The 71,358-nt window shown below is 42.7% G+C and overlaps 2 protein-coding genes, 1 long non-coding RNA gene and 2 other non-coding genes across 5 annotated transcripts; 3 read left to right on the top strand and 2 right to left on the bottom strand.

Annotated features, from left to right (window-relative positions):
* The first annotated feature begins 17,408 nt into the window (after positions 1 to 17,408).
* Positions 17,409 to 55,726, top strand: LOC127191883 (uncharacterized). Its single transcript, XR_007830936.1, has 3 exons — positions 17,409 to 17,602; positions 41,432 to 41,488; positions 55,566 to 55,726. It is a non-coding gene; the product is annotated as an uncharacterized LOC127191883 (long non-coding RNA).
* On the bottom strand, positions 33,437 to 33,543 carry LOC127192510 (U6 spliceosomal RNA). Its single transcript, XR_007830991.1, has one exon. It is a non-coding gene; the product is annotated as a U6 spliceosomal RNA (small nuclear RNA).
* LOC127191876 (protein BEX3) lies at positions 42,494 to 43,096 on the bottom strand. Its single transcript, XM_051149232.1, has one exon. It carries the CDS (start codon positions 43,006 to 43,008, stop codon positions 42,658 to 42,660), a length of 351 nt encoding a protein of 116 aa, XP_051005189.1. The 5' UTR covers positions 43,009 to 43,096; the 3' UTR covers positions 42,494 to 42,657.
* A 645-nt stretch (positions 55,727 to 56,371) lies between the features above and the next one.
* On the top strand, positions 56,372 to 68,039 carry Eif4g2 (eukaryotic translation initiation factor 4 gamma 2). Its single transcript, XM_051149382.1, has 22 exons — positions 56,372 to 57,149; positions 57,478 to 57,604; positions 57,958 to 58,023; positions 58,706 to 58,846; positions 59,918 to 60,020; positions 60,568 to 60,699; positions 60,801 to 60,867; positions 60,982 to 61,133; positions 61,293 to 61,403; positions 61,546 to 61,629; positions 61,713 to 61,811; positions 62,205 to 62,343; positions 62,427 to 62,587; positions 62,882 to 62,995; positions 63,479 to 63,604; positions 63,737 to 63,841; positions 63,932 to 64,147; positions 64,230 to 64,488; positions 64,611 to 64,815; positions 64,917 to 65,128; positions 65,231 to 65,352; positions 66,553 to 68,039. The coding sequence occupies exons 1-22, from the start codon at positions 56,372 to 56,374 to the stop codon at positions 66,616 to 66,618; spliced, it is 3,585 nt and encodes a 1,194-aa protein (XP_051005339.1). The 3' UTR covers positions 66,619 to 68,039.
* On the top strand, positions 63,048 to 63,215 carry LOC127192557 (small nucleolar RNA SNORD97). Its single transcript, XR_007831024.1, has one exon. It is a non-coding gene; the product is annotated as a small nucleolar RNA SNORD97 (small nucleolar RNA).
* Positions 68,040 to 71,358: the final 3,319 nt, after the last annotated feature.

Below are 71,358 nucleotides of genomic sequence, written 5' to 3'. Positions count from 1 at the left end.
TAAACTGATGCTGGACTGAGCCCCTAATGCAGGCACCCTAGGGACTTGCTTAGTGAAGTACATATGTCTGAGACGATAACCATTTTGCCAGGTGTGGTGGCGCACACCTCTAATCCCAGCACTGGAGAGGCACAGGCAGACAGATCTCTGTGAGTTCAAGGTCTCTTTAGTCTACAACAGAAGTTCTAGGACAGCCAGGGCTGTCCTACAGAGACGCCCTGTCTTGAACAAACAAACAACAACAATAAAAGAAGCCATTTTGTTCACTTGTGTTTTGAGGCAGGGTCTCACTCTTCGTCATAGAATTGCCTGCAACTCTGTATATAGCTCAAATTTGCTTCATATTTATAGCAATTGTACAGCCTGGGCTTCCTCGGTGCTGGAATTACAGGCATGAGCTGCCACGCCTGGCATTATTTCCCCTTATTTAAATCTCCAATCAAAAACTATAGATAACCAGCCCTAGCAAACAAAAGCTGTCCAGGCTCCTCAGTGATTGGTTTGTGACACAGGGCCTGATGTATTCTACAGAGATTGGCCTGGCACTTGCTATGTAAACCAGGATAACCTTGAACTACACAGGCTCTTCCTGCCTTCACCCACTCTCCCTACCCCCAGTGCTCTGATCACAATGTAACACTATGGCTCCATTGTATGTTGTGTGGGAGTTGACACTGGAGGCTTCAGGCATGTTAGGCGAGCACTCTACCTACAGAGCTCCAGCCCCACACCTTTTCAATGATTTTTAAGAGTATAAAATGGGCTGGGAACAGTGGCGCACACCTTTAATCCCAGCGTTCATGAGGCAGAAGCAGAGGCAGGTGAATCTCTGTGAGTTCAAGGCCAGCCTGATCAACAAAGTGAGTCCGGGACAGCCAGGGCCACACAGAGAAACCCTGTCTTGAAAAAACAAACAAGCAAAACAGAGTACCAAATGGTCTTGAGTTTTAAAGTCATAACATGAGGGGTGCACGTTGTTTTCACTCCCATGTGTGGTTTGGTTGGGGGTAAAAGGAGAGAGATGGGAAGGTGAGAGCATTGGGTGCACCCCAGCTGCAACGCAACAGGAAGAAGGGTGCTGCATAACAGTAGTGATGCCCTTTAACTCTACCTGCTCCTTTTGGTAAATGTCTTCACACTGTTTTATGAGTCTAAAGTCCTGAGGGGTCGTGGGCCTCTAAGATCACTGGGGAAGATAGAGGCAACAGTTGAAGCTGGCTTGGGAGAAGAGGGAAGGGCTCCTATACAACCCGTTCACACAGGGAGACACCAGGCTGCCTCTGTACGAATTAGAAAAAAAATTAATAAAAAGAAATGATCTGCTATCAGTTTCCAACTCTCTACCCTTGGGCAAAATGCAAATCCCCTACTGTAGAAGGGGCTCCCCCCCCCCCCTGCCACTGTGCCTAGGATAATTACATATAAGGCTCTGGCCTGGCTGCAAAGGTGAGAAAGTGATGACAGACAGAAAGTGTGTCGAGACACAGGCCAAGCTTGCTGAGAAGTCTTCAGAGTCTCACAGATGACAGAATTTAAGCAGCTGGTCCTCTAGTCAGCAAGAGCTAAAGGTATTAGCCAGTGCTGGACGCTTATGGAAAAGAAAAGGACAATATACCTTTTCTCTCAGACTATCATAACTTTCCTTTTCTTTTAGGAATGGGCTCTTATTTTTAATATGGAAAATAAAATTTTACCTCATCAGTGATAAGGTTGGGCCTGCAGTAAATTGATAATGGTTTATTGATTCTGAGAACATACTAATTATTCTACTCAAACTCTCAGTAAAAGCTTTGGCTTCAGTTATGGAAGTAGTTTCTTTGAGGAATGCTAAGCTTAACTCCTTTCCCTATCTCAGTTCTGATAATGTGATTTGAAGTGTTCAAAAAGACACCCGTGTGCAGTTATGGCCCTCAGGAAAAGGCCCTATGGAAAAACAGCAAACAGCTCTAATGACTAAGATATCTCATTTTCCTACATAATTGCCCACCCTGCTTTTTTTGCAGTGGGTGAGAGAACACACCTGCTCCCAGTCTACTGTGTCCTTCAGTGAGCATTCACATGCCACCTACCCTAACGTAGTCCCAGAGTCATCAGAAACAGAGCTAGAGATCTGCGAGGCAAGCACTGCCCTTCCTCTAACATCTCCCCTCTCCAGCAAAGCAAGAGCACACGTGCTGCTGAAAGGAGGTGGTTGTGTCTGTTTCAATGCCCTGTCGTTCCTGACTGCAGAGGACAGGCACCACGGAGCTTGCCCAGGGCCCCAGGGCCTTTTCCACTGTCACATTTCCTAGTGTTTGTGGAAGAACTCCTCTAGGGCTTCCTGGAAGATGCAGGAGGGAAGTAGATGTGCAGGTAGCAGCTGAAATCTACTTCCAAAAATCCCCCTGTCTGTCCGTCTGTACATCACCAGTGAGTTTCTGGCAGCATCAACCTCCTCTGAATGTAGGCCTTCCCTGAACTCACACTGTAGTCACCTAAGCAAGCCATTAGCGTTATTACCAGCTTTAAGAGAGTAAAACTAGACTAGCTGGCAAATATATTTCTATCCGTCAGTAACTCTGGTGTAAAGTATATCCTATTCTTTTTGGTTTACAATCCTTAAAGTCTATTTTAACACATACTTCTGAGTTTCTACCCTATATGAGTCACCAAATACTGCTTAAAAAAAAAAAAAAAAGAGCAAGCAATTTCTCCCTAGATCAGAATCTGCATTTGTCTTGCTTGACCCTCCTCATATCTGCCTCTTAGGTCTAAACTAGGAAAAGCTCAACAGTGGAAACAGGTCTTAAGACTAAGTGTCTCCTTGAAAGGCAACTGCCACAAGAATGGTAAAAGGCCAAGTATGGTGACTGGTGCTTGTAAGCCTAGCACTGGGTGGTACAGACAAGCAAGAGCATCCCAAGGCTTGCCAGTCAGTCAGTCCAGCCTGCTTTGAAGGCCCTAGACCAGTGACAGACCTTTCTTAAAAAGCAAGGTAAGAACTGCCAGGCATGGTGGCACACGCCTTTAATCCCAGCACTAGGGAGGCAGAGGCAGGTGGATTGCTGTGAGTTCGAGGCCAGCCTGGTCTACAAAGCAAGTCTAGGACAGCCAAGGCTACACAAAGAGACACAGTCTCGAAAAATCAAAAATAAATAAATAAATAAACAAAAAACAAGGTAAGAATTGCCTGAAAATTGACACCACAGTTGAATTCTGTTCACACATACAAAGAGAGAGAGAGAGAGAGAGAGAGAGAGAGAGAGAGAGAGAGAGAGAGAGAGAGAAAGAAACTTAATAATCATGCCAAATATATCATAAATTCGTGGACCAGCACAATGGTTTGAAACAATATTAAACTTTTTTTCTTTCCTTCCCTCCGCCCCCAGCAAGACAAGATTTCTCTGTGTAGCCTTAGCTATCCTGAACTCACTTGAAGATGTAGCGAGCATGTAAAAAAAGAAGAGAAAGTATAGTTTTATATATATATATATATATGTTGGTAGTGATAAGTGAACAGTGTGCTTGCTTTGATGAGAAATGACATAAGCTGTCCACCTGAACATATCGATAAGCATAATATAAAATGAGTGGCATAGCCCAGATACCTCATTGGCTACAAGGGGGCACAACTCCTCCCAACTTAGGATATATAAGCTGAGTACACGGCCACTTCAGGCTGACTGTAATGTTTACCGACTAAGACCACACCACTGTGCTGATCAAGTTGGACACACAACCCCAAGTCCAAAGTCCCCTAAGAAACCAGACCAGACTAGGGTCCAGACCTAGAGAAGGAAGCCTGTGTGGACCACTCAGTGCACCGGGACAGATCACAAGCGTCACCTGTGAAGCCATCGGCCAGGCTGCAGCTGGACTCAGCCGACTAGGAGAGGTATCAGGCTGTCTGAGTGAGGTGTGATGAGTGCGTGACTACAAAATCTCGATACTCAGCCAGGCGTGGGCACGCACACCTTTAATCCCAGCACTCGGGAAGTCCAGGACAGCCAAGGCTACACAAAGAAACCCTGTCTCGAAAAACAAAAAAACAAAAACAAGCAAACAAAGAAACAACAACCTCAATACTCATCTCCTTGAGATTCTTCCTTCCCTCGACTTACAACAGAAGATCAGGCTGGCCTCAAACTCACAAAGATCCACCTGCCTCTGCCTCCCAAGTGCTGGGATTAAAGGCGTGGGCCACTACCACCTGGCTATTATTGGTCTTTCTAAAATTTACAATTCCTTAGTTACTAATGAGGTTGTTTTGTTTTGTTTTGAATGCTTATCACTATTTCCATTTCTTCTGTGCATTACTTGTTCAGAAGTTTTATTTTTCTATTTGCAAAAATCTCTCAAAATACTATGATTATGAATGTTCTGTTAGGTCTGTTTCTCTTGGTTTTTAAGATGTTGATTTTTTTTTTTTTTCTTTCCCCTTCTAAAAACTGCTCTCAAGTTTTTAATCCTTGTGGAATTAATTACTCTAAAAACCCATGAGAAAGGAAACCATTAAAAACGTATCCCCAGGGCTGGGTGTGGTGATTCAGGTTTTAATCCAGCCCTCCCCATCCTCCATTTTTCCTCTCCCCTCACACTCATGCTCCCCGCTCCCTCCCTGTCTGCATGGCAATTTTCCTGGCGGGGTGCCTTGCACCAGTGAGCTGCCCCCAAGAAACCTGCTTTTTTTTTTTTTTTTTTTTAATTCAGCTTGAATTGGCTTCTTTCTTTCTTTTTTATTTTATTTATTTATTTATTTTTCGAATTGACTTATTTCATTGGTGGAGAAAACCTATTAACAAAGTTTCCGCAAGCCAGGCACGGTGGCGCATGCCTGTTATCCCAGCACTCAAGGAGGCAGAGACAGGGGGGTATGTGTATACACACACACACACACACACACACACACACACACACACGTGTGTGTTGGTTTGGGCCTAGAAGGTAGGTCCTTCTACGCTAAGTCTAGAAATGTAAATTGACATAGCTGTAGAGGTATAAATTGAGATATAAATTAATGCTCTGTAAGGCTTAATGTTTAAGCCATTGATTCCAGGTTAAGAATCTAACCAATAAAAGGATACACAGAGATACACACATGACATTTATTGTAGTATTCATTCTAGCCCAACCTCGAAGTCTTTCCATAAGGGAACAATGTACTCAGTGGAACATTATGCTTTGCTAGAGTTTAATGTGCAGGAAACTTCTTGCCACATTAACAAAGTCAGAAACGCACTGCTGAATCATGTCAAAATGCTTAAATCGACAAAATACGTTTGTACATGCACTTATTCTTAGGTTCCAAACCTGGGACAAATGGCTGAGGTGCCTATTTAACATATCAAAGCGGCTGCTGGCTGCCAGGTTCTCAGTCCCTAGCTGTTACAGGGCCCTCCTGACTGGCATACCCCGCGCCCTATCTTTGGGCCTCCTGGCTGCTGCACCAGGAACACATCTTTCCCATCTCCTTTTCCCTTACCCCTCTCCTCCCGTGAAACAGCTCAATCCACTCTGTCCACCCTGGACTCTCCCAGAGCTCCCTGCCTCTGGCTCTGCTCTCCCCCACATATCTACAATAAAACGTTCTCCTCCACCATACCGAGGAGCAGTCTTATGTCCTTTCCTTTGTATTTCTCTTTTTCTGTTGACTGTGATAAGTAAAGGGGAATGCAATAGGATGGGATGGGATGAGAACATATTTTTCTCAATCCTGTATATTAAAATTACAAAAGTAATTATTTCTAGTAAAATGTTTATGCTTACAGGTTTAAAGAGGGTGCATTTGTCTCCCCTCCTCCACATACACATGCTGCATGGAAAGTGCAGCTAGACTTTTGGCTACTTTATTGGGCTCTTTTCCCTACCTCCCTACACCACTGCTATCCCTTTCAACCCCCTAACACTAGGTAGAAAAGAAAGAAGGTTAGAGAGGAAAGGGGGGGCATCAATATCGTTAGACTACTTCCTGCTGATTAGGGGTATCAAGTTCTTTGGGGTGAATCTGATCTTTGCCATCAGGCAATGTCTACAACCAACAGCAGCAGGAGCAAACAGCAACCACCAGCAGGCAATGGAGGCACCAGCGAGGGTCTCTGGAATTTAAACCCTCTAAAGAGTCCCCAGAATTCTAAACATACTCTATCTGCAGCTGGCAAAACCACGCCCCTGCTGGAGCCCAAGGCAAGTCATAGTCAGCTGCTGTGGACAATCTGAAGCAGCCCCATATCCCACACCTGAGATTAAAACAAAAACAGTCACAGAACATTTCTGTGGGTTCTTTCTTGCTTGCTTGCTTGCTTGCTTTTTTGTTTTTCCATTTCTGTGTTTTAAAGAAACCAAAAGTTCCCACTACAGGGACGCTCTCAGATCAGAGCAATGGTACTACATATATTCTGGCCACTTGTGTTATTATATTCCTATTGACAGCACCCTGACCCTTCACAGCTATTGACACTGATGTACCTTTCATCAGAGAAATTTAAACAAGATTTACAACAGAAGTTCATTTTTTCACACAGTGCATCTTTGAGGCAAAGCTATAATTCCAAAATCTACAGACATAATAAATGACTTGCTCAGATTCTCAAACAAGTCCGGAAATGATCCAGAGACAAAATTCCACTCTTGTACAAATAAATATACACACTGGCTCTCAGCGCAGTGCTATAAATACTCCATGCCCTGGCATCTTGGTCTCTCCTCAAGTAATTGAGTGTTTAAATGCCTTGCAAACCTTCACGTTGGCTTTAAAAATTGCCTATGTCTGGAATTCTTTTTTAAAGTAATGGCTTTATAAAGCTTAACATCAACCTTCCCAAGAAAGCCAAGAGAATAAGATTTGGTTTCACCTTCTGTAGGAAGACTCTATAAGAAATAGTGCTTCCCCAAATGACAGCCCTGGTTGTATCATTTCTCCTAAGATCCGGACCTCAGCAGGGGACTCCATAACTGCATTGCCTTAATTCTGAAAGCTTTCTTTCTTTTTTTTAATTGTTGATTTTTTGTTTTTGTTTGTTTGGTTTTTGTTGTTGTTTTTTGAGACAGGGTTTCTCTATGTAGCCCTGGCTGTCCTGGACTGGCTTTGTAGACCAGGCTGGCCTTGAACTCACAGTGATCCGCCTGCCTCTGCCTCCTGAGTGCTGGGATTAAAGGCGTGCGCCACCATGCCCAGCTATTCTGAAAGCTTTCTTAAGGAAGCATGAAGAGAAATGAATCAAAACAAAAACAAAACTGATCAAGCACTTGCCTCTTCAGTGAACGCCTGTGCGAACACACTCGCAAGTGTGCATAACTCCAGCAAACTCTCCGATATCAACTTCCTCATCTGCGAAATAAGAACGCTTCCTTGATTAAATACATAGACTTCTCAAGGGTCAAATAAAAGAGACTGTCAAGTGCTAGATACCATTATTATTGAATAAAAATAAATAAATAAAAAAGAAGGACATAACTGCTGGACGAGAAAACTTTATTGCAGCTAAAGAGAAAAGCACAGCCAGAGGCAGGAACATCTGGAGAGTGCAGAGTGGACATGACCCTGAGCCATGTGAGAATGGCGAGGAATGGAAAGGGGAGAGAGGGGAACCAGGGGCATCAGCCCAGAGGGCAAAAAGTAAAAGAGTCTGGATCATATAGGGAAGAGCCTCTGGGGCAGAAGGTGAACTAGCCCCTGGGCTGGCAAATTCGGGGTAGAGGGCAGGAAATATCAGCATGCCCTGTGTCAGGTAGGGACTGGGGGATTCTGGGAGAACCTGTGGCCAGGTCCACTTTGGTATGTTAAATAGGCACGTCAGTCATGTGTTCCAGGGTTTGAGACCGTAACAATTATTAATGGGGTGAGTCATATAAGTGTATTTCCTACCCCATGTCCAAAATGCGAAGTGTCTGATTTGCTAAGTTTAAGTCTCTGCATTGCTAGCCCACTAATCATTTTATTTTGTTTTGTTTTAGACTGAGTTCTCATCTTCAACATCTAGAAAAGGAGCATATGACACTTGTTAGGCTGTCAGGTTTAACGTGACAGATTAAGGAGCACTATACTAGAGCTGTCATTCAGTGCAGTATCTGCCACTGCCCTTTTTATCACAGCATGATGTCCCTTCCTTCAGTTTCTACTCTCATGACTCTACTTCCTAAACCGAAGCCAGAGCTGGATTAAAAGATGAACATTTGGGCAGTTGCTCAAACCGCTCTCCTGTCAGGGGCGCTGAAGTATCATTCGGATATTGAGAACGACAGAGGCACTCAGAGGTGAACTCCGACATGATAATAGGCGCCTCTCACTGCTGTGACAAACACATGGCAGGAGCAACTTAAGAGAAGGGCCTATGGGAAGGAATGGTGGCAAAAGTGTGAGGCAGCTGGTCGCTCTGCACATGCAGGCAGGAAGAGAGAGGTGAATGCTGGGATTCCTCTGGCTTTCTTTACTCAGTCTGGGACTCCATCCAGCCCATGGGATGCTGCCGCCCACGTCCAAAGTAGCTCCCTCCTGGTTGCTTACGCCTTTGTCCAGTCCATGGGATGCTGCCACCCATGTTCAAAGTAGCTCCCTCTTGGCTGCTTACACCTCTGCGAACACCCTCACAGACACATCCAGAGATGTGTCTTCTAGATGATTCCAAACCCTAGATGATTAACAACGAGAACCAACCATTACCTAGGAATATGAATACATACTTGCCCCACTTGAAATACAACCCAGGCAAGTGGAAATAAAACATACTACTAACCGAACATTTATTGCATGCTTTTTACATACCAGGCCCTATGCCAAGAGCTCTACGGGTATTATTTATTTTAAACCCAGTAATTATATATGTGATTAAACCTGTTCTCCTGATGAGAAAATCCTGTTACCAAACATTGGTGCACAGGCAGCATATGGTGGTGTTATCTGGACCCAGTCTTCCTCCAGGACCTGCACTAACTACCCCTCAGGCCCTGCCCTAGCTTTGCAGTTTGTTAGAATGGTTTGAATGTACAGTGGTACCATACAGGTCACATATCTGAACACTTGATCCCCAGATGGTGGTTCTGTTTGGAGGAGACTGTGGATGTTTTAGGGGGTGGGTCCTAGCTGGTGGAAGTGGATTGCTACAGGGTGAGCCTTGAGGGCTCTATCCTGGTCCCACTCTGGCTTGATAGCTCTCTCTGCGTCATGATCGACTGAGATATAAAAAGCTCCTCAAGGGGCTGTGGACAGAGTCCCAACTGCCATGCCTTCCCTGCCATAATGTACTCTAGCCCTTTAAAGCATGAACCAAAATAAAATCTTCCTCCCTTAACTTGTTAATTTAGATAGAAAATGGGTATCAGGAATGAAGCTGCTGCACTGATAAACCTATGTAGTTTGTGGGCTTGCAGGGCCGGGCATGGTGGCGCACGCCTTTAATCCCAGCACTTGGGAGGCAGAGGCTGGTGGATCGCTGTGAGTTCGAGGCCAGCCTGGTCTACAAAGTGAGTCCAGGACAGCCAAGGCTACACAGAGAGACCCTGTCTTGAAAAACAAAACAAAAAATAAATAAATAAATAAATAAATAAATAAAACAAAATTGGCTTGCAAAGGGAATGTAGAGGCGTTTGGAGCTGTGAGCTGGAGAAGCCCCAGAGTGCCACATGCTGCACTGGCTAAACCATTGCTCCTCTGGCTAAACCATGGCTGTGCTGGCTAAACCATGGCTGCGCTGGCTAAACCATGGCTGAGCTGGCTAAACCATGGCTGCACTGGCTAAACCAAACCATGCCTGTGCTGGCTAAATCATTGCTGCTCTGGCTAAACCATTCCTGCTCTGGCTAAACCATTATTATGCTGGCTAAACCATGGCTGTGCTGGCTAAACCATGGCTGTGCTGGTTAAACCATTGCTGTGCTGGCTAAACCATTGCTGCTCTGGCTAAACCATTGCTGCTCTGGCTAAATCATTGCTCCTCTGGCTAAACCATTGCTGCACTGCCTAAACATTCTGCGAGTAGCTTGGAAGACCAGGTGGCCAACCAAAACAGGCCAGGAAGACTGAGCTTGTGAGGTTTCAGAGGTTTCAGCTTTATCAGGAACTGGATCTGATGCTGTTGGCATTAATTACACTCTGGAAAAGCATCTGGCTTTATCCTGAAGAATTAGTGAGGCTGAATTCAAAAGTAGTGGGCTAATTTGTTTGGTGGAGGAAATTTCAAGCTAGCTTTCAGGTTACAACATGCTAACTGCTAACTGCTTTTAGCGGGTTACTAAGAATGAAGAGCAGAAAGTTTTGTTTGTTTTTTTATCTGCATTTTGCCAAGGAAAGGGACTCATATATATTCAAAATGACCAATTTAGTTTTGCATTGCCTCATGAAGTATGTATTAAATATGAATTTTGAAAATGTTTGAAACAAGTATCAGGATTCAATGGCATACAAAAGGATTTCACTCTACCTAGTTAAATATGAAGGGATTTCCAAGGAGGAACTAAGGGTTTAAAAAATACCACAAGAGTTGGGACAACAAGGTTGAGGCTGGACTTACAGAGACACCCTCCAGAACCCCATTATAGAACTAGCCCAACATGGGCCCCACACTTAGGTAACAGAGAACTGGGCGTCTGGAAGCTCTGCCATGATCTTATCCGACAAAATGGGTGCCCTACTGCCTATCTCTCATCTTCCTTGAAATACGGGAGCTCAACGCTGGGACAGCTGCTCAAACTGTCTCAGAAAAACAAACAAAAACATTACTTCCTGCCGGGCTTGGTGGCACACACCTTTAATCCCAGGACCCAGGAGGCAGAGGCGGGTTTATTGCTGTGAGTTCAAGGCCAGCCTGGTCTACAAAGCGAGTCCAGGATAGCTAAGGCTACACAGAGAAACCCTGTCTCAAAAAAAAAAAAAAAAAAAAAAACAAAAACTTTACTTCCTAGGGCAAACCACAGATGTGGAACATTTGTGTTCAGCTTCCACACAGTCCTAAGGCACACCTGTTTTACAGAAACTAGGGTTTTAATACAACCTGTAAGGTTTCCTGGCAAATGTAACCTCTGTGGTTCTAGCTTCAAACAGGAAGACCTGCTATTAGAATTAAATCCTTCAATCTATGATGCAATCGACAATCAGATGTCAAACTATTAATCAGACTGGTGTACCCACCCATTTTGTTCCAGGCCTGATGTGAGCATGCTGGCAGAGGTGAGGAAAGACACTTGTGACCCTCCCTTTGGCTATCAGACCACTGAAACGCTCTCCAAACAGTGATGGGAAAAGAAGAGGGCGGAAGCCTGGCGCCAGTCTGAGGAAGAACTCGGTTCCCAGCAACAGATCTCGTACAGTTCTGAGAACTTGTCAGACCACCTTGCAAGACAGGTGGGAGCCAGGACAATGATAGGTCACTGATAGGCAGGATAACATCTCAACCAGAAACTTCCTCATTATGCACACCACTGGTGACCACCAGCTGAAGAGCTCCGGCCATTCCTGTCCATACTCGTGTTATGTCCTATCACCCTTGCTGCTGTAAAATTGAAGAACATTAAAAATAATTTTTGAGAAGCTAGACATGATGGTACAAATCTGTAACCCCAAGACTTGGAAGGTAAAGGGTGGAGGACTAGGGTTTCCTGGTCATCATCAAGTCCATACTGAGTTTAGATCAGCTTGAGCTACATAAGACCAAGTCTCAAAAACCCCAAAAACATAACCACAAAAATGTATTATTTCTGAAAATCCTGAATGCCATGCCAAAAGTTGATTACCCAACAACAGAGACACTGAGTAAGAAAATGACATCACTATGTATTTTATAGAAAGTCTATACTGTCTATATTAATTACTTATCTCATCGCTGTGATAAAATACCTGACCCAAGTAACTTGAGGAAAGGATTATTTTGGCTCACAGTTCACAGGGACAGTCTATCATGCTGGGGAAATCACAGTGGGAGGAGCTGAGGCACTGGTCCCATTGCGTCCAGTAGGGAAGCGGAAAGGGATGGACACTGCTCTTCAGCTTGCTTCCTCTTTATTCGGTACAGACCTCATCCCATGACACGACGCCACCTAACTCAGCGTGCTCTTCCCCCCTCCGTTAACTTAATCTATCCTAATCTCATAGGCATGCCCAGAGGCTTGTCTCCTAGATGAAACTAGGTCTTGACAAGTTGACAATATTAACCATCATAGTATATACAGACACAAATAAATTTGAGGGCTTGGCTAGGAGATAGACTAGAATTTAAATGGTGACAGTGGGGCTAGAGAAAAGGATGGACAAAGTGATCTATTAATGGAGGGCTTCTTGGCTGTGAGGAGCAAGAGTAAATTCAGTGTTTCCCACTGTTCTGTAAATTTCCTCTGAGACTGAAACAGTCCATCAGGGAAGCATGGGGGTGAGCAACTCAAAATAGCTTCAAGAGTCTCTGAAACTGACTAGCTTCACAGGCCACAACTCTGCCAGAGTAAGAAATAGAAACTGGAGTCCCTCTCAGATGGGAGGAAACTGAGCTGCCAAGGAGACTCTCAGACTCAGACTACATGAGCAGCCTGGAAGAAACAAAAGCCAGGTAAGCTGCCTAGAAGTTTAAGCCAACTGAGGCATCTGGAAAGGACCGTCTTCAACACTGCAAGCTGTGCAGTGTACTCCAGGCCCCCAGTTTTGTGAGCTATTGGCCATGCTGGTGTGGATTTTGGTGATCCCGCTGTGTTTGAGTCATTTCTACTCCTGTAAGTAACCCCTCATTCATATTCCTATAGGTAACACCAATAGAACTCATTGGTTCACCACACTGTACTTTGATGGTCTCCATACTTTGATCTGCCATGGGTTCCCCATCTAGAGTGAACAGATGTAAGTGTTGCATCTGCCAGTAAAATTTTTGCCATATACCACCCACTTTTCCTTCTTTCCAGAATTACTTCCTTTCAGGCACAGCCCTTCACCTATTCCATGGGATTTGGGTGTTGGATGAAAATAATTCTGCCCTCAAAACAAGAGAGTGTCCTAAGAGACGGTTCCACAGTCAACACTTGCTGCTCTTACAGAGGATCCAAGTTTGGTACCCAGTACTCATGTCAGGCAGCCTTGACACTCCAGCTCCACGGGTTCTGATGGCCTTTTCTGGAATCTGAAAGCCCTTGTGCAACCTCTCCGCTCCTCCCCCACCCCACCCCACCCCACCCACCCCGAGAAAGAGACTATGAATGGATTAAAAATAAATCTTTAAACAGAGAGACAGAGACAGAGAGACAGAGAGAGCGCCACAAGTGTTTAGTTCACAAACATGACCTCAAATTAAACTCCTTTCTGGGAGCCTTTCTTCTAATGCTGCAGGACAAAAATGTTCTCTCTCCCCAGAAGTCTTGGGATGCCACAGATCAGCATACTGTCATGAAGAGAGGGCTCATCAACAGATAGAGACTAAAACAGACCTTATTTGAGGCATAGAATCCCCCCTTGGCCCTACAGGTGAACTTTTGCTGGTGGGCTTTATTCACTCAGGGTCTCTTACATAGCCTGAGAACTCCAATTGCCACCCCTCTGCTATAGCCTCCTCCTGGGTGCCTGGTTACAGGCATGTGCCACCACCCCTGGTTTATGTGGTATTAGGGACTGAGCTTAGCACCTGGGTGTTCACTCTGGCATTCAGGCACACACACTGAATAAATGCAATTTTGAATAGTTCTTCTTGACCCTGGTCTAGGGGCCGTGTAAGATGACAGAAGGAAGAGGATGAGCACAAAAACACTAACAGAGGGTTGGAGATATGGCTCAGTGGTTACAAGCATTGGCTACTTTTACAGAGAACCCAGGGTCGATTCTTTGTTCTCCGCCCCTGGCTGTTTGCAACCATCTATAACTGCAATTCTAGTGGATCCAACACTTCTCGCCTCTACAAGCATCAGGCAGGAGAGTGGTACACAGACATACATGCAAGCCAAACACCCACACACATAACTCACAGCAAGAAAAACACTAAAAAAAAATGTAGCAACCTGGAGCCAGGAGTGGTGGTACAGGCATTTAATCTCAGCACTTGGGAGGCAGAGGCAGGTGAATCTCTGTAAGTTCGAGGCCAGCCTGGTCACAAAGTGAGTCCAGGCCAACCAGGGCTACACAAAGAAACCCTGTCTCCAAAATAAATAAGTAGCAACCTGATGCCTATATCTGTAGATGATGAGTCAAGAAAAACTGATGACTCCAAGGGTAGCAGGGTAGGGTTTTAAAGAATATAAAAGCTTCAGGTGTTTTATTTATTTACTTATTATTCATGTGTATGGGTGAATACACATAAATGAATATGAAAGAAAAGTACAAGTCTCAGGAGGGAATATAAGCTATTTAAAAACCTGATAATTTGACATGATTTACTTGGTTATTAATATAGTCAAAATGTGTTAAATTATGCAGCAGTTACTTCCTAGGCCTTTAAGTTTAATTTATGAATATTATATATTTTTAAATTTCATAATCATAAAATATGGACACTTCCACTTATACTTTGCTATGATCTAATTCACAAGCTTGACTAAGTATTTCTTAAATTTTTAATCTTATTTATATATTCAACTAATTAACTTTTCTTAGACACTTGAAACTGTGATTACAAATGTAATAATATCTTAGGCAGTGAACTCCTTATGAGCATTTACATAACTTTTTCAAATCTAATACCAATAAACCAATCTCATATACGAGGTCACTAAACAACTGACTTTCACTTACAAGCTTCATACATGTCAAAAGCTGAGAAAGCACATACCACTAATGATAATGTTCATAGAAAAAAATGAAACTACATCATCATTGTTAGATGTTAGTTTCTGACAAAAATGGAGGTGTATCACTACAGTCTTCCTTCAAGACAGGACATGCTGCATTGTCTGGGAAAGAAGGTCTCTAGTTATCAGTTTTTTCAGGGTCTGTCTGGTGGGAGCTATGGCTGAGAAAGATAAGGTGCAATAGAAAGCCTTGAGCACTGACCTGCAATACTAGACCCAGAGCTTCTTTTTTCATATATATAATTAATTTAATTGAATGTACATTGGTTTGAGGGTGTCAGATCCCCTGGAACTGGAGTTACAGGCAGTTGTGAGCTACCATGTGGGTGCTAGGAACTTAATCAGAGTCCTCAGGAAGAACAGTGGGTGCTCTTCACCACTGAGCCATCTCTTCAGCCTGGCTTCAGAGCTTCTTGGCTCATCATCTCTTCTAGAGAATGTAACTGCAATGCAATCTAACCATAACTAATGTCGATAAGACTCCCACCCCAGACTTCCTCCCGGAAGTAGTTCTTGCTCTTGTCACTGATACAGTGATGATTTTACTTGAACCTCAGATTACAGAGGGTTTTTTGTTTTGTTTGTCTGTTTGGGATTTTGGGGGAGGTGTGTGTGTGTGTGTGTGTGTGTGTGTGTGTGTGTGTGTGTGTGTGTGTGTTTGTATGTGCATGTGAGAAATTAAACTCAGGTATTGTTCTTTGAGAGCCATCTTGTTTTTGTGGGGGGGGGGGTTCTGGAATTTTGTTTTGCTATTTTGTTTAAGCTTTACTTTACTTGATATGTATGAATGTTTTGCCTGGATACATGTATGTGCACTCTTGAATTCCCCTACAGCTGAGCCATAATCTGAGTGCTAGCAATCAATCAATCCCAGGTCCTCTGCAGGAGCGACAAGTGCTCCTAACCTCTGAGCCATCGCTCAAGCCCTCCCACCTTGTATATTAAGACACTGAGATCTTAAGCTTGCCAGTTAGGTTAGGCTACCAGGTCAGAAAGCCCAGGAGTCCACGCTCCCCAGCACTGAGATTACAAATGAGTCACCATGCTGCTGGGGACTAAACTCCAGGCTTCATGCCAGCCCTTTCCTGCAGGCACTTTACTGAATTACCTTCCCACCCCTCGCTCCGTATTTTGGAGTAAAGGTCTTGCTTTGTAACCCAGGCTGCTTTAGGAGGCAATTGTTTCTTCTCAGCCTCCCCAGTGCTGGGATTACGATATGTGCCAACGTATCCAGCTTTCAGCTCCTGCTTACCAGTAAGGCCCTACCTTCTTATTTGACGCATTACTGTGATCTTACAAGTTTTCTAATATAAATGAACCTTGCAGGATCGCATGCCCACAAGCAAACACCAATTTGTGGTTCTCACATGTAGAACTGAGCCCAACAGGGAGGCAGAGGCTGCGAGATCTCTACGAGTTCAGGGCTACACAGAGAAATCCTGTCTCAGAAACAAGAGAGAGAGAGGGGGGGGCGAGAGAGAAAGAGAGAGAGGGAGGGAGGGCGGGCAGGAGGGAGAGAGAGAAAGAGAGAGAGAGAGGGAGGGAAGGAGGGCGGGAGGGAGAGAGAGAGGGAGGGAGGGAGGGCGGGCGGGCGGGCAGGCAGGCGGAGAGCGAGGAGGAGGAAAGAGAGAGAGGGAGGAGGAGGGCGGGGAGGGCGGGAGAGAGGGAGGAGAGAGAGAGAAAGGAGGAGAGAGGGAGGAGGAGGCGGGAGGGAGAGAGAGAGAGAGAGAGAGAGAGAGAGAGAGAGAGAGAGAGAGAGAGAGAGAGAGAGAGAGAGAGAGAGGTCCTCTTGGTGTTAAGGCCTAAGGGAGAATTTTCTGTCGTTAGTGCAGGGTCTGATCCAACCTTTAAACATTTCTGTGAAGTCTCGGAAGGTCAGACTTTGTAAATAATGGTGGTCTACTGTCTAATGCTACTTGGACTTTCACCCACACTCTATTTCAAAGTGCCAATCTGGGGGAGATCTTTGGGCCTACAGGCATGCCACACAATACCAAAATGAAGAGAACTCAGGACCTCAAGCCTGGCCATGGATGGCTTAAAATACCCAAATGTTGCAGCTACCAACGGAGGGTTCAGGGATGAGTTGGTAACTCTTGAGAGGCAGCTCAGAAAAAGAAGGAGGCCTAAGGACTTTTCCCTTTCATCCTACACCTGAGCCACCTGGAAGGTCTGACCACACCAGGCTTGACCTGAACCCCTGGCTGGTCAAAGATGATTCGCAGTGGACAAGGTGAGGTTTTCTCCCGGCTTCCGGAAGGCGGTCACTGTGTGAGCTGTCCATTGGGTAGGGGCTCGGAGAAGAAAAGTCGCTGAGACCCATCAGCCTAGGCTCCCTATCCACACCTGTCACCACCACCCCGAGCCCGGGCAGGCCACCAGAGCGGACGGAAAAGTCAACTCGGGCCTCCGCCTGTCTGACGGCATCCCCCACGTGGAACTGGCAGAGCCCAGGAACCAGCGCCGCGGCCCACGGGGATCCGGGAACACAAGGAACAATGGCTTCCCGCGCCAGCCCGCTAACCCGGAGCCAGCTCTGCAGCTCCCAGGCCGCACCGCGCCTGAACCAAGCCTGGGCCCTTAGTCCCGCCTCGCTGCTCAGCGCGGATTGGTGGTAGGGATCAGCTCTAACGCTGATTGGACGGCGGCGAAGTCGCTCCCGCCGACTTTAGCGTCAAGCCGCACTAGGGCACTAAATGTAACCTCAGACCCAGGACGGCGCCAGCCGCTAATGGGAGGCCCTTGAGGTGGCCTAGGCGGTACCCCTGAGCTGACAGCATCACCCCACCCCGCACCCCCTCCCTTCTGTTTTGTTTTTCATCTCCCCCCTCCTCCTCCCTCCAGTCCGCGACGGCTGGCTCTTAGACCCTCGCTGAAGGTGAGGAGCAGAGTCGCCGGCTTTGTGGGCTGCTCCGAAATGGCCGCTGGCTTGAGCTGTCTAAAATGGCGGTCTCGTGCTCGGCTGGGGACCGCGGCGCTGCTCTGCAGCCCAGCCGCGGCCGAGACGGTAGGCTGATGGATGTGGAGTGGAAAGATGTCGGGCGTAGACACGACTTTCTGTCACCTCCCGGGGCCAGGGGGAATCCCGAGGCAAGGGGAGGCCAAGACGCGGAGCGAGCCCCCGGAGGCGTGGCTGGCGGCGCTCGCCTGTGACCTCCCTGAGTCGCTGAGGGTTGGCAAGTTGGTCCTGGCCGAGATGTCCGCCCCCTCCTGCTGCTTCTTAGCCTTTGTGATTGGCCTGTGCTCCTGCTCGTAAGGGTGTGTTATTCACACCTAGGACAGCGGTGAAGCTCGGGAAAACACAGCTTTCCTTTGAGTTCAGCCCAAAGGGGAGACCCGGTTCAGGGAATGAACTGGAAGCTTAGGAGCACAGATTCTTTTGTTCTCAAGAGCTGGTGGGAAGCACCCGTTGAAGGGAAAGGCACGAGGTACCCTTTTAAGAAAACGAAGCTACTTGTGTGTGCCCACTTGACAACAAGGAAAGGGATCCTAATTTATGGTGAACCCGAGGCTCCATGAAGCGCGCTCTCTCTCTGTCTGTCTCTGTCTGTCTGTCTGTCTGTCTCTCTCTCTCTCTCTCTCTCTCTCTCTCTCTCTCTCTCTCTCTCTCTCTCTCTCAAATAGCAAAAAAGTCAAGGCTGAAAGGAGAGCCCACTGCCAAGGAATAGGTTCTCTAACTGCTGCCCAGTTTAAGATTGCTGCCTCTGGCTGTTACGACACACTGGTAATCTGTTTCTACCGACACACCAACTCCTAGTACCAGATGGTTGTAGTGCTTGAAGAAGAAAGCCCGCCATATCGAGGCACGTGGGCTGTACAGTCAAACTTTTGGGTCTCTCTTCTTGATTCTTCACTAACAATGTGTTAACCCAGCAGGTGACAACTTCTCTGTGGCTGAAGTGCAGTCATTAGTAATCTCAGGTTCTTGACAATTAGATGAATTAATCTATATGATGAATTGAGCACAGATACTAAGAGCTCACAGACACTAATAGTTACTCCAGAAGCATTAGCAGTTAGATTGGGGACAGATCTGGTTATAGTAATGACATTGCCTGCCGTGTAACGCTTGCATGCATAATTTCATTTTAGATTCAATTTTTAGTTTTAGAGGTACTAAAATGGGCCTGTACTTTTTAAAAAAAAAAAGAGTATTAGTTGTTTGTGGTTTTCCCCCAAAATGTTTCTGTGATGTCAATGTAAGGAAGCATTTCAAAGCAGGGGAACTGCCAGCATAGTAAATGGACTGAAAATATTGACGTGCTTACTTTACTACATGGTAGGCCTTCTCTTTGAACACCCAAGAGCTGCGCTGCAGTGAAGACTCATTTGCGTTGACTGTACTTAAAATATGAAACATGATCATAGTAGAAGTGTATAGGTCCTGCTTGTGTCTGAATTTAGCTTTTCTTATTCTAGGCTTCTGGTTACTCCCATTCCCACCCTATCTCTTAGTTCTGTTCTTTTGAAGAATCTACACTTCAGGCTATCAAGTTGGAGAAAGAGATTAGAGAAAGAAAAAGTGTTGTTTCATGTATCTTACCCACTAGCTGTTAACAGGAGAATCATTTTGATTGAAGATCTAACGGGCGAGGAGAGTTTAATCTGTAACCACATGAAGTTTACATCAACAGAACAATCTGTATACTTTTACTTACAAATTAAATTAAAACTTAGAAAACAGTACTCATTAGATGGTCTTAAATTTGCATTACTCTTATGTTTCTTTCATTATACGAAAGAAAAATCTATTAAAGTGAGTTTATATATTTTTTTTTAATTTTATTTATTTATGTATATATGAAAGCTCTATCTGCATGTACACCTACACACCAGAAGATCACATTATAGATGGCTGTGAGCCACCATGTGGGTGCTGGGACTTGAACTCAGGACCTCTGGAAGAGCAGGCAGTGCTCTTAACCGCTGAGCCACCTCTCCAGCCCTGAGTTTATATTTTCTTAAGGTTCTGATTCTTACCTCTAGTACAACAGTAGGCAGAGTAATTAGTAACAGTGTGCATTACTTTAAATAAATCTTAAGATAATGTACATATATGTCTCCTTCTAAGTAGACATAAGTAGCGAAGTATCTGCTTTTTGGTCTTCAGTTTATTCGCCATTGTTAATACATAATGCTTAGAATACACTAGACTTCTCTGTCCTGGGACAGTGTGTGTTTTCAATATAGCTTATTAGAATTGTTGCAGCCCTGAAGGGAGAGTTCAGATATATAATTCTATCAACAGTTAAGTGCATCTAATGGCAGTAATTATCAGAAAGATAAAAGAAATTCTAAGATACGATATACTTTGAAATAAGGTTGGCAATGGGGGGGGGGGAGGAATGGGAGGATACAAGGGATGGGATAAACATTGAGATGTAACAAGAATAAATTAATAAAAAAAAAAAAAAAGAAATAAGGTTGGCAAATTAAAGCCCACACATTAGTTGTTTTGGTACATAAAGTTTTATTGGAACACCCACCCATTCTTTCGTTTGTTATGCTATAACTACAGAGTTGAATATTTGCAACAGAGCCTACATGACCCACAAAGCACGCATTTTTTAAAAAAAAATTTTTACTGTATGGTTTTAAGTGTTTACCAACCCTTGCCATGGCAGGATTCTTCAAGATATTTCTAAAGATCTGTTTCTTTAAAATGCAGTTATGAACTCATTAATATTTCTTGGCCTAATAGTTCCAGATATTTTTTTAGAATGTTAATAGTCTCTTGAATGTTGTGGAATGGGGTGGGGGGAACCTGATACTAGCAATAGGGTTTGGTTTTTTTTTTTTTTTAAGTTTTAATATAAGTCGTTTGAATGTAAGTTTAAGACTACTAAACTCATTTCTATAGTTTTTATTTTTATGTGCTAATCTACCCTTAAGAAAGGTGTGCCATACCTAAGAGCACCAGGAAGTCGCATGAGAGATCGCCTGATAAAAGAATGAGTGATGTTCCATCTTCAAAAGATGCACATGCAGCATTTACAAATTAGCTGATGTGATGCTCTCATCTTTGTTTCTTCTTATAATTCCAAAACATTAGTGATACTTGATGTTAAATCTAAATTAACCATGTTTTATGCCACAAACTCATGACCCATGGATCTTTTGCTGAAACAAGGAAGTCTTAAACAAGTACAGTTGTTTTGTTACCAACTTAATGTCTGAATCAGATAGTCAAAAAGTTAGAATAGTACAAAGTGAAAATGAACCATTGCAGTCTTCAGATTCTAAAAAAAACAGGTGAGCTTACCAAGGTTAAATTTATGTCCAATTCCAAAAAAATAGCAACATTTAGTAAGAAAATAAAAAGAAGAAAATATGATGAAAGTTACTTGTCCTTTGGATTTACTTACTGGTACTTAGGAAAGTGCGATGCACCTCATGGTCAGTGTGTACTATGTAAGAAGATTTTATCCAATAGCTGTTTAGCACTAGTAAGCTTTGAAGGCATTTAGAAACTGAACAGGCTGCGTATAAGGACAAAGACGTCAGCTTTTTCAAGCAGCATCTTGATTCACTTGAAAACAACCTCCAGCATGGCTCTAAGATTGCCGAAACAGTGAAAGTGCTACAGAAGCATACAGGACAAGTTACCACATAGCCCTGAGTGGAGAGGCTCGTACCATTGGAGAATTGCTTATTAAATCACGTGCAAAAGATGTAGTGATGGAAATGTTGATGAACAGTATAGCAAAAAATAAAATAGATGCAGGACAACTCTCAAACAGTACGATGGCACATCGAGTCAAAGATCTAGCTGCTGACACGAAGAACTTGTTTGTAGACTGAAAATGTGTGATGGGATTTCACTGCAGCTAGATGAATCAGCAGATGTTTCAGGACTTGCTCTGCTGCTTGTGTTTTTTCTATATAAGTCGAGTAAATCTGTTAAGGAGGAACTACTCTTACATGAATCTTTACAGAGTATCGCAACTGGTGAAGAAATATTCAATTGTATCAACAGCTTTATGCAGAGACATAAAATCAAATGGAAGAAATGTATTAATGTTAGCAGAGATGCCTCTAGGGCAGTGGAGGGGGAAATTGCTGAGGCTGTCACCTTGATAAAATATGTAGCTCCAGAAAGTACCAGTAGTCACTGCCTATTATATCGACACGCAGTAGCAGTTAAAATAATGCCTCCATCTCTAAAAAATGTGCTAGATCAAGCAGTCTACGTTATCAGTTACATTAAGGCTCAACCACATGAATCGCAGTTACTGAAACTTCAATGTGAAGAAGAGGGTGCTCAGCGCAGCTCTTCTTCTGGATACAGAAGTGACGTGGCTCTCTAGAGGTAAAGTTCTTGGACGACTTTTTGAGCTTCGGTGTGAACTATTGGCTTTTATGGATTCTGCTTTTCGACTGTCTGCTTAATTCATCTTGGCTGCTAAGACTTGCATATCTTGCTGATGTTTTTACTAAATTAAATGAGGTTAATCTATCAATGCAGGGGAAGAACATTATAGTGTTTACAGTGTTTACACTGTTTGATTAAATGTCTTCATTGTTAAGAAAATTGGAGTTTGGGGCTTCATCTATAGAAGAGGAAAACTTTGAATGTTTTTCTACACTCGGTGACTTTTCAACTGCATTAATCCTATGGTTGACAAAGATATCTGTGGTGCTGTTGCGCAGTATCTAGGGGGGTTGCGCTCTACTCTTTTAAAATATTTTCCTGTAACAAGTGATAGTAATGCTTGGGTTAGAAACCCATTTATGGTCATTTTTAAACCAGCCTTATTAGGAGCTCAGGACTACGAGAGCCTGATCAATTTAACATCTAATTCCCAAGTGAAACAAAACTTGAGTGAACTGTCACTGAATGATTTTTGGAGTAGCCTAATTCAAGAATACCTAAACACTGCAAGATGTGCTGTTCGTGTACTTCTTCCTTTTGCGCCAATGCCCCTACGAGAGACAGGGTGTTCATAGTATGCTGCAACAAAACCAAATACGGGAAAAGACTTGATGCTGCACCTCATGTGCGGATCTGGCTTAGCAACATTACACCGAATATTAAATGAATATGTGATATAAAAAAAAAGACACAAAAACACTGTTCTCATTAAAACTGAAGGATTTTGCATGTCTCTTGGTAATATAAGATGAAGATAAATGATGATTTACTTCCTCTATACTACTGGAATTTTAAGAAACTAAGTAAAAAAAATTCAAACATGTTATTGCTATTGTTTTTTACATTGTAAATTTCAAAGGGTTCCATAGTCACAACTGGGAAATGATGATCCATAGAACAAAGTTCCTAGTTCCTTATTACTTAGTGTAGCACTTTAGGGTGTGTAGTCCCTGCCTTCTTTCTATCCATGCTTGCCCTACAAATGTCCAGTTCTATGAAATGGTTTTCCATTTTCTAAAAATACCAGTTTCATGCTTTCAAAACAAACTCATTCACATACTGTCTGGTGACTTCTACTTACCTGTCAGTAATATGACTGTGTGTGTGTGTGTGTGTGTGTGTGTGCGCGCGCATGCGCGCATGTCTCTTATGATTTCAGATATTACTGGGCTGAACTTTTAGAGGGTCTTGCCTAGCTTTCTACCTTAATTATCTGGCAAAAGCCTTTACTAAATACAGTTCAGTAAAAAGTAGGATAATGGGATGGAGAAGGAAAACCAACAGAAAATGGAAATGGAGGTTTCCTCCTTCACTGGTTGGTATGGTGGCATGTGTGCACCACGTCACAGTTTAGGGGCTGTGGCTGTGGCTCAAGTGTTCTGTTAGCAAGATTCAGTGTTACCCTTCTGCAGAAGTCACTGAGGAATGTCCGAACATTTTGACAGAGGCTGAACTAAGGAAAATGGGCAGAAGTCTGAAGAATACTTAAGTTATTTCCTCAATTCTTTATAGATTATTGCAAATTCCATTACACTATGGCCTAAAGTAATGAAATTTTTGGGTAAAATATTCGGATGTCTAGTTTATTTAACTTCTAATACTATTAATTGGAACTACTTTAGAATACTATTTAAAAAATTCTTGTTGACTTTCTGTCTCTGTACTACTTTTCCCATGTCATGTCATATAACATATGTAACGAATTCTAGTAAATATTTTTGTTTGCTCCTGTATTCAGGAGCTGCTACAGATAGTCATTATGTATTTAATCTCAGTTACTGAAACATTCATTCTACTGGTTTGGCAAGTTGTGGTAAAATGATTTGGGCTCAAATGTCCATTCTGCTACTTAAATAGATGTTGACTACAGCATTCTAAACTTTCTTAAACTTCAGCTAACTCATTTTGTTTGTTTGTTTGTTTGTTTGTTTGTTTTTTGAGACAGGGTTTCTCTATATAGCCCTGGCTGTCCTGGAACTCATTCTGTTGACCAGGCTGACCTCGAATTCACAAAGATCCAAATATCTCTGCTGGGATTAAAGGTGTGCACTATCACCACCTGACTTGGTTAATTCAATGCAGAATTAGCTTTTCAGGGGGTGATTTTGAAAGTTAAGTGAGAATATGTTTAAAGACTGAGGTCCAGGGGCTGGAGAGATGGCTCAGAGTTTAAGAGCACTGTTGGTTCTTCCAAAGGTTCTGAGTTCAATTCCCAACAACCATATAGTGGCTCACAACCATCTATAATGAGATCTGGTGCCCTCTTCTGGCCTGCAGGCACACACGGGGGCAGAGTACTGTATAAATAATAAATAAAATAAAATCTTAAAAAAAAAAAAAAGACTGAGGTCCAGAATTAGGTGTATGGCATATGTTCTCTTCCATATTCAGTGTCCCAGGTAAATTTGACTCAACAATTCACTAAGTGACTCAATAGAACACAGACTTTAATCTGAGGCAACATGAGCCGCTTCTGTCCAGGTTCTCCTCCTACTCCTGCCTTTGTCCACTTATTAAACGTCTATTTATCTGCCAATCACCATAGTAAATGTGTTGTTTATGATTAATGTTTATAACAACACTGTGGGACTTGGGCTTGAGTAAGGTCACACACTGAGTAAGAAAATTTAGTCTTTCTCAAAGATGGTTCTTTTCCTAAAGAAAAACAGACAGACTAACCAAACAGAAGAAAAGGAAAGCAGACCATAACTTTATAAGTTCAGCACAATATTCCCTCCTAAAATCTGAGCATTTCTTTGAAATCTTTGTTTTCTTCTAAATTCATCCAAAATGGACCATCTACTTTAAAACTTTCTTTTTCTTGTTTAAAAAAAAATACAAATTGCTATAATATAAAGTTAAGTCTTCAAAAATACTTTATAGTTTCCCACACATACAATACATTTTCTGTACAAGCCCTGACATTAAACATGCCTCTATTTGGGAAACATGTACAAAGCTATGTCTACATCTGCCTTGTACTGAAGTCTGATAACTAGAAGACTCCTCATGTGATTGCTGAGCTGGATTAAAACTCTCTCTAAAGTCTCGCTCTTCAAACATATTATTTCCCTATCTTTTCCTGAACTATACTTTTTGGCAGTCTACTTTTTCCCATTTAAATCCAATCTCATAACTGGGACCCTGTTACCTGCCATTAGACCTCTAAGGCTGACCCTTGCTCAATTTGGCACCAACTCAAGTGTTCTGGACCTGTCTGGTCTATTCTATCATGAAGTGTATAACTGGGGAAAATGGGCTGTTAGCATGTAAAGATGGGTCTTGGTCATGCTGGGAGATCCACTTCATGCCACACTTCTAAATTGCTCTAATCTGCTAGTTACCACTGCATCCCCAAAGAGGAGATTCTTTTCCTCTGTCTTTAAACACTTCTTGTCCTTCACAATTGATGGCCTGTTCTATAAAACCCCAAGTTAGCCATGCTGCCAGTACAGGAAACTCTCTCTCCAGCCAGAGGGAAGGTACTATCTGATATCTCGTCCACATGAAAAGAAATGTTAAAAAGAATAAACAGCATCCCACTTAATACAATACCTACTTCGAGTCTAAATGACATTTTCAATGACAACTTCCCTACACGCCAACCTATTAAGCAGTATCACTCTGATGTGTTCAACCCCAAAAGACTTCCTTACCTATAATCTCTGTGTTTCAAATAGTTAAAATTACTTTAAACCACCTGCCCTTGCCTCCTGAGTGCTGAGATGAAAGGCGTGTGTCAGCCAGCCTGGTCTACAGAGTGAGTTCTAGGACAGCCAGGGCTACACAGAGAAACCTTGTCTCAAGCCCTGCCCATCCCCACCCCACCCCAAAAAGACATGTGCCACCACTGTTCAGCCAAATTTCTAATCATAGAAACGTGGGTTGAATTTTCTAGTTAAAGGGTAAAATAAAATTCGTGGGAGAGTAGCGAGACAGGGTTTCTCTGTGTAGCCTTGGCTGTCCTAGACTCCTGGTCTACACTTGGCCACCCAAGTGCTAGGATTAAAGGCATGTACCACCACACCTGGTGGGATAGTAGCTTTATAAAACCTGAAGGGAAAAAAAAAAAAGAAAAGAAAAAGGAAAGTAGCCTGTATTTCAGGAGCTTCAAAGGTAGCATTTCTTTGGAAAAACTTCCCTATTGCCTGAAAATTGTTTTATTCCCTAAAATGCAATTCACCTATAGTTTATAAAATGGTCCATCAGCTGTGAAAATGTGCCTGTGGTACTGTTGCATGTTTCTTTTAAGTTACTATAACTGACTACTGTTAATTAGCATAATGGAAAGAGTTCTGGAATAAGTATCAGGAGACTTGTGTTCTGTAACTAATTAGCTGTCTTACATTGAAGTTCATCCCTCTCTAGGCTTTAGTTAATCTTTAAATGAAAGGGATTGAACTAGAGTGAGCTCTAAAATTCTTACCAGATAAAATCAAATGTTAAGCCCAAAGAAGGATTGGGACTTAGTTACTTGAAATTTATAAATTTGGGGTGTGTGTGGAGGCGTGGCTCAGCTGTTAAGAGCACTTGTTGCTCCTGCAGAGGACCCAGTTTGGTTGCCAGCACCCACATCACAGCTCACAACCATCTGGAACTCCAGTTCCAGGGGATCCAACTTTTTTGGCCTCTGTGTGCGTTGGGTACACATGTGGTACACTTACATACATGCAAGCAAAACACTCAAACATCTTTTTTAAAATGTAAAAAAAAAAACTTAAAATTTTTTTCTTAGACGTTGACCTTTTTCATTATTTTTTACCATAATATTTTCTATCAATCAAATGATAAAATTAACAAATTGCCTTTTCATGGATACTGACTGGAAAGAATGAAGTGTTTTGGGGGGAGGTGCTTTGAAATTTGGGAAACATTTAAGGAAAGGCTGAACTGTGAGCAGTTAGGTCCAGTTATCTTTCCCATCCTATGCATCCTCAGTTAGTAGAGCATAAATCTGTCCTAGTTACTGTTCTGATGGTGTGAGGAGACACCATGACCAAGGCAACTTATAAAAGACACATTTTATTGGGGACTTGCTTACAGTTTCAGAGAGCTAGTCTATAATCATCAGGGGAGGCAGAGCAGCAGGCAGGCTGGAGCAGTAACTGAGAGCTTTACACCCTGATCTGCAGCCAGAGAGGGAGCCACAAAGGCAACTCCAGTGATACATTATCCAACAAGGCCATTCCTCCTAATCCTAAAGTTCTGCATTTATTTTCTAAAATGATGGCTAAGACTTATTCTTACCCCCCCCCCCAAGAGACAGCATTTCTCTGTGTAGCCTTGGCTATCCTAGTCTTGTTTTGTAGACCAGGCTGGCCTGGAACTCACAAGAGATCTACCTGCCTCCCCAAAGCACTGGGTTTACGGTTGTACACCACCATGTCCAGCTGTTTCCTTACTTTTCCTTTTTTTTTTTTTTTTAGTTTTTCAAGACAGGGTTTCTTTGTATAGCCTTGGCTGTCCTGGACTCACTTTGTAGACCAGACTGGCCTCGAACTCACAGCAATCCGCCTGCCTCTGCCTCCTGAGTGCTGGTATTAAAGGCGTGTGCCACCACCACGCAGCACTGTTTCCTTACTCTTAAGGAAGAGATAAATATCCTGTGTACATGACAGCTAGACTACTGTGGCGCAGTAGCTAACCACCTTATGGAAGCCAATATGTGTGTGTATGTGTGTGTGTGTGTGTGTGTGTGTGTGTATGCATATATATATATATATATATGAATGCAAAGCCATAATATTGATGAGAAATTGAAACTTGGGCCCTAACCAAACCATACTGATCATTTTCATTTTTTTATTATCTAGGCTAATAAATAAATGCTTTCTATTATCTGAAACAGTTTTAGTTGTAATTTCTATTATAAGCAAAATCATCTTAACATAGTGGTCTAGAAGGAAAGCAATATGAAACAAGTTTCTTGAACTTTCCTTTGTACCATCCCAAACTGACATGATTTCCAACCATATACCAGTGACTTCATTTGAAACGCTATCACTAGTACCATTTTACAGATGAGAAGCTCAGTCAGAATGTGTGATAATGAGAGATATCATTAATGACTTTTTCTCTCAGTAGGTCAATTTGATAATTCATGGATTTTTTTTTTTTTAATGCTTAGACTAACCTAGTCCTGAATTAGCTATAAAATTAAAATTAGAAATTAGGACCTGTTTAATTTTTGCTGATTTGCTGAAGGTTAGTTAGTAAAGATGATGAAATTTAAAAACAACACCTTAGTAAGTCATGATTTGTAGAGCAAGCACCAGGCAGAAGTAGTTTGAGTAGTTCTCTACCTTAAAAGTTACTTTCTGAGAGCTGGAGAGATGGCTCAGTGGTTAAGAGCAGTGGCTGATCTTCCAGAGGACCCAGGGTCAATACCCAGCACCCACATGGCAGCTTACAACTGTATGTAACTCCAGTTCCAGAGGATCTGACACTCTCACACAAACACATGCCAGCAGAACATCAATGCAAATTAAAAAAAAAAAAAAAAACTTTCTGTCAAAAGCTTTTAAAAGTTCTCACACAAGATGCTCTTTTTTCATTTTGTGTTGTGTTGTTTTTATTTTTCAAGACAGTTTCTCTGTTTAGCCTTGGCTATCCTGGACTCACTTTGTAGACCAGGCTGGCCTTGAACTGAAGCTATCTGCCTGCCTCTGCCTCCCAAGTTCTGGGATTACAGGTGTGCACCATCACTCCAGGCTACATAAGATACTCTTGAGAAGCTGCGTGTATATATTTGCTAGTGGTACTTTGAGAGACTTCTGAAATCTTCACTTTCAAGACCATGTTGAGAAATGTACATAGTAGTTGAAAGAGACTCAATCTTCTGTTTCCTTGAGCTAGGGACGCTGTAACCCAGTATAGCACAGAATTCTCCTTTTAGCCCAAACTAGCCTAGAACTCTATCCTTCTACCTCAGCCTCCCAAGTACCAAGGGTGCAAGTAAGCAACACTATTCCTGTCTTATGACTTTTTAAAGAGAAGGGGCTATACTTTGGGCTTCTTTTCATACTATATAACACCTTTTATACAAAGGTGAAACTTAATTGAGCAATTATCTGATTTGTCTTAGAGAAATAGAGTACGCTAGTCCAGCCTATAGTCTATAAAAATCCTGAAATTTGCTGTCTTAGGGTTTCTTTTGCTGTGATGAAACACCATGACCAAAAAAGCAAGTTTGAGAAGGAATGGGTTTACTTGGCTTACATTTCCACAGCACTGTTCATCATCAAAGGAAGTCAGGACAAGAACTCAAACAGCAGGACCCTGAAGGCAGGAGCTGATGCAGAGCCCATGGAGAACCACTGCTTCCTGGTCTGCTCTCATGGCTTGCTAAGCCTGCTTTTTTATAGAACCCAGTGGTGGTACCACCCACAATGGGCTGGGCCCTTCCCCATGTATCACTAATTAAGAAAATGCCTTACAGCCAGATCTCACAGAAGCATTTATTCAACTGAGGCTCCCTCCTTGCAGATGACTGTAGCTTGCAAGAAGTTGATATCAAACTAGCCAGTACATTTGTTTTTTGTTTTTTAATCAAGTGAAAGGGGTGCCTATCACATGTTCAGGCCTTAGCTAGGATGCTTCAGCTGCACAGCTGACGGCGCTTTGCTGTTCTGCCTCTTCCCTCTCCTTTCGGAATTCACGGGTACATTTCACTGTTGGAGTTATTTTAAGCTTAATTTTTAAGTTCTGTTCTTCTTGCATCATGTTTGTTTTGTTTTTAGTTTTTTTCAAGACAGGGTTTCTCTGTGTAGTCTTGGAACTCACTCTGTAGACCAGGCTGGCCTCGAACTGACAGAGATCCACCTACCTCTGCCTCCCAAGTGCTGAGATTAAAGGCACGTGCCACCACCTCCCAACCTTGAATCTTGATTTTAAGACTTCACATTAAGAAATTTCCTTTTCCTCCCTGCCCAAAGTGTATGAAGGAGAATGGTGATCTAAATACTAAAGCATGGAATAACCTTAGACAATAGGACTTTATCCCAAGGCTTTTCTCTACTACTTGACACAGGGTTTTAAAAATTACTAGTCCATCTATATCCAGAGCACTTCATTGGTATTAGGTAGTTCATTCTTCATAAACTGTATAACCAAGTCATACCTATGTAAGAATTCATTGTTTAACACTTGGTAAATAGTTCGGGGTTTTTTGTTTGTTTGTTTTGTTGTGTTGTGTTGTGTTTTAAGATGCCTTTAAAAGACATGTTAGTTTTTACTATTCCAAATGATCGATGGAAAGGCCCTGGTCAGACTAGCAGAAGGAAACACTGTGTTTTCAAAGCTGCAGATGCTTTTGGAGTGTTTCAAGAGTTTACCATTTTCATTCAGCAACTCTGATTCATCATTTCTTTTCTCAACCAACCACATTTTAGGAGCTACAAGCATATACTTCAGCCTTAACAGCAATTCTCTTTTGCAGTGTATATCATTTAAATGTACACATATTACCTATCAGATCACCACAGTTTGATCAGCCAGTTGTCATCAAGAATTAAACCACCTTTTCAGAAAATCTTGTTTATGTGTTGGGAGTCTGGGTTCCAACAATAAACTATATTTATTCTAGAAAATAGGTTACTCTGAAACTTGTGGTATTCAGACAAGGACAATAATTTGCTTTTATCTATGAGTAGTTTACAAGTTCTGAATTTAGTAACTTCCCAGTCTTATTATTCTTACACTCAAGAGAAAAGGCATTCTTAACTAAACTATGTGTGAAGAGACAAATAAAGCTTATGAAGCAAAAAATCTGAAGTTCAGGACTCAAATTCTGTTACCACAATCAACAAAGAATTGTTCAGTGTATATATAAACCTGTGTCTGGAATTTAGTCAGTGAGATAAACCAAGCCACTGCCATGTGTTGTGTAACTGCTCATAAAATAGCCTTAGGGAGTCATGACAAAGCTAATGATAAACATTGCATTTCCACGTCAAAATGTTTTGAAACACAGGCTTGACTATTTCTTAATAAAAGTTCAAATTGCTGTTTCCAATTTTAGTTTGTAAGAGGAAATGAGAGCTTCAAGAGAGCAGATTCTTTGAGCTTCTTACCTGTCTTTGTGTTCTGAACCTAAAATAACACCTGATGTCTAATACCTACAGGTTGAATGTTACATAGTAGTGATGAAAAGAGACTAGGCGTGACTCTCAGGTCTAATAACTTTCTAACTGTTGAACTCTGAACAAGTCACTTGAGTCCTCTAACCCTAGTTTCTTTATCTCTTAAAGGGAAGTAACAATAGCTATAGTATAGCCCACACTATGGTACGCTCCTACAGCCGTAGCACTGAATAGGTAAAGATAGCAGTAGGAGTCCAATTCCAGCCCTGGCTACGTGAGACCCCAACCAAACAGAAAGAAAGAAATGATACTCTGCTCTGTGCAAAGTCACATGATTTAATTATTTAAAGCCACCATGGAAAATCCTATAGCCTTATTTAAAGTCATTATTTTAGTACCAAAACTGCCACAACACAAACATAGCCTGCAGCAGTAGACTTGAATTCATAGTAACATTCTTCTTTTCAGTAATATATTGGGTGCCATTTGCCTTATGTAATTTTATTTAATACCACTGTGAAGTAGGCTATCAACCCTGTTTTGAAGATGAGGAAACTAAATTTGTTATCTGATGCATTAAAAAAATCTCTAAACTTACTAGCTTTAAAACATCAAATTTTTAATGTATTTATGTACTAAGATATTGAACCCAGGGCCGTGTGTATGCTTGGCAAGCACTTTCTGCCACTGAGCTACATCTCTGGACACAGCAGCGTTCCCTAATTCACAGTTTGTGACGTGTCGGGAGTCAGACGCCGCTTAGCTTCAAACTCTGTTTTAGAATCTCTCACTAGCTGATAGTGAAAGTGTTGTCCAGGACTGTAGTCATTTCGAGACTACACTAGGGAAAGGTGCACTTCCAAGCTTATTTGTGTCAGCAGGATGTGGTTTGTCTCGGGCTGTTTGAAGTCCTTTGACACATGGACTTCTGTAGGGCAGATCACAGCATACCTAAGCTGGCTCTATTAAGGTGAACAAGTAAAAGTGCCAGGAATACTGAAGTCAGTCTTGTTGCAATTGTTTGGGAGACAGGGTCTTGTGTGTGCTAGATAAATGCTACACTATTAAGCTACGTCCCCTAGCTCTCAAGTCCATCTATTTATAATGTAGCTGGTTTAGAATTGATACCCCTGTGTTCTAGTCAAAAAACAAGTCACATGGATTCTGTTCCTATTCAAGGTGTGAGAGTATCACACAAGGCATAAATACAAGGAGGCCCAAGTCATTGTCAACCATTTTCAGGAAATTGCTTTTCCAGTTTCAAACTGGGCTGGGAACAAAGCCAGTGTACCCATCTATTCTTCTTCTCCCAATGAATGCATGGTGATGTTGGGCTAGCATAAACCCACTAGAAGTCAATCACTGTTCGCTGCTTTTTAACCTTTAACCCCAGAACTTGGGAGGAAGACACTGGCATCTCTGTGAGTTCAAGGCCAGCCTGGTCTACATAGTGAGCTCCAGACTGGCCAAGCTACATAGCAAGACCTTGTCTCAACAAAACAAAAAACACAAAACTATTGTAAAATATATGCCCCCACATAATACATGCCTCTTTATATAAATATACACATGTAAAGAAATATTTTATTTTGAAGTAAATTTAGATGTACAGAAGTCTCAAAAAATAACTTTCACAAAGAGTACCATAAAGTTGACATGGAATAATGATTACAGTCAGTTTTAAAAGAACAACGCCATTAAAATTAGAAGTGTGCTTTATATATACTAAGACAAAAAATGATTGACATGTATAGGTGGGTGCTAAAGAAAAAGAGATCAATAGTTGCTCTATCTTTATTTCAATACCTATTTACTATGTTGTGTTACCTTCTGTGTTTGTTTTGCTGATTTGAGTTTTTACATGAATTGATAACCCTCAGTCTTGAAGCTTTTTTCTGTTTGAATGGCTTGCTGTGACTTCTGTTACCATTTACACTGTACATGGCAACACAAGATGAATGGAGATGTCCTTTACAAACCATTTTCTTTCTTTTTTATTTTTTTTATTAATTTATTCTTGTTACATCTCAATGGTTATCCCATCCCTTGTGTCCTCCCATTCTTCCCTCCCTCCCATTTTCCCATTATTCCCCTCCCCTATGACTGTTCCTGAGGGGGATCTCCTCCCCCTGTATATGCTCATAAGGTATCAAGTCTCTTCTTGGCAACCTGCTATCCTTCCTCTGAGTGCCACCAGGTCCCCCCCCCCTCCAGGGGACATGGTCAAATGTGAGGCACCAGAGTACATGAGAAAGTCATAAAAAATATGGAACGCTTCACGAATTTGCGTGTCATCCTTGCGCAGGGGCTATGCTAATCTTCTCTGTATCGTTCCAATTTTAGTATATGTGCTGCTGAAGCAAGCACTTACAAACCATTTTCATTCAGTCTTCTTACACAGCAGCAACCATATTTCCCTTGACCTCAAGGCTATATGTTTCCATTGTTCCAGTGGCATGAGAAGCCCAAAATAAGGCATGTCTTTAGTTCCAGCACCTGGACTACATAGTCAGATCTAGGACAGCCAGGGCTATGTAGAGAGACCCTGTCTCATTAAAACACACACACACACACACACACACACACACACACACACCAAAATAGCCCAACTGTAGCAAACTTCCAGTTAAGTAATGTTGGGCCATTCATGGGATTTCTGGGAAAGTATTATTACTTCCTTGGATACTAATATCTCTAGGCAAAGATCGAGGCTATGGGGCTAGAGAGCAAAATATTTTATGACTTGGATCAGCAGGCATAACAGATGAGAGAATCAGCTCTTGAGGTTGCTTGCCAGTTCACTAAGGATAATACTGTAGGACACGAATTAAGGTCTAGAATGAAAGAAATGTAAAGGCTGAATAGGCATATCTGTGAGTTTGAGGCCATATTCTTTGCTTTTGTTTGTAGCCCCTTTAAAATGTAAGAACATTCTCCTTTTTTGTTTTGTTCTATTTTGTTTTTTCAAGACAAGGTTTCTCTATGTAGCCCTGGCTATCCTGGAACTCACTCTGTAGACAATGCTGGCCACAAACTCAGAGGTCTGCCTGCCTCTGCCTCCTGAGTGCTGGGGCTAAAGGCATGAGCCACCACCTGCCAGCATAAAAACATTCTTAAAGGCTGTACAAAAACAGCATGTGGGCTATATTTGCCCCTAGATTAGTTTGCTAAACCCTGTATTGAGCCGCACTGTAAATTCGCAAAGTATTCCCTTCCTGCTAACATTGAAGCTGACTTAAAAGGACCATTCAGGAGCTCCAAGTCCAGCTACTGGTGATAATGGGTTATCCACATCAACAGTGAGTCTTGTGCGTGTAGTATTCTGAGTCACCAGGGATTAACACTACCATCTAATAACCCCTTTAAGATGTGATGTGTCCCTACCGCTGTGCATGGATTTACTTTTATATGTCCCTTTTAGGGAAGGGTGAGAGAAAGATGTGTGATACTTCAGGTATCCTTGATATGCAAGCTCCTTTCACCGAGGTACATAGAGTACTCTATGCAACAAGGCCTTCTGTGTTTGCTTTTCTCACAGAGCTGGTCCCCTTAGGCCTCTCAGTCTGTTTCTCAGCTTAGAGTTTGTTCATTTGCCCAAATCTTAAAGTTCGTAGTGAGGTGCCATACAGTTTAATACCAGAAACTAGTCAGCTACAGCCAAGCAAAGATCTGTAAGCCAAACATTGCAATCACCATTCTTGAACCTATTTTACAATGTGCATTGTGACTATGGCCGTTACCTCCTACTACCTAGCTTCTGCCACCTTGGGGTCCCTTGTGACCACTGACATAAGAATACCTATTCTAGCTATATAACCTCGAACAAGTTATTGGCCTTTTTAAACCTTAATGTACTGTGAGCTTATAGGACTCCTCAATGAATTGTGAGGATTGAATAACATAGGAGAGTGATGAGAGCCAGAAGTAAACACTTTACAGGTGGTGCATAACATCACGGAAATGTCTTTCCCATCCCACAGAATTCAGGAGTTGGAAAGAACATGAGATAACCTAGTCAAACCCCACAACATTAATAAACCCAAAGCCAAAGGAAGCAAATTCCACGTGTTTCTCCCTGCCGGCCCATCCATGACTCAGCTGTGTATTGAGTGACATTATGTCCCCTATTGTGACACAGTTGCACCTCAGATCCCTGATTGATACTTACTGGGAAGATTTTTTAATATATCCTTTGAATGAGTCTTGTGCACTTTGGCGACAAAACATCTATCTTGTCTTAGCCCCCTGGAGTTTTATTCTTAAGGACAAAATACTCTGATTCTTTGTTCTAAAAGGAAAGTTTTGCCCTGCCCTCTGGAATCTGAGATTCCTTTTCTAGATACCAGAACATATAATCTTGATGCCAATTTCATCATAACTATAGATTGGCTATTGACTCTCCCCTATATTGCTAAGCCACCCTCTACCGTCACCCAAACCCAACATGCTGGCAGTATCTAATCAGGTTGTCAGCAGAGAGGTAATTTTTGCCTTCCAGGGGACATCTGGTAATTCTGGCAGACATCTTTCATTGTCATAGGTGGTAGACAGAGGCTAAATATCCCACAAAACAGACTCCCACACAAAGGATCATTTGACCCTTATATGTCAATGTGTTAAGGTTGAGAAATCCTGACTTAGTTTTAGACCCAAATCTTTTGTTTTTCCAGACTGGACCTCATTCCATAGTCCTGGCTGGCTTGGTATTCAACTGTGTTGATTACTCTGTCTTCATACTTGTGAGCCTTCCTCCTCGGCTCCTGAGCGCTGGGTCTATAGGAGCTAGACCCAGGACTTGCATTAGTCCTTAGATTGCCAACTTAGTAGTATATAAGATTCTGTTATCTCTTATCATTCCTGCCAATAACTGTCTCTGCCTTCATTAAGGTGTAGTTAGTCATTTATAGTCTAGTAGGCTTCTTTAATTTTATGTTTATACATTGTATCTCCCAGAAGACTAAGAGCAATTTGAGGGACAGCAAACCACAATTCTCACATTACATAAGCTTATTGTACTTAGCAGTTTTTATTTTTACTTATTGTCATGTGTAAGCGCAGTTATTCATGTTCTGCAGCAGGCTTCTGGGAGTCAGCTCTCTCCTTCTACCATAGCTTCTAGGGATGGAACTCAGGTTGTCAGCCTTGCAGAGCAAGCACTTATAGCCAGTAAAGCCATCTGGCTAGCTCATGCTTCACAGAATTATCTATAAAGATGATAAGGAAAATGGATTTAGACCAACTCTTTCAGAATGCTCCTCTTTTCTAGACAAAAGGCCCAGAAAGAAAAATAGTACCCTTAGTTATTTAAGCTCAACTAGTCAACTAGTCAAGCAAATCAAACCTTGGTTTTATGGATCGCTGTCTGTTATGACCCAGTCTTGACCAGGTTTTTTTGTTGACTTTGATGTCTTTGCAGGTTTCTCATTTGTTTGTCTTTAGCTGCTCTCTGTTCCAATGGCCAGAGCACCTGTTCTCATTTCTCTAGCTTCTCTATCCACTAATACCCAAGCACCCTGGACTTCCTGTTTGATAACACATCACATACCAGTTTCTTTGTCAGTGTTTTTCTTCCAGAGAACTTTTAGTTAACATGAAGGCAGAGATGATTGATACCTCCCTTCATTAACCATATTACACAATTCCCAGCAGACATTCAGTTAGATATTTATTGGATGCATACAGTACTGGCTCAAATTCTGACACATACTAGTAAATAACAAAATTTATTTATTCCATTTTTAGTGCAATTGAACTTTTTTTTTTTTTTTTTTTACACAAAATGAGTTGTCAAAACATAAGGGACTCCAGAAGAAAATTTAACGGAGACAATACAAACAAGAAATTTTAAATCTTGAAAAATGTAACTTCCTGTTTTGACATATGCTGATTAATGTTTAGGGTCATGAGATCTGCTCCATGTCACTTTCCTAGACTAGCCCTTCTTACTCCTTTGTTCTCTGAAGTTCCAGGATGTGAGTCCTGGGAAATAACTAGTAGACATTAAAAAAGTAAGTCTTTTTTAATGCCTTCCTCCTATACTCTTTAAGAAGCCTATCTTTGGAGTTCGAGAGTTAAGAGCATTGGCTCTTAAACTAGCTCAGTTGTTAAGAGCACTAGCTGCTGTCCCAGAAGACCCAGGTTCAATTCCCAGCACCCACATGGCAGCTCACAACTGTAACTCCAGTTTTAGGGGATTCATCATTCTCACACAGACATGAGTCCAGGCAAAACACCAATGCACATAAAATAAAAACAAATAAATTATACAAAAAAGAGAAGTCTCTCTTTCTTTGGATCTCTCTGTAGTGATTGAACCAAGAGAGTTGGCTAGTCTCTTCAGCTAATGAGAAAGAAAAGGGGGAAAATTACTTTCATCTAGCCAAGACCATTTCTTCATGATTGCCATTATAGAGACGTACATCAAACAAAAAGTTAAACTTCATTAAGTTAAACTAAATTTCATATATCACTTCTGATATTTTTGTTAGAGAAGATTGATTCAAAAGTGTATCTGTTCACTCAGGTGACTGTAACATTTCCATTCACTGGGCAATTTTTTTGTTTTGTTTTGTTTTTGTTTTTCGAGATAGGGTTTCTCTGTGTAGCCTTGGCCATCCTGGATTCACTTTGTAGACCAGGCTGGCCTCGAACTCACAGTGATCCGCCTGCCTCTGCCTCCCGAGTGCTGGGATTAAAGGCATGCGCCACCACGCCCGGCTCCACTGGGCAATTTTTAAATTATGGAAGTTTTTTTCTTTTCTTTTTTTTTGGGGGGGAGGGGGGTTTGTTTGGTTGGTTGGTTTGGTTTTCGAGATAGGGTTTCTCTGTGTAGCCTTGGCCATCCTGGATTCACTTTGTAGACCAGGCTGGCCTCGAACTCACAGCGATCCACCTGCCTCTGCCTCCCGAGTGCTGGGATTAAAGGCGTGCGCCACCACACCCGGTTTTGGAAGTTTTTTTCTTAATCTGAAGGTTGGGAAGTCCAAAACAAAGACCCCAACAGATCCAATAAGGGCCCTGCTTCTGATCCCTAGGTGGTTCACCTCCTGTGCCCTTACATGATGAAGAACCAAAACAAGCTCCCTCGGTCCTCCTTTATCAGGGTACTTACCATATTAATAAGGGACCTCTCACCGGGCAGTGGTGGCGCAGGCCTTTAATCCCAGCACTTGGGAGGCAGAGGCAGGAGGATCGCTGTGAGTTCAAGGCCAACCTGGTCTACAAAGTTAGTCCAGGACAGCGAAGTCTACACAGAGAAACCCTGTCTCAAAAAATCAATAAATAAATAAATGGGGGGACCTTTCCTCTTGATCTAATCACCTTCCAGAGGCCTTACTTCCTTTTTGGTTTGTTTTGGTTTGTTCTTTGAGACAAGGTTTCTCTGTGTAGCCTTGGCTGTCCTGAACTTGCCTTGTAGACCCGCTGGCCTCAAACTCACAGAGATCTGCCTTCCTCTGCCTCCCTGAGTACTGGGATTACAGGCCCAGCTGAGACCCTACTACTTCTTCTTTTTTTAATAATTTATTCAGATTACACCTCACTTGTATCTTCCTGCTCTCTCTCTGGCCGCCCCCTCTTTGCCCTATTCCCCACCCCTAGACCTCTGACAGAAGGGGGGCTCCTCCTCCACCATATGACCACAGCCTATCAAGTCTCATCTGGATAGCCTGCTTTCCCTTCCTCTGAGTGCCACCAGGCCCCCTCACCAAAGAGAAGTGATCAGATTGGCGGCACCAGAGTTCATGTCAGATGCAGTCCCCACTCTCCCGCAGCCGGGAGATTGGCTAGATCTGAACAAGGGGTCTAGGTTTACTACATGCATTGTCCTTGGTTGGTATAGCAGTTTGTGCAGGCCACCCTGCTGGGTCCAGATCTGCCAGCCTTGATGGTCTTCTTGTGGGCCTCCTGGACCCTCTGGGTCATTCTGTCACCCCATTTTTCCATACCACTCTCACATGGAGCACAGCAACAAGCCCCAGCATGTGTCCCAATTCCCCACTGAGTGGAGACTCTAAGAGGACATCTATGTTGTGCTAATATCCACTTATAAGTGAGTATATACCATGCATGTCTTTCTGGGTCTGGGTTACCTCACTCAGGATGATCATTTCTAGTTCCATCCATTTGCCTGCAAATTTCAAGATTTCCTAGTTTTTAATAGTGGAGTAGTATCCCACTGTGGAAATGGACCACAGTTTCTGTATCCATTCTTCAGCTGAAGGGCATCTAGGTTGTTCCCAGATTCTGGCTATTACGAATAAGGCTGCTATGAACATAGATGAGCAAATCTCCTTGTTGTGTAGTGGAGCATCTTTCGGATATATGCCCGTGAGTGGTGTGGCTGAGTCTTGAGGTAGTATTCCCAATTTTCTGAAAAAAAAACACCAGACTGATTTCCAAAGTGGTTGTACAAGTTTGCACATCCTCCCCCAACAGGTGCTGTCACTGAGTTTTTTATCTTAGCCATTCTGATGGGTGTAAGATGGAATCTCAGAGTCCTTTTGATTTGTATTTCCCTGATGACTAAGGGCATTGAGCATATCTTTAAGTGTTTCTCAGCCATTCAATATTCCTCTGTTGAGAATTCTCTGTTTAGCTCTGAACCTCATTTCTTTCTTTCTTTTATTTTATTTTATTTTATTTTATTTTATTTTTTTTTATTTTTTTATTTTTTTTTTTGGTTTTTTGAGACAGGGTTTCTCTGTGTGGCCTTGGCTGTCCTGGACTTGCTTTGTAGACCAGGCTGGCCCTGAACTCACAGTGATCCACCTGCCTCTGCCTCCCAAGTGCTGGGATTAAAGGCGTGCGCCACCATACCTGGCTGCTGAGCCACCTCACTGGCTATTGCTTACCTCCTGGATTCCAAGGGGAAAGTACCTTTTTGTAATGGCTGTAGTCACTGCTATGCATTGTTTCCTTCAGGACAGAAGCACATTTTACATTTATGGGCCTGCCTGATTCCCTTTGGCTTGACTAAATTTAACAGGGTCTGTCAAAATTATAACTTTTCCTATTATTAAAAATAAACTAAGAGGGGCTGGAGAGATGGCTCAGAGGTTAAGAACACTGTCTGCTTTCCCAAAGGTCCTGAGTTCAATTCCCAGCAACCACATGGTGGCTCACAACCATCTGTAATGAGATCTGGTGCCCTCTTCTGGCCTGCAGGGGTACATGTAGGCAGAGCATGATATGCATAATAGTAAATTAAAAAACAAACAAACAAAAAACCCAAAACAAAAATAAACTAAGAATGGTGAGATGGCTCAGCAGCTAAAGCACTTAGCATGCAAGTGTGAGCACTGGAGTTTGGACCTCAGAACCTGAGTCAGTAGTGATTGAGTGTGGTCACTGGCCTGTAATTCTAGCCTTGGAAGGTGGTAGGATTCCTAGGGCAAACTAGCCAACTCTGACTACGATTATTTTAAAGGAAGAAGAAAAAGAAAGTATGTGCTGTCTTTCCCCAAATTCTCAGTTCTCCAAGTGCTTAGAAATCTTTGCGTTCAGTCTTGGGCTGGTTCCAGTCTTTTTTGGTTTTCTTTTCCTGGCTGTGAGCTGGTGGTTTGTCAGTATATATACATTTTCTTTGGCTTTTACAAGACAGGAGGATTAAACTGTAATCAGAAAGGTGTCAGGCTTGACTGTTGACATGTATGTTTAACTTAGGGCTAATTTCACCAGTTTCTTCCCAGATCTAGCTGGATTTACCACTTGTTTATTATTATAGTAAAAACATGCAGAAAAGAGACAAACTTTTTAAATGTTCTCACCAGAGGATAATAGAGAACACTTTCTAAAACAAAATCTGAAGTTCCTAACATAAATGATGCCTGACAGCCAAAAGAGGAGAGGGTGTGTCTCAAGAAAGATAAGCTGGGGGATAAAGAACAATTCTTTGCTCTGGCTTATCATTTCCACCTAAACTGAGACATCCTTATTTGTGTTCTGACAAGTCCTATCTCTTCTGGAGGATGCTCAGCAAGCAGAATGTGAGAGTGGAGCCTTGGGAAACAACAGTACTGGGAGACAGATTAGTCTCCTGACGGTAATGCTTGTTTCAGCAGTGTTTGCCTTCTGTGTGGAGTTCCTTAGTGGCACACACCCTTTACCTAATCAGCCACAATGAAAGGTAACTGCCAACAAATACAGGATGGTCATAGCCAAGGAAAGGTGGGCATTTTTAGTGTAATGGCAACCAGAATTCACTTTGTTGGTCAAAACTCTACCTAACTGTCCTCAATTTTTCTTTCTTTTCTAGATTTGACTGACTCACGATTCTGTCTATAAAGTCTAAGTCAACTGGTCATCATAAAAGGTTTTTATTTTTATTACTTTTATTGGGGAGTGGCTATGCCATCACACGTGTGTGGAGGTCAGGGCACAACTTTGTGGAGTTATGCAGGGATTGAACTTAGATCATAAGGCTTTGCAGCACCCACCAAATCATTTTGTGCCCCCTCCAAATTTTTTAATAAATCATTAACTACCAATAATTTCAAAATTATAAAATTCTTCTAAAATTATCATTATAATAATATACTTTAGACAATTTTTATATTGAATGGGAGCAGCAGCATTTTATTTAGTTGTTTTTTGTTTGTTTGGCTGCTTGGTTGTTTTGTTTGGTTGGTTGGTTGGTTGGTTTTTTGAGACAGAGTTTCTCTGTGTAACCTTGGCTGTCCTCGACTCACTCTGTAGACCAGGCTGACCCCAAACTCACAGCGCTCCACCTGCCTCTGCCTCCCAAATGCTAGGATTAAAGGCACATACCACCATGCTCAGCTTATTTAATTTCTTTTTAAATTGTAAGGAAAATCAAAGTTCTATATTTTTAATTGCAATACCAACACTTAAATATTTTTTTAAATGGGCTTAAGTTGTAATTTAGTAGTAGTAGAATATTTGCCTGGCATGTGGCAGGCACTCCTCTCCCCCACCACACACACAGAGAAAAGAAAAAGAAGAAAGGACAGGGCTGATTAAGTTATAAAAATTGCCAGCTGCTTCACCTGCCATCACAAAAGTTCTCACATAATATTTTCTATGCCCACTAATATTATTGCCTAAAATTAAGATCCATTATAAGAACTGGATTCCAGGCCCAAATGCACTGGGCCTAGCATGACTTTTTGAAGCCTTAAAGCCCACCCTCAATGACACACTTCCTCCAACAAGGCCACGCCTCCTAATCCTTTTAAACAGCTCAACTCCTTGGTGGCCAAGTATTTTTTTTTTTTTTTCTTTTCAGTCGCTTTATTGGCTTTACATTTTTCCATGCAAATGAGCAACATTGTCCTGTTGACAGAAACTTACACTGAGTGGGAAGGCGATCTCCAATTAGAAGCTGGTAACACAAGCCCCACCTGGCACATGGAAATAACACAATGCTCACCACAAACAGATCAGTAAAGGCATGTCAGGAAAATGCAAGGAAAAGGAATACAGCGGGAATCACAGTATGAATCTCGTGGAAAATGGCCCAGGTTAGGGCATAAGGCAGAATTCATCATGATGATCATGGTGATTAGAGCGCTCCCCCATAAGAATACGGAGACAATTTCTCAACTGTAGTTCCCTAAGTTTTCTCCTGATTTCTCTCATCTCCTCCATGAACATTTCCATATCATCTCCATCTCCACCCAGCCCATCATTAATCTGCCTATTGGGAATGGCCCATCGAAAGTTAGGGGCAAGACGGCAAGCCTGTCCTCTTCGGTTGTGGTTGTGGTTGTTCGCTGCAGGCTGGTGGCCATCACCTCCTCCCAAAGGGCGGTCTTCCTGTGCATTCTGTGCGGGCTGCTCCATTTCCTCGTTGTCCTGGTGGATATTTGCCATGATGAGATTTTGTTTTCTGGTTGTTATTCTGGGCCTATCACTTGCCGCGCAGTCCTCTTAGTTCTCCCTCCAAGACTGCTCTGCGCAGCTGCTAGTAGACCTGCTCCGCTCGCTCAGGGCCAGACGCCAGCCGAGGACCGTTCTTATTCAGACCACCACATGGTCCTTTGAGGCTATGTTTCAATTTGTGACAAAATTACTAAAAATATAGAGTATCTAACCATTCAGCAAGCACAGCTCTAATTCACTGCCTGCACACGGGTCAGAATCAAAGTCTGAAATTCCCAGCTCAGGAGGCACGAAGCAAATGAATCTCAAAGGGAAGAGCATCGGCCAGGGAGTGTGCTTGGCCTCCACCGCGCAGGCGCCTTGTGCAACTCTGAGGCCAAGCCCTGAACCCCGATCTCACCATGCTTTAGTTTCATCATCTGTACACGTGGGTAGTTCTAGTTCCCCTGGACAATCTCCTCCCATGGATACTGAGATCTGACTGCACAGAATGCAGAACTCAGAAACGCAGTGCTGCATAGTTTGAACTCATTTGTAATTACTATTATAATCTTAATGTGGGGAACCTACTCCTGATGTTCCTTTTCATAAGAGAAATGTTATATGTGTGTGTATTCATTACAGCATACCTTTGGAATTGGTGTGTGTGTGTGTGCGCGCGCACGTGTGTAAGCATGCACATGTGTAAGTGTGTGTGTAAAATATTTCCAGTATGGACAGTAAAAACTTGGGTAAGTTTTCAAACAAGTTGGTTGAGCCAGAATTGTACTGTGAAACACAGAAATATGTGCTGTCTCTCAAAGCAACAGCATTATAAACTCATCCCCTAGAGCCGGGGGTGGTGATGCACACCTTTAATCCCAGCAGAGGCGGGCAGATCTCTGTGAGTTCGAGACCAGCCTGGTCTACAAAGTGAGTCCAGGACAGCCAGGGCTTGCTACATAGCAAGGGCTTGTCTCAAAAAACAAAACAGAATAAAGAGGCCTTGTCCCCTAGAGCAGTGGTTCTGAACCCTCCTCGTGCCGTAACTCTTTAATACACTTCCTCGTGTTGTGGTGACCCCGACCATAAAGTTATTTAAGTGCTACGTCATAACTGTAATATTGCTATTATTATGAATTGTAATGTAAGTATTTTTTGCAATACTTGGGGTACATGACAATCTGTTGTAGGAATCTGGGGGTGGGGGTGGGGGCAAGCAGTTAACAAATACAAAGCGCCAGACTGTACTTCAACAGTACATTTTTTTCCATACCTGCCTCTAACAGTCGTGATGAGTATTTTAGCAAGTATGGGGCAATACATCTCACTGTGTTTTAATTTGCATCTCCCTTATGGCATTGTTAATATTGTTTATTGGCCATCTATTGTCTTTTGATGTGTCTACTTAGGTCCTTTATCTGGTTTTCAATCAGATTATTTGCTTCCTAGCTTTTGGATTGAGTTCTTAGTACATTTTGGGCAGAAATCTCTTAGCAGAGCAGAGTTTACAAATATTTTCTTCCATTCTACAGGTGTTCCTTAGCTGGGCTGTTTAAGTTTGGTATAATCCTGTTTGTCTTCTTGTTTTGATTGCCTGTGCTCTGGGGACTGTGTGCAGAGAGTCATTCCCAGAACAGTGCCACGGAGCAGGCGTTTTCTGCTGGTAGCCTTATCATTCCTGGACTTAGAGTTAAATCTTTAACCCGTCTTCATATATGGTTATGAAATGAGGGTCTTCATTCTTAGAGCACATAGTATTCTGTTTTCCAACACTTATTTATTGAAAAAACTGCCCCTATATTTATTTGGTGTCCTTGGCAACTTTTTGGAAGATCAATTGGCTATTAATGTGTGACTTTATTTCCAGGGTCCCTGTTCTATCCCATTGGTTGGTATTGTATGCTGGGAGCGCGCTGCGTTGGTAAAGATGGTTGAAGCTCTGTAGTTTGGCCTCTAGACCACTTTGGCTGCTCACAGTCTCTCTACTTCCATGTGAAGTTTAGAAATTTTCTATTTCTATAAATAACGTTATTGATATTTTGATAGACACTGTGTTGATTCTATATATTAATATATGTAGGATGGACATTTTAACAGTATTTTTCCAATCTGTGAACATTTTTCTTTCTTTTTTTGTCTCATTCCTGCCATTTCTGCTTTGTAGTTTTGTTTAGAGATTGTTTCTTTACAGTTATTCCTAAACATTTTTTCTGTAACTATTATCTGATATTATATTCTGGCTTTCTTTTTTTAGATAGTTCACAATTAGAGCACAAAATCACTATTGATTTTTATGTTCTTTTTTTTTTTTTTTTTAATCTTAAAATTCTACTTTATTCTAAAAGCGCCCTTCCCCCTAGTTATCTTTTCTTTCTGCATAGAAGACAACATAGTCTACAAGCAGGGATATTTTAACTTCTTTCTTTCCAATATCAGTGGATTTATTTTCTCCCTTTTTCTTGCTTAATTTCTCTGGTTCCAGCTTCTATTACAATACAGCTATTAGGAGAAAAGCTTTCACCTTTTTCTGTTGAGTATGATGCTAACTCGTCCTATGAGTGGGTTTTATTATGCTGGTTTGTCCTGCTTCTATACCTAATTTGCTGAGGGGTTTTGGCAATAATGAACATTGAATTTTGTCAATCCCTTTGCAGTGTCTATTAAAATGATCATATAGTGTTTTACTTTATTCTGTTAATGTGATATATTACATTTATAGATGTTTGGACATTGAAAGATATTTGCATCTCTAGGATGAATCTCGTCTATCCATAGCAAATCATCTCATAAAGGATTTATCACATTTTATTTTGTATGTGCACTTGTGTATGGGTGTGGGTGTGGGCACATGCACAACTTGTTAGGTAGGCCTGATAGCAAACACCTTTACCCGCTGAGTCATCTCACAGGCCCCAGATCATCTAATTATGCTAACTATGTGCTCTACTACTGAGCCACATTCACAGCCCACAGGAAGTATTATTTTCATTTTACAGATGAAAAAATAAGTTAAGAAAAAAGTGATATCTATATCTATTTTTTTAAAGTTTTATTCCAGCGGTCTTTCATTAACTTTATGTCCAAAAGAGGGAACATATTTGAGGTCCTACCTTGATTCTAAAGTCAATAAAGAACACTACCAAAAAAACAAAACAAAAATTAAAAAGTAGAAAATCTGAACAGATCAGTCTAGAGTAAGGAATTTATGTCAATAATAGAATGTCTCCCATAATGAAAATTCCAGACGCTTAAATTTGAGGCCTTGAGTTCCACCCTTATCAGCAGACGATCTCTTTCTTCTATACACAAAAGCATCTTCAGGGTCCATAGGAAGGCTCCGCAGGCAGAAGTGCTTGCCACCAAGGCTCATGATGCACTCCCTATCTGGGACACATTATGAAGCGAGAACCAGCTTCTAGTCTGTGTGAGTAACATGCGCTTTCCTCCTAATAAAATACTTGGTTTATTGCAATTGCAATTTTCTATTGCATTTAATAATTTCTATTTTCTAAGACAATTTCTTCAGCTGCATTGTTTTAGTAGATTTTGATTACATTTGATAATAAAAGTGGATTACTAATGTTGTTGCAAGTAGAAAGTACGAAGTATTTCTATCTGTAAATGGTTTTATTGAGATAAGGTCTGTAGCCCAGGCTGATTTAAAAGTTGCAGCAATCCTTCCTTACCCTCCATAGCACTGAGATTATAGGCATGAACCACCAAGCTGAGCTGTGATTCTTCTTTTTAATAAACCACAAAGAATCTGGTGATACAGAGATGCAGATCAGTGCATCTCTCAGCCCTTATCAGAGAAACTTGTATTTGTAGCAGACAGAGATTAACAAAAAGACCCACACCTGACTACACATGTACAAAATAAGACGCTGCAGAATGACCAACCCTAAAGGGAATGTCTATACTGAAAACCTCCCCCCAACCCAACGTTCTGAGATCACCGTGGAAGAGTGGGTGGAAAGACTGGAGGAGCCAGTGGTGGGAGTGAATGCAAACAGTAGCTTCCAGACACCCAGGACCGCTGTGCAAACAAGCTCACAGCAGCTGTGACCACACACACAAGCCCCGTGCAAGCTCAGGCCAGACCAAATCCCAAGATGGAGAAGGGATGAAGTCCCACCCCTAGCTGAGGAGCTCCTGGCAAATGAAAGGGTTGCCCCTGTCAGGCTGGCCAGACTCCAGATGCATGAAGCATACATCCACAATGTATATGCTGACGAGTGGGGAAGAGCACACAGTGTTGGGTGGGTAGGGAAGAGGGGTAGATCTGGAAGTACTCAGGGGGAGGGGCATTATGATCAAAAGTCATCAAAGAATTAAAAAAAGAAAGAAGGGAGAGGGCATTTGACGTTATTTCTATAATATTCTCAGCAGCTCGTATTCCTATCTCTTTTACTGCTTTAGAGAGACAAGTAACGGAATGACACACAACCTGAAGCAGCTCTCCTTTAACTCGCTGCCCGCTAATCTCGATCAACTCCCAGAAATGCTTCTTGTAAGTGAGCATCACCCATTCTCCAACTTTAATTTTTCCAAATGAAATGTTATGAATCACAGTAAGCTAAAAAGCATCAGCTGTCCTCCTCCCAAGGCTCATTTGTGTCTCTAATCTAGTACAGAAACGTTTGCCTGTTCTCTACCCAGAAACCAGTCATTTTTAATTTCTAGTGATTCAACATGACAGGCGAGGTTCCTACTGTCATTCAGTTTACATGCTAATGCAGTGAACAGACGAGACATAAGTACGAAAGTCATTTCAGACAGTAAAGTGAAGGGAATGTAGTAGAGTACTTGGAAGAAGAAATACCGTAGGTGATAAGAGAAGCCCCACTCCAGTCCTGCAACTCTGGGGATTGGTGCCAAGGCCTTGTGCATGCTAGGCAGTCACTGAACTACATCATCGTAACCCAGTGAAGGCTTCTTCAAAGGCAGCTGTCCCGGCTGAACCCTAAACTATGGGTGAAAAAAAAAGCCAGGTATATAAGAAACTGGGTGAAAACTTCTGTGGTAGTAGTAATTTCCCTAAAACCATCCACTCATCAATACAAAGTTATTAACTTTAAACAAAATTGGGGAGAGTTTAGATATGTTCAAGAACTTTCTTGCTTGTGTAGTCAGACGTCAACACAGTGCTCTGGCACTGAAGGGTAGATGCCCCCAGCTTTAGCCCCTATTATTCCTTTTATATAATCTTACAGAATTTTTTTTCTTGGCTGTTCCATTTAGCATTGATTTAACCCTTCTCTGCCCTTAATTATTCTCTTCTTTCTTTCTTTTTTTTTATTTTTTTTTCTTTTTTGGTATTTTTGAGACAGGGTTTCACTATGTAGCCCTGGCTGCCCCATAACTTTCTATAGCAGGTAGCCTCAAACTCACAGGGATCTGCCTGCCTTTGCCTCTCAAGTGTTGGATTGGCATATTTATTTTTTGCATATACTGTGGACCCCTTGAAAATAATTATACCTATGCTTCTTGTATAATCATTAATATATTAAGTCATTAACTTCTTCCCTAAAATGAACAAAAATTTCTGACTTTTAATCGTAGAACAATTGTTCTCAACTTGTGGGTCACAACCCCCGGGGAGCTTGAAAACCCCTTTCACAGGGGTTACCTAAGACCATTGGAAAACACAGATATTTATATTAGATTCACAACTAGCAAAATTGTAGTTATGTAGTAGCAATGAAAATAATTGTGTGATTGGGGTTACCACAACATGAAGAACTATACTAAAGCTTGCACCATTCATTAGAAGATTGAGAATCAATGATATGGAACATAGTGAAACAGAGCAAAACATGGTTACCATAGAACTACATTAGGGTTAACTATAGGAATGAAGGGGGGAGCGGTACCTAGGAATAAGTAAACAGTCTGAAACCAGCAAAAGTCCCTTTATGCCAAATTAAGGAAAGGGATTCAGAGGTTATTCTGTTAGAGGAAAGGCAGTGTGATGGTTTGGATAAGAATGGCCCTTATAGGCTGGGCGTGGTGGCACACCCCTTTATTCCCAGCACTCAGGAAGCAGAAGCAAGCAAATCAATGTGAGTTCAAGGCCAAGGCTACACAGAGAAACCTTGTCTCAAAAAACTAAAAAGAAAGAAAGAAAAAGAATGGCCCTTATTGGCTCATATACTTAAATGCTTTTGTCACTAGGAACGGCACTATTTGAAGGATTAGAAGGGTCAGGAGGTGTGGCCTTGTTATTAGAGAATTGTGTCCCTGGGGTGGGCTTTGAGGGTTTAAAGCCCATGTCAAGCCCATATGTAGTGAGACTTTTGGAATTTTGGTTTCTTTTTAAAACACTGAAATATTTTAAGAATGTTTTCAGCCGGGCATGGTGGTGCACGCCTTTAATCCCAGCACTCGGGAGGCAGAGACAGGCGAATTGCTATGAGTTCAAGGCCAGCCTGGTCTACAAAGCCAGTCCAGAAGAGCCAAGGCTACACAGAGAGACCCTGTCTTGAAAAACTAAATAAAAATAAAAATAAAATGAAAAGGTTTTCATTTTAATCCCAGGTATGCGGATATAGGGCTGCTTTACAGCAGCTGACTATGATTTGCCTCATGCTGTAGCAGAGCTGTGGTTTTGCCAACTGCAGAGAGTTTCTGCAATTACGTGATGTGTGGAATTCTGAGGACTGTTCAGAGGGTATATAAATGTTAGGGCCCCGAGAGGTGGGAGGGGGATTGTTGGTTGGTTGTTGGTTGTTGGTGGTGGTTGTCACAATTTTTTAATTAGTTGTGCACAAAGAAGAAACAAGAAGAGGAAATTAGATATCCTGACAGCAGAGATCAAACTTGCCGCAAGGAGCTGGTCACCTCCAGTCAGCAGGAAAAAATAGTCTTTAAAAGATGCCCCGTCTCCGACTCCTGACTTTACTCAGGGATCTTTTTTCCTCCCTATCCTTTTTTCTCTCTTATCTAGTGTTAGGGAGTTGAGAAGGTGGAAGGAAAGGAGTGAGGAAGGATGGAAGGAAGAACCCACAAAGTAGCAAATGCCAGCTACACCCATACTCTTTCTGCTTGCAGAAAGAAAGATCAGGGTCTAGTTCTGCCTGCCACCATGTTCTCTGACATGATGATAATAGACTAACCCTCTAAAACTGCAAGCAAGGCCCTTTTTAAGTGTTGCCTTGGTCATGGTGTCTCTTTACAACAACAGAAGAGAGACTAAGATAGAGGTTGGTAGCAGGAGTGGGATATTGCTTTGACAAGCTTGACCATGCTGCACGTTAGTGGAATGTGAGCTTTGGGACTTTGGATTAGGAAAGCAGTTGAATATGTAAAGCAGGGCTCGATGGGCCATCCTAGTAAGAGCATGGAAGACAGTGCAGCTGGGAGCGGCGTAAGTAGGCCTGGCTCAAGAAGCCTCAGAGGGGAAGAATGTTAGTAACTGTCTTAGACACCGTTCTTGCGATATTTTGGCAAAGTACGTGGCTGGGTTTTGCCCCCGTGCAAAAATTACGCCAGAGATTAAACTAAAGAGTTTTGATAAATAGCTGGCATTGGCAAGAGGAGATTTCAATAGAGCCTAGTACTGTCATCTGATTATTAGTAATCACTTCTATGCATATCTATAATGAAAAGAAACAAGCCAGACAAAGATAAATACAAAATGTATAGTGTGAAGAGAAAAGGAACACCAGGAAGTGGAATGGAGCTAAGTCCAGTGCTCAAAGAAATACAAAGTTTAAAGAAAAGCCTGGTGCTAAATGGAGTAAATGGAGTAGTGCCTTGAGAGCAAGGCTTCAGCCTGCTGAGCTTCAGACTTGTGAAAAGCGATTAAAGGAAAGCTTATGCAGCAGACAGGAACCATCAGCAACAGAAAGATGTTGCACATGTGATTGGAAGGGGCCAAATTCCAGCCCCAGTAAGCTGTGGAGCTTGGCAGCTTTGTCTATGTGATTCTGGCATTAGATTAAAGAATACAAGAAAGAGGTTGTGGAATCTTCCTCCATGGCTAAGGGAAGCTACCAGGGCCAGGCATGTGTCAGGAGTATTCCTGCACTGAGGACCAGGAAGGTCACTCTATGAAGCTGTGAAGGTGAAGCCTGCATTTTGTTGGAGACGCCAAGATGTAGAGATGCCAGAGTCCTAGGATACCTGTCAAGGAAAGCGGCAGAGTGGGTGTGGAACTAGCCCATGAGAGAGGAGTGTGCTACAGCTAACAACGTTGCAGAGTACTTTGACATAGGACGTGGACATGCAGAATTTGGAGTTCTGCTGGTTTTTGGTTTTACATTGGTCCAATATGTCCTCACATTGCTCCCTTTCCTCCCTTTTGGAATGGTAATGTATATACTGCCTCATATGTTGGAAGTATGTCATCTGTTTTTTATTTTGGCTTTACAGTTAAGGGATTACCTTGGTTCTCAGAAGAGAAATTGAGCTTTGGATTTTTTTTTTTTTTTTTTAGACAGGGTTTCTCTGTGTAGCCTTTGCTATAACTTTGGACTTTTTTTTTTTCTAGACAGGGTCTCTCTGTGTAACCTTGACTGTCCTGGACTTGATTTGTAGACCAGGCTGGCCTTGAACTCACAGCGATCCGCCTGCCTCTGCCTCCCAAGTGCTGGGATTAAAGGTGTGCGCCACCGCCGCCGCCGCCGCCACCACCCAGCTAATTTTGGACTTTTAAACATGTTGAGACTGTAATCCCAGCACTCAGGAAGGCAGAGGCGGGCACATCTTTGTGAGTTTGAGGCCAGCCTGGTCTACAGAGTGAGTTACAGCACAGCCAGGGCTACAAAGAGAAACCCTGTCTCAAAAAAAAATAAATAAATAAAAAATAAAAAGAATTGCCTTGGTCATGGTGTCACTTCACAGCAATAGAACAGCAAGAGTTTGATACTTACATCTGTACTTCACAAATGAGATGACAAAGGAAATAAATGCATGCAGTGGAATATTAGGTGTGAACATTTGTGGGTAAATGGGCCGTGTGCCTACCCCACTGCACCTGTTGAGATCAGAGGACAACTTACAGGAACTGATACTTTGGACCAAATTCATTGTCAGGATTGGGGGTAAGCACCTTTACTCACTGAGAGATCTCATCTGCCCAGGAATAGATTTTGGGGGTGGTGGTTGGGGTGGAGGGTGGAGGTTTCTGTGTAATAATAGCTCTGGGTGTCCTGGAACTCACAGAGATCCACCTGCCTCTGCCTCCCAAGTGCTGGGACTAGGGCCTGCACCACCACCAGCCTGGCCCAGGAGTGAATTTTTAAGGGCAACAATACCTGTCTAACTGGTTCCCTGAGAGATGACAGGCTGTCTGGGAGGGGTGAAAAGTAAGGCCAGAATATAAAGGACTTAAAAGCTGAGATTCCCTGGTTTGAGTGTCTGTAGTCTGCTTGGAAAGTCAATTTCCATTTGCTATAGTAGTTTCCTTCCCTGTAGCCTGCAAATGTAATTTTTGTAATGTTCTTCCCTGTGGTAGTGGTTGTTAAAATTTGACTGCACACTAAAAATAAAATGAGAACTTTAAATACTATTGGTGTCTGGATTCCAAATCCAAATATTCAGAATTATCTGATCCAGGACCAATAGTTGGGACCAAGTGTTCAAATGCAAGAACCTGTGGATGACATGTCACTTTCAAGCTATAAGCAGCCCCCAATAGGCTCATAGACATCTCTGTGTTAATTTTCTTATTGTTGTGAAAAAAATAACAGTAACATCTGAAGGGAAGAAACATTTTGGCTTACAGTTTCCGAGATTTCAGTCCCTCAAGGCAAAGAGGGCACAGTAGCAGGAGTGGCTTTGCCCAAGGTAATGGGAATGTGAGGTGAAGCTGCCAGAACAGAAAGCAGAAAATAGCACCAGGAGTGCTGCACCAACATCACTAGTCACGTTCAACCTCCAGAAGGTTCTACAGCCTTCAGAGTGCCACTAGCTAGACAACAAACGTTCAAAACACATGCCTGAGAGGGACCATTCAGCGTCAAATCATAACTTAGTATGTAGCATTATATGCCAGTGACTGTGGTGTGTCCCTTGCATATATAACCTCATTTCATTATTACAACTGTACAAATGTCACTGTTCCATGTACAGCATCAAAACAGAAGAGAACACTTACTTACAAGATCGAGTACTGATATAGTGAATCTGTTCAAAACAATTCCAAACAACAAACTAGCTGTAAAGGCTAGAGAACACCACAAAATGAGTGCATCAGGTCAGAGTAACTGAAGAGTTCCTTCTCCACAAACCCTTCTCTTGTGTCTGAGAATCAACCTAAGACCTCAGGAAGAGTAGGCAGGTGTTATACTGCTAAAACATCCCCACGCCAAGAGAAAACACTACTCAGCTACACTTGCGCTATAGGAATTTGAAGGTCATATTTTATAAAATTTCCCCCAAGATGAAAATCTTTTCTTTGTATATAATTTCTTAATATTTCAGTGTCAAGTAGCTCAAACCAAATAAAGCTACAAGTTTGTTTCTCTGATCAATAAGATGTTAGAAATTCAGAAGTGAGCGTTCTGGACTTTAGTTACATGATTAGGGAATCCTTAAGCAGGGATGATAGCAGACACATCAGGAATAGTGTGCACTGGATTAGTAACCAGTGGGCTGGGTGGCACAGGAATCCCAGCACAGACAACACCAGTATTTAGGAAGCTGATACCAAGATTAGCCGGGCATGGTTTAGTTCCATCACTCAGGGAGACAGAGGCAGTCATCTCTGGGAGTTCCAGGCCAGCCTGGTCTGCAAAGTGGGTCCAGGACAGCCAACACTACACAGACAAACCCTGTCTGTCTCGAAAAAAACAAAACTAAACCAAACAAACAAACAAAAAACCCCACCAAGTTTGAGGCCACCCTGAACTACATGGTGAGAGCTCAAAACACAAAAATAATACATGATCTAAAACAATGTGAAATATATTAACAAGTCAAGACTCTTAGCAGTTTCCCAGACTTATTAGAAATGAATAAAATAGATGTATAAAGCTGTTTGGTGTCAGGTATGGTGGCAAAAGCTTTTGATCCCAGCACACTTTAATTCAGTTTGGCAGAGGCAGGCAGATCTCTCTGAGTTCCAGGCCACTCTGGTCTACAAGGAGAGTCAAGGACAGCCAAGGCTACACAGAGAAACCAGTCTTGAGAAAACAACAAAAAGCTGTTTGGTTACATTTAAAATCCAATTATTTGAAAATTTTACATATCCACGATAGACTTCAATTTTGTGAATGCTTATTTCTATGACTGAAAAGTAGATTTAAAAAAAAAAAATCTGTATTGTTACATTTGTCTTTGTTTTTATTTGCTCTACCTTGGTTTACTCCCTGCCAGCTCAGCACCTCACATGCCTGCATATCTGCAGAACGAATAGCAGAGTTTTGCAATTAGCAAGGCTTGAAAAACCTTTTAAAAATACCGTGTGTATGTGTGTGTGTGTCCCCGTGTGCACGCGCGTGCGCACCCCAAATGGAGATAAGAGGTCGACCTGTTCACTCTTTACACCATGTGGGTCCTAGAGATTGAACTCAGACATTGGGCTTGGCAGCAACTGCCTTTACCAACAGTACCATCTTTCTGGCCTCTTTTTTTTAAAAAAATTTAGTTAAATCCAAGTTCCTTAAAGACTTCGATGTTTTAAGACTAAGTAGCTAGTTTTGACACACACCAGTATTGAGTATTGTGTTTCTGACCACTGTGTTTCTACCACACAGATGCCTTCAGTATATCATTAGAACATAAGTCATATCATATTATGTATTTCTACAAGTTATAAAGCGTTACAGAAATTATACAAAGTGAAATCTCTTGTATTTAAAAAAAAAACTACTCCTTTCCCCCAAAATGTCCTTTTTTACACACAACTCCAAAAATGAAAAATTGCTTTTCACAGTTTTTAGTTTAAGTCAATTTTATTTAGTAGCATTAATTCTATGGCAAAAGATCTAAGGATGGTGCAATTGCATTAGAAACCTTCAAAGCCACACTATCCTGTTATCAGACTTAAATATTAAGGAGAGTGCAATTCACTGCTGAGAAGTCTATTCAAGGACTAGGTCTTTCCGCACCAAGACGTATGTCAAGTTTGGGTCTTTGAAAATCCAGCTCTTGGGAACTCCAAGTCATGACTGTTAAAAACACAGGTGCTTTATTTTGGTTACCGGTTATATCAAAAGTGCATGCTCAAAACAGAGATGGGGCATTTGTGCTGTTTACATACCTTCATTTTTGGAAAGCTAAAATGTCGCAAACGGTGGAACAGCTATATACCATCTTTTAAAATACCACCTGGAAGTACAAATAGTTTAACCTACCACCTTTGAAATGCGCCATTTTCCTATATAGCTCTTAAGTAAAGCACTGTGCTGCACCTCTTTTTTTTTTTTTTTTTTAATGGAAGAAAAAACTGCAATTTTAAATCTTCCAAATGCCCGCGCTCTGCAAACACTACTCTAGGCAGCCTAGCATATTCTGGGTCATGCTCGGTGACAGCAGGCGGAACAGTCTTTGAGGAAACGCTGCCTCTAGCCTGGGGTACAAAGGCAACCCCTTCTTTTCATCCTTTTCTCGTTACTCTGCAGATGGAGAACCAACAACCAGAAGGCTCTCCCTGCGATTGGCCACACGTCCCTCCCCTCGGCTAAGCTCCCAGACGCCAGACCGAGGCAAAGGCCGCGAGGCCACGCGGAGCTCCCGGGGCGCCAGGCCCGGGCGGGTCACGCAGGAGAGGCGACGAAGGAAGAGGCTCGGACTCCGGAACAAAGCGCCGGCCCGGGAAGAGCAGGCGGCCCCGCCGACGCTCGCCCCCGGAGCTCCCGGCGCCACGCAGGAGTCCCGCAGCGCGCCGGCCCGCCGCCCTTACGCCACTGGCTTGGCCCCAGAGCCTTCGCGAATATGGCTTTGCGCACTGCGGCGGGGCTGCGCCGCAACCGAGCTTGCCCGGTGGCTCCTCCCCGCCGCCCTGCGCGGATTGGTGGCGGACGGAAGCCCGGCTGCTGATTGGATGGCGAAGGAGCCACTCGGGGAGGCTCTGGTGGGGCGGCCGCCCCGGAGTGATAAGTTCGGCTTCAGACACGCCTCGGCGCCAGCAGCGAGCCGGAGCTCTATGGAGGTGGCGGCGGGTACCGGGTGGCGGCTGCAGCAGCGACTCCTCTGAGCTGAGTTTCGGGCCGACCCCGTCTCCTTCCTCCCCCTTCCCTCCCCCTTTTTTGTTTTCCGTTCCCCTTCCCCCCACCCTTCCCCGTCCCCGACGACCGGATCCAGAGGAGGCAGCTGCGGCCGGCAGCTGCTGAGTTCTCGGTGAAGGTGAGTGGAGTCTCGGCCGCCGAGCGGAGCCCTCTAAGATGGCCGCCGCCGACCCTGGCCGCTTCTTGTCGAGTGGTACAAAATGGCGGCCGCAGGCGGAGCCGGGCGGGGCGGCCTCTCCTCTGCCTCTGGGCCGCTTAGGAATCTCCGGCCTCCGCTTTCCTTCCCGCGCCGACCGCGCCGACGGACACTGCAGCCCGGGCTAGGCGGGCGTGCGGCCGAGTGGCGGGCGCGGCCGGAAGCCCCGACGTGCGGCCTGAGGCGAGCGTGCGAGCGTGGCGGGCCTCGCGCCCGGGGCGGGCGGGAGGGACGCGGCCCGCGGCAGGGCCCGGCCGTTGGCGCGGGACCAGCGAGGCGGACGAGTCCGGAGCCCGGCCTCCCGGCGGGGAGGAGGTGGGTGGCCCTCGCCGCGGGCTGCCCCGCTCGGGGAGAGGCGGAGGCCGCGTCCCCGTCCCCTTTGTGGGCCGGGGCGCTGTCAGCCGCGGGATTTATGGCGGCGGAGGCGGCGGGCGGGCAGGAGGCCGCCTTCCTGCGGGAGAACAAAGGGCCGGCCCGGAGGGGGCGCCTCCCGCCCGGGCCCGGGCCCTCGCTGGGCGCCGGTCGGAAGCCAGGCCTGACTGGGCCTTGGGGGAGGAACCCGCTGCTCTTTTGTTCGCGCGGAGTGGGGCGGAGGTGCCCGCTGCCATATTGTGGCCCGGTCTGCCGGCGGCTCTCCACACGCGCCCGGTGGGACGGGGCGGAAGGAGGAACAGGGACAGAAGAAAGCTGTCCGGCCCCGGGTTCTGAGGCCGTGGCCGGCCTGTCACCGCCCAGGCCGCACGTACTAGGACAGGAGGCATTTTCCTCGGAGCACCGCCGGCGTGGATAGCGTTTCTGCTCAGTTTTAAAGGCCCCATAATACGGCTGCGTTCTAGGCAGTGTCCAGATGTTTTTGTGTCCTTTTTTTTTTTTCCACCAAAGCTGGTCTTTGAATCCTTGCACGCTAAGGGAATTCCACGTGGCGAAATCAAATTTTACTGTGAATTTGTGGGTTTGGCTTTGCTCTATTTTAGTCTTCCGAAGGCTGCAATGCAGTGAAAGTTCAACCAGTTGTAATGCAGAGAGGCGAAATAAATTATAATTAGCTGAAGGTTTATAGATGCTGCATACATTGGCTGTAGCTAATTTTGGTGTTCTCTCTCGTTCCAGGCTTTTCATTTCTACCATCCCCTCCCCTCCCCACCCCATCCATTACTATTATTCTTTTGAAGATTCTTCGTTGTCAAGCCGCCAAAGTGGAGAGTGCGATTGCAGAAGGGGGTGCTTCTCGTTTCAGGTATGGTTTTGAGTGTAGGCAGACAACACGGGAGGGACTGTTTTGGAAAGGCCAGTCTTAAAGATCGCTACCAAATCCTCCCTGGTTGTGGTTCTAGAATTGTTTTCTGAAAAAAAGAGTAAACCGGATTGCTTTGGGGGTGGGGGTTGTGGCCTGCATGTATATCTCGGACTTGGGTCCCCATGTGAGTGTTAGGAATTGAACAGCTCTCACAAGCTGAGCCGTCCACCTAGTTTGTGGGTCATTTTCTCTTAGGCCAAAGTTCATTCCATTGTGGTGCAATTTCTAAAATACAAATAGGTTCATTTTTAGTGAGGTGCAGTTGATATAGTGAAAGTTTTATTTTTGAACAGTGCTTCTTCGGGCGGAGGAGGAAGTAGGGGTGCACCTCAGCACTATCCCAAGACTGCTGGCAACAGGTATGGTAAAACTTGTAAAGACAGTAGCTGTCAGTTTGATTAACTAAAGCCATCTCCATGTCTCACAGGGTAATTCTTGGGAAGACATCAGTAATCCTAATGTGAATTCATAATTTCAAACTGGTTTTTGTTGCTATTCCCAAATTACTATCCCTGCTATTTGGTGTTGATGAAATGGTCTGTGTGGAATTTGCTTATTAAGCATTTTGGTATTTGATCTCTGGCCAGCAGTTTTGGCATTGCCTGGGAATGTATATCAGACATGAAATTTCACAGTTTCTATCCCAAACTTAGAAGAGCAGAAATTGGGAATGAGTCTCCCAGTTTTAAGAAACTATCCAGAGAGCCTGGCGTGGTGGTGCACGCCTTTAATCCCAGCACTTGGGGAGGCAGAGGCAGGCGGATCTCTTGAGTTTGAGGCCAGCCTAGTCTACAAGAGAAACCCTGTCTTGAAAAAACAAAACAAAAAAAACCACTCAGATGATTCTGGTGCTATTTGAAAGAACAAAGCTTTCCAGGATTGCTATGTTGTGGGGGAAGAAATAAAGCCTCCGTTTGCTTTGGTATGTTTTTTCCCTCTGTTTAGCAGAGTCTTAGGGTGGTGGTTATTTGTTACATGAGTGGATGCTGTGCAAGGATTTTCTTAATTGTAAGCCACTTTGTTGGTGTTTTATTGAATTAGCGAGTTCCTGGGGAAAACCCCAGGGCAAAACGCTCAGAAATGGATTCCTGCACGAAGCACTAGACGAGATGACAACTCCGCAGCAAACAACTCCGCAAATGAAAAAGAACGACATGATGCAATCTTCAGGAAAGTAAGAGGGTAGGTGTCAAGTTCTTTGAGGGAAGTAGAGATTAGCAGTATCAGTCTAGTATGTACTGTGTGATTCACATTGTAGTGAATTCTAATGATGTTGAAAATATTTTAAAGCATCTTAAAGAGTAGCCATTGGTATTTGCCAGCAAGGGTCATTTTGTTTACAACACAAGCTTGTGCTGCCATTTCCATGTTACTCTAGTATGTAGCTTACTCAGTGAAGTGGGTAAATAGAACCATCTTAACTCATGGTCAGTTTCCTGAGGACCTGGTGCTTTGGGGTTTGTTGGTGGTGTGTGTGTGTGTGTGTGTGTGTGTGTGTGTGTGTGTGTGTGTGTGTGTGTGTGTGTGTGTTTTGTTGTCTTAAGACAGGGTTTCCCTGTGCCACCCTGGCTGTCCTGGTCAACTATAGACCAGGCTGACCTTGAATCCACAGTGATCTGCCTGCCTCTGTCTCCCAAGTGCTGGGATTAAAGGCCTATGCCACCACGTCCTGCTGGTGTGCTGGGTTGTGAGAAAAGTTTCTTGTGAAACAGCAGGCATGCCCAAATATTCTGAAGTCATAGTATAGTTGTGAGACACTTATTCCAGCATCTCCTTGGCTGCATAAAAAATGAACACTTCTATATCAGCATTTACAAAAATTTGTGTAAGCTCAAGCCAGAGAAGAATTCCAGCATAAGAGGGGAGGACCACAAGTCCTACTCCTAGCCAAGAAGCTACTGGCAAATAGGAGCTGCTTGTGGAGGTGAAGGTGGGGAATGTTCTCCCAAGGAGTGTCACTGCATACTCCAGCGCAAGGCCTTTATTCTTAGGAACGAGTAGCAGCACAGATTCATGTTTTTAGTGACTTTTTCCTCAGAGAAAGAACATGAAAAGAGTGGGGGGGAGTTGGGAGTCAGAAAAGAGTGTGATTAAAATATGCACTGTATGGAATTCTTGAAAGAATAAATTAGAAAAATGGCAACATTTACCTGTGTAAGGAGCTAGTAAAGAGAAAGTAAAGATTTAAATGCTATTTTTTAGTTCAGAAAAATAACTTTGTTTACTCACACTTGAAATGTGCTTTCCCCACAGCATACTAAATAAGCTTACTCCTGAAAAGTTTGACAAGCTATGCCTTGAGCTCCTCAATGTGGGTGTAGAGTCTAAACTCATCCTTAAAGGGGTCATACTGCTGGTAAGTTTAAATTGCTAGCTGAGAAGGGGGAGAAATTTAAAGACCCACATTTTTGTACTTGTTTGTTGCATTAAATAGTGAGATCAGTCCTCGATACAGAGATGTATGAGTAATGATGATAATAAACACTAACACTTTTAATGGCATCTGGTTCAAGAGGTGAACCTTGGGTCATCATTTTCTTTGGTTGACTGTGCTGTGTAGAAACAGCTGTTGAGAAGTTGTTTTCCTTTTGTGAAAGTGGTTTTAGAAATTTGTGGTGGTTGATACCAGATTCTGGCATCTTGTTTTGCCATGACTACCACAGAGTTGAATCCCAACTCAGCAGTGGCTCCAGTTTATAGTCCTAGTCATATTTTCTAACTGGGGAGGAGGTGCACAGCATGAGATAGGTTGTATCATTAAAATCACTTAAAGGGTTTTGTTTGTCTAAGGTGATTTCCAAACTAATCAAGATTGTAACTTGTCATGAAATGTAAGATTAAGACTGTTTAAAGAGGGAGGCTCTTTAAACTTCATGGTGGTTTGTTTTTAATGACTTTTGTAGATTGTGGACAAAGCCCTAGAAGAGCCAAAGTATAGCTCACTGTATGCTCAGCTATGTCTGCGATTGGCAGAAGATGCACCAAACTTTGATGGCCCAGCAGCAGAGGGTCAACCAGGACAGAAGCAAAGCACAGTGGGTGGCAGTTTTTGTTTGTTTTGTTTTAAATTTTATTTTGAAGATTTTTTTTTCTTAATTTATTAGCAAAGCCTATAATGCCCTTTATTTTCAAATAGACATTCAGACGCCTCTTGATTTCCAAATTGCAAGATGAATTTGAAAACCGAACCAGAAATGTTGATGGTAAGGCTAGTACTGGGTGTTTTTTAAATTACATTTATGTGTGTATTACTACACTTGAAAGAGTGGTTCTAAGTGGGGTTTTTTTTTTGTTTATTTTCCTGTTTGCCTCCCCAGTCTATGATAAGCGTGAAAATCCCCTCCTCCCTGAGGAGGAGGAACAGAGAGCTATTGCTAAGATCAAGATGTTGGGGAACATCAAATTCATTGGAGAACTTGGCAAGCTTGATCTTATTCATGAATCTATCCTTCATAAGTGCATCAAAACAGTGAGTATGGCTGGAGGTGGTAGTTTAGGGGTGACGCAGTCAATGAGAGCATCCTTATTTGGGGAAAATTAGTCAATTGTTTCATATCTGAGAAGATGGGTAGCTAATCCAAGGAAATAAACCAGAATAACTAAGATTATAAATGCATTCTTTTGTTAGCTTTTGGAAAAGAAGAAGAGAGTCCAACTCAAAGATATGGGAGAGGATTTGGAGTGCCTCTGTCAGATAATGAGGACAGTGGGACCTCGATTAGACCATGAACGAGCCAAGGTATGTGTTTGTTGAGAACAGTAATATGTTTTTTGAGTTGGGTTTTGCTCTAGTCATTTAACTTTAGCATGATGACCCAAAAAATGCCTTAAATAGTACACATTTACCTTAGTTCTAATTGTGCTTTTTGTCTTGTTATCAGTCCTTAATGGATCAGTACTTTGCCAGAATGTGTTCCTTAATGTTGAGTAAGGAATTGCCAGCAAGGATTCGTTTCCTACTGCAGGTGAGGTGGTTTTAACAGTGCTCAAAGTTTTGAGTTTTTTAATTGGAATAGTAAAATAAAATGTATACTTTTGAAAATTACAGGATACTGTAGAGTTGCGAGAACACCATTGGGTTCCTCGCAAGGCTTTTCTTGACAATGGACCAAAGACGATCAATCAAATCCGTCAAGATGCAGTAAAAGTAAGATTTTTATTTATATATATATATATAGTAGTGTGGTCCCTCCCATTCATAGCTCCTTTTTTTTTTTTTTTTTTAAAGTTTTATGTATGGGTGCTGTATTTGCATGTACACCTACACACTAGAAGAGAGCACCAGATCTCATTATGGATGGTTGTGAGCCACATGTAGTTATTGGGACTCGAACTCAGGACCTCTAGAAGAACAGCCAGTGCTCTTTTAATCTCTGAGCCATCTCTCCAGCCCCTCCTAACTCTTCTTAAAACTAGAATTGGTATTGGCTTACTAGTGTCCTTCATGCCATTTTGGAAAGAGGTTATTTATAGAACTGTACTGTGAATGAGTAACCTGAGGTCTAAAGACAAATGGTACTTACCCACTTTGTTCTCAAAGGACCTAGGAGTGTTTATCCCTGCTCCTATGGCTCAAGGGAGAAATGACTTCTTCCTGGAGGGACCGTTCATGCCGCCAAGGATGAAAATGGATAGGGACCCACTTGGGGGACTCGCTGATATGTTTGGACAAATGCCAGGTAATTTTAAACAAAGTGGTGTTTTTTGGTTAAACTAAAAGTTAACATTTTAGTGGATTTCTAAGAATTGTCTGTATTTTAAGGTAGTGGAATTGGTACTGGTCCAGGAGTTATCCAGGATAGATTTTCACCCACAATGGGACGTCATCGTTCAAATCAGCTCTTCAATGGCCATGGGGGACACATCATGCCTCCCACACAGTCGCAGTTTGGAGAGATGGGGGGCAAGTTTATGAAAAGCCAGGTAAGATATCAGCAGTGTTAGTGTTGTTAGCCTTAGGTCCCAATACATTTTTGCCCTCGATTATAAAGCTGAATTTTAATTTTTTTTTCCCCCTTAACCAAATTTGTGACAGTTGCTTAAATTGAGTAAGATGCTTATCCTTAAGATTAGTAAAATCACATCACTTTATTTGACAGATAGGTTAGCTTATTCTTCCTTGTTTCATCTTTGGGCAAAGCAGTAGCTTGGCTCATCCCCTTGGTACTTGATTACCATAATTTTTATCTAGACTTTCTCTCTCCCTTTCTGAAATAGGGGCTAAGCCAGCTCTACCATAACCAGAGTCAGGGACTCTTATCCCAGCTGCAAGGACAGTCGAAGGATATGCCACCTCGGTTTTCTAAGAAAGGACAGCTTAATGCAGATGAGGTACATTTGCCTACATTATTTCTATGTAGTAATTTGTCAGTGCAGAAGTCTCTTGCCCGATGATTATAAAAAGACGCGAAAGAGGACTTGGAAGCTGGACTTCTTCTCCTTTCTCTTCTCTACTCTTTTTAACTTCTCTTTTCTCTACTTTTCTCTTTCTCTTTTTCTTTCTTTGGATGTCCAGTGTCCTATGAGCGAAGATTATGAGATATGAGGGCAAGTTTCTAAGTAATTTTTACTAGTTACCGTAAGGAACTGATTAAGATGTTGGTGGTTTCCCTATAAGTAGAATTGCCGATACTGAGAGAATTGGTACAAACTTAAGGTTTGTGAACAGTATCTTACTCAGTTTTTAGAGAATTCTATTTCTGCCATAGTTGTTAGATTTGTATAGAATTAGTTCTGGGGTATTAAAAGTGTTAATATTTAATGTTCATTAGCTCTGTTAATTTGGTTGTGTGTTGATTTGTTTTCAATTTTTAGATTAGTTTGAGGCCTGCTCAGTCGTTCCTAATGAATAAAAATCAGGTGCCAAAGCTTCAGCCCCAGATAACTATGATTCCTCCCAGTGCACAGCCACCACGCACTCAAACACCGCCTCTGGGACAGGTATGGCACACATCTCAGTGTCCCCTGAGGATGTGTGAGAACGCAGTATATTTTTCTCCCCTCTGCTTCATGGTGGTGCTGGGTCCTTTTGGTTTGTCTCATTTTGATTAAGCACGTGTTTCTTGTCTTTAGACGCCTCAACTTGGTCTCAAAACTAATCCACCACTTATCCAGGAAAAGCCTGCCAAGACTAGCAAAAAGCCACCACCATCAAAGGAAGAACTACTTAAACTGACTGTAAGTTTTAGATAGCCCCACAAATGATCTCCATTGCTTAGTAAGCATTTGAGATAGGCAACAGTGATGTGAATTGGATTGTGTTCTTAGGAAGCCATTGTGACTGAGTATCTGAACAGTGGAAATGCAAACGAGGCTGTCAATGGTGTCCGAGAAATGAGAGCTCCAAAACATTTTCTTCCTGAGATGCTAAGCAAAGTGATCATCCTGTCACTTGATAGAAGTGATGAAGATAAAGAAAAAGCAAGCTCTTTGATCAGTTTACTCAAACAGGAAGGGATAGCCACAAGTGACAACTTCATGCAGGTACAGCATTCTACTGATAGTGTGGGTAATTCTTTCCAGTTAAGGTTGGAAACTAATAAAAAACTGTTTGGGTATTCCCAAGGCTTTCCTGAACGTATTGGAGCAGTGCCCTAAACTGGAGGTTGACATCCCTTTGGTGAAATCTTACTTGGCGCAGTTTGCAGCTCGTGCTATAATTTCAGAGTTGGTGAGCATTTCAGAACTAGCTCAACCACTAGAGAGTGGCACCCACTTCCCTCTCTTCTTACTTTGTCTTCAACAATTAGCTAAATTACAAGATCGAGAATGGTTAACTGAACTTTTTCAACAAAGCAAGGTCAATATGCAGAAAATGCTGCCAGGTAAGAGCTGACTAAATGGGGATTTTTGGTCCTTTATTGGGTTTTGGGGTGCTAGGAAATCATTTGTAAACCTGTCTAGATAGCCCAACCTGGTAAAATGAGAAATGGCTTTGTCTTTGCAGAAATTGATCAGAATAAGGACCGAATGTTGGAGATTTTGGAAGGAAAGGGACTGAGTTTCTTATTCCCACTCCTTAAATTGGAGAAGGAACTATTGAAACAAATAAAGCTGGATCCATCCCCTCAAACTATATATAAGTGGATTAAAGATAACATCTCTCCCAAACTTCATGTAGATAAAGGATTTGTGAACATCTTAATGACCAGGTAAGCTAATAGATTGATTTGTTGGTCTACAGGGCATGGGCTTACAAATTTTTGTTGGCCTGTATACAACTGCTGGGGTTCTAACAAGATCTGCTATTCAGCTTCTTACAGTACATTTCTAGTGAAGTAAGCCCACCCAGCGATGAAACAGATTCTTCCTCTGCTCCTTCCAAAGAACAGTTAGAGCAGGAAAAACAACTGCTGCTCTCTTTCAAGCCAGTGATGCAGAAATTCCTTCATGATCATGTGGATCTACAGGTCAGTGCCCTGTATGCTCTGCAGGTGCACTGTTACAACAGCAGCTTCCCAAAAGGTGAGGTGACTAGCGTCAGGAGTGGGGGATGAGTAGGCTGAATAGCATGTTGCTTGAATAATGAAATTATATGTGTGTGCTTTTTTTTTTTTTTTTTTTAAGGCATGTTACTTCGATTTTTTGTTCATTTCTATGACATGGAAATTATTGAAGAAGAAGCTTTCTTAGCTTGGAAGGAAGACATAACTCAAGAGTTTCCAGGAAAAGGCAAGGCTTTGTTCCAGGTAAGTGCTTTAAGATTTTTGCTGTTGGCTTGGTTTTCTTTTTCTTCAGTAGTGTATTTTTAAGGATTTACTATGTGTATAGTGTTCTGGCTGCACATACACCTGCAAGCCAGAAGAGGGCACCAGAGCACATTAAAGATGGTTGTGAGCCACCATGTGGCTACTGGGAATTGAACTCAAAACCTGGAGGAGCAGTCAGTACCCTTCACCTCTGAGCCATCTCTCCAGCCCTCTTTGGTAGTGTTTCAAATGGCCTTCTTTCTAACTTGAATGCATCCAAAAGTATGTCGGTCTGCACTACTACAAGCTATTAAATACGCAGTTAGCAAAATGAGATAATGTTATAGGTGAAATCATGCTTAAAATCGTGGTGGGTGGAAGTTTAGGTTTAAACTTGAAACAGTTGGGAAAAAACATACATTTTAGTTTAATTTTCTGTAACCAATGGCATTAGAGCCCTGGGAATGGAACTTTACATATCAAATCCTTGGTTTTTAAAAGGGTATCAGCCTGGTGCTAGAGGTTTCTATCTAGCACAGTTCAGGTAGCTCTCTACTAATTTTTCTAGGCCTTGGCTTTGAGGCCCTGGTTCACAGCTTCTGTGTTTCATAGGCTAGTTGGTGAGGATGGTTCTTAAGTATTTCTCCTTGTGCTTTTGAGAATCTTGATTCTGGGGTGCAACTGAGCATACTGTCTATCTGTTGATAAAACTTGGTTTGCAAGAGTTGATATCTTGCACTAGACAACAGTGTTCCTGAAATACCATTGCAGAATTGTCAAGCTGAGTGTAAGCTAGTTAATACAAGCTAAGCCTGCCTTGAAGCCCAACACTTTGAGTTAGAGCGGCAGGCTTGTCCTCAGCTACATGATGAGTTCAAGGCAAGCCTGACCAATCCTCTTTCTGGTGGGCAGCTTGGCAAGTTAGAGCTCTTCTAGCTCTCTGCTTCCCAAAGATCCAGTGCCCCTTTCTAGCAGTTGTGGGTACTTACTACATACATACACATGGTACACAGGCATATCACTGCAACAGAACTCCAACAGGGGAGGGTGGGGCCATGGAAATGCTCAGAAGGTAAAGCATGAAGACCAAAGCTCATCCCAGAATTCACATTGGGTGGGTTTCTGGTTGTATACCCTGAACCAATACTTTATTTTATACGATACTACTAAGTTTTATTAAATTATAAATGTAATTTACAGGTGAATCAGTGGCTAACCTGGCTAGAAACTGCTGAAGAAGAAGAATCAGAGGAAGAAGCTGACTAAAGAACCAGCCAAAGCCTTAAATTGTGCAAAACATACTGTTGCTATGATGTAACTGCATTTGACCTAACCACTGCGAAAATTCATTCCGCTGTAACGTTTTTCACAATATTTAAAGCAGAAGCACGTCAGTAAGGTTCCCTTCTGCATAAGGTTTTTGTAGTGTGATGTCTTAATCATAGTCTACCATCAAATACTTTAGGAGTATCCTTAATGTTTAGATAGAATATTAGCAGCATGCAATAATTACATCCTAAGTTCTCAAGCAGAGGCAGTCTATTGCAAGGACCTTCTTTGCTGCCAGTTACCATAGGCTGTTTTAAGTTAGAAAACTGAATAGCAACACTGAATACTGTAGAGATGCACTTTGCTCAGTAATACTTGAGTTGTTGCAATATTTGATTATCCATTTGGTTGTTACAGAAAAATTCTTAACTGTAATTGATGGTTGTTGCCGTAATAGTATATTGCCTGTATTTCTACCTCTAGTAATGGGCTTTATGTGCTAGATTTTAATATCCTTGAGCCTGGGCAAGTGCACAAGTCTTTTTAAAAGAAACATGGTTTACTTGCACAAAACTGATCAGTTTTGAGAGATCATTAATGCCCTTGAAGTGGTTTTTGTGGGTGTGAAACAAATGGTGAGAATTTGAATTGGTCCCTCTTATTATAGTATTGAAATTAAGTCTACTTAATTTATCAAGTCATGTTCATGCCCTGATTTTATATACTTGTATCTATCAATAAACATTGTGATACTTGATGTAGTTGTACATGACTTCAAATAGTGCCTGCAAAGTTACAGAGAATTGTTCGTTTTGTCTTGAGGTATGGACTTCTCAGTTTAAGAACTTGGGAAATTTTTAACTTCATAGTTTTAGCTTCGTAGTCTATGTCACCCTGTAAGCAGCATTGAGTTTTTCGCTTCTGGACTGTTGTCTCTCATTCTCATTCTAATGAGAAGTATCAACTTAGTCTCGAGCTGCCTTTACTCTTAAAAACTAAGCACCTTAGGAATAAGCTTACCTCATGCACCATCCTCTTTGCTAAGGTACCTGCTTAATCCTTAATCTCCATTTATTCTTCACAATAAAGCATCTAGAACGAGAAACTACAGAAAACAAAACTGCTACATGGTTTAGAACCCAGCAAGTGCTAGACTTTTAAGTCATCCTAAAATTGGTTCCCTGGTTGCTTTTCACCTTGTCTAGCCCTTGCATATTAAAATATTCTCTACCTGGAGCAATGCTAGTGTTCTCCCCTCTTAACCTTCAGGTGTTGGTATAAATGTCACTCAAAGAACCAGTTAAGGGTCTCTGCTGCAAGGAGCATACTTTAGCAAGGAACCTGGAGAACCGGACTACAAAAACAGCCTTACTCCATCAGTGTACTGTGTCCTGCCAAATACCTATTCTCAGGTGTCCCCGGCTCCAAAAGCCTGCAACGGGTAGAGTAGGGACAGATAACACCCCTGCTGCCTCCCAGCAGAGGCTCCTGTCATCAAGACTTGCAGTAAGTAGGGTAGAAACTGGAGAGAGTTGTAGTGGATGGCCGAGGATAAAATAGTGGGGTTGAGGCCCATCCCGCATCTCAGCCTAGCCTATGGCGCTCCAAGGAGAGAGTGTCTCAGTCTCTGATAAGTGGGATGATGAATTCAAGTTTTGTGAGCTTCAATCATAAGAGAATTGCAGTAATGTGAAGAGTGTGAAGGCAATTAAAAATTAGGTTGAGCATCCAAATTGTCCTAGGTAGAAGATTGTCTTTGAAGCTTGAGTGACTGCATGGCAACTGAGTTAGGGCTAACATACTAACTGAAATGATCTGTGTATTTCTTGCCCCACCCACTAGAAAAGCTAGTAATGAATAAATGCTTGGATAGTGACATGGGTTTTTCTCATTTATTAACCACTTGATCCTAGTGTTTCACGGTGCCTCCAGCCCAGTTATAAACCTCTAACCTTCACAGTCCAGTGGTTAAATGAATTTGTATATTTATCCTTGAAGAAAGGTACTGGGGATTGCTCATGCAGTAGTAGGCAGAGTCTTCACATACCCCAAAGTGAATCTTCCAAATCCTTGGGGTGGGTGTCATGGATCAACTGTAGCTCATTCATTGATGTGGAATGCTAGGAGACATTTATAAAGCTCTTCGTTACCTTGTCTCAGTGTCAGACAACCTGACAAGAAAACAGTCCTGGTCCAAAATAGCAGTAACTGATCAATGGAGTCACATGGGGGTGCTCTCCTCACCACATCACCTGGTACCTGGGTCAGAAAAACAGGATAGAAAGCCATCCAGCCACCCACCAAGAGTGTTCTTACAGCCCTCAGCCAGGCCAATGGAGGCTTCAGCTTTGTCTCCATCAACTGAATGACAGTGATGTGACTTAGAAGCACTGACACCTTAAGGCTATTAGGGTCAGCTGACTATACAGCATCCTTAGGGATAGTAAAATATTTGGTGGGGAAAAAAAGCCAAGTGAGTACTACTTGAAAGGTGTTCAGAGAATGCCACATGTTGAGGAGATAGACTAAAGATCAAAGTTAAGGGGGAAATCAAGCTTCTAGAGGATGAACATTAAGAAGGAAGCAAAGCAACGGGATGGATCCTCATGGTGTCCAGAGTCAAGGTCAGGGTGGCTTGGGTAAGTCACATACATAGACTTTGGGAACGTTACATAGTTCCCTCACTTAGAGGCTATTAAAGTGGCCAGTTTAAAGAAACCTTGCATTGTGATTCAAGTTACTGCTCACTTCCTCCTTTATTGTCAAGAGACCAGCTCAAATACCCTCATTGACACATCCAGAGATTTATTTGTGGTGATGGTAAATTTAATCAAGTTGGCAAGGATGGTTAGCCATCACATCTAGACAGAAGTTTCGTGCCTGTAGGATGGGCCCTTCATTTTTTTTTTTTTTTTTTTTTTTTAATTTAAACAATCTGTCCACCACAAGAAGGCACTGGAACTCATTACAGATGATGAGCCACCATGTGGTTGCTGGGAATTGAACTCGGGACCTTTGGGAAAGCAAGGGTATGTTTGTGTGTGTGTGTTGCCACAGCACTTGAGGGATGGGGGTGGGTCGGAAGTCCGTTCTCTTCCACCTTCTTAAAGATCTGCCTTGTTCTGCACAGCACAGCAGTCTGTGGCTTTCTGTCTGATTATCTTGCCTCCACTTTCCATCTCTGTAAGAGTGCTGGAATTACAGACAAAAGCCAGTGCAGCTGGCTTTTAAGGTTTATTCTTGGGATTTAGTTCAGTGCCATGTTACCAGCTCCCTTTCCCGCCCCCTATCCCTTCTTGTAACACGTGACTTGGTATACTGGTTAAGCACTCCTGTGTGACTTACTGGAGTGGAAATGACATGAACAAGTGTCTGTTTACCCCAGATAGAGCATGGGTGACAGACCAAAAAAACCAATTTCATCCAAGTCTAGTTTGGAGGGGATTTTTTACAGAAGCGTGAACAAGGAGGTTTCCAGCACTCATCTCCCGCTGCTTCCTGATCGCTGGGTACGATGTGCCCAGTGACCTCACACTGCTGCACCCATGCCTTCCCTGTTGTCATGGGCTGTCATCTTGAACTGTATCCCAAAATCAACTCTTAGACAGTGGTATGGTAATGTTTTGTCACCTCACAGTTGGACCTTGAGACCTGGAGTGGTGTGCACTCAGCCTCTTAAAAGCTCCTATGGTGGGGGCCTGCACATAGCCTCACTTAGGAAAGTCTTTGCCAATGTGACCAAATTAAGGTGAAGTCCTGACCATTGTCCCTAGTTCTGTACGACGACGTCTTTACAAGAAACATTATCACTTGATGGCAGAAGCAGAGATAGGGATGCCCAGGATTGCAGGCAACACTAGACAAAAGGCACACAAGGATGTCTTCCTTCTCTAGAGAAAAACTGCATTTTAGACACCTGATTACTGCAGCCCTGGGAGCGTAATACACCTGCTGATCCTCAGCACCATCACCTCCTCAAGAATCTCCATGCCTTGCAGCTCAATCCCTTCCTCTCCCCTCCCTAGAACTCCAAAACCGCTTCACTCGGTTGTATACAAAGGTTAAGCAGGCGTAGACTAGTGGTTCTCAACCCCCCAATTGCCAAGACCTTTTTTGTTTGTTTGTTTTGTTTTTGGTTCTTGGAGACAGGGTTTCTCGGTGTAGCCTTGGCTGTCCTGGACTCACTTTGTAGACCAGGCTGGCCTTGAACTCACAGCGATCCACCTGCCTCTGCCTCCCGAGTGCTGGGATTAAAGGCGTGCGCCACCATCACCAGGCTATACCAAGACCCTTTAATACAGTTAGTTCCTCATGTTGTGATGACCCCCCCACACCAACCATTAAATTATTTTTGTTGCCACCTCATAACTAATTTGGCTACTGTTGTGAGTCATATTGTAAATCTTTTTGGAGATAGAAGTTTGCCAAAAGGGTCGTGACCCACAAGTTGAGAAGCATTTCTTGGGGAGATTAGTCTGGTGCTGCTGTGTATTCAAATGTTAAATACTGGCCCCCAAGATCTGATTGCTGCACAGAGGAGTACATTCTTATGTACAACAAGTGATGGTGTGTAAACTTTGTTGCCTTATTATTGCTGGTTGGCTAATAAAGAAAGGTTAGAGCCTGTAGCTGGGCAGAATAAAGATAGGCAGAGCTTGGTTCCTGGGCTGAGGGTCTCAGGTAGGGACCATGAGGCTGAGAGAAGCGAGAGAAGAGGAGAGAGAGAGAGAGAAGGAA

Source organism: Acomys russatus, chromosome 7 (assembly GCF_903995435.1).
Source record: "Acomys russatus chromosome 7, mAcoRus1.1, whole genome shotgun sequence".
In the NCBI taxonomy this organism is placed as follows: domain Eukaryota; kingdom Metazoa; phylum Chordata; class Mammalia; order Rodentia; family Muridae; genus Acomys; species Acomys russatus.
The sequence above is the reverse complement of the archived record's forward strand: the minus strand, read 5'-3'. Positions and strand labels throughout refer to the sequence as shown.

Coding starts and splice junctions, on each gene's coding strand:
- LOC127191876 (XM_051149232.1), bottom strand. CDS start 43,008: ATGGCAAATATCCACCAGGACAACGAGGAAATGGAGCAGCCCGCACAG.
- Eif4g2 (XM_051149382.1), top strand. CDS start 56,372: ATGGCGGCCGCAGGCGGAGCCGGGCGGGGCGGCCTCTCCTCTGCCTCT. Junction 57,150..57,477: donor TTCCTCGGAGCACCGCCGGC/GTGGATAGCGTT, acceptor CTCTCGTTCCAG/GCTTTTCATTTCTACCATCC. Junction 64,148..64,229: donor CAAGTGACAACTTCATGCAG/GTACAGCATTCT, acceptor GGTATTCCCAAG/GCTTTCCTGAACGTATTGGA.